At 40.4% G+C, this 72,089-nt stretch overlaps 1 protein-coding gene across 5 annotated transcripts; it reads right to left on the bottom strand.

Moving 5' to 3' along the window:
* Positions 1-33,200: 33,200 nt before the first annotated feature.
* LOC131258274 (uncharacterized) lies at positions 33,201-71,734 on the bottom strand. Of its 5 annotated transcripts, none has more exons than XM_058259486.1 (6): positions 71,507-71,734; positions 71,112-71,415; positions 54,871-55,078; positions 35,412-35,900; positions 34,827-34,948; positions 33,201-33,510 (listed from the first exon to the last, which is right to left on the bottom strand). In XM_058259486.1, the coding sequence occupies exons 1-5, from the start codon at positions 71,648-71,650 to the stop codon at positions 34,867-34,869; spliced, it is 1,227 nt and encodes a 408-aa protein (XP_058115469.1). In that variant the 5' UTR covers positions 71,651-71,734; the 3' UTR covers positions 33,201-33,510; positions 34,827-34,866. The 5 variants fall into 5 exon arrangements, with proteins under 5 accessions (XP_058115469.1, XP_058115466.1, XP_058115467.1 ...); XM_058259483.1 differs by lacking the exon at positions 33,201-33,510 and adding an exon at positions 33,998-34,248; XM_058259484.1 differs by lacking the exon at positions 33,201-33,510 and adding an exon at positions 33,998-34,244.
* Positions 71,735-72,089: the final 355 nt, after the last annotated feature.

The following is a 72,089-nucleotide window of genomic DNA, read 5'->3' as shown; positions in this document are numbered from 1 at the left end:
ACACACTTTCACCACCCTCTAAGCTTTTGTAAGCTTATGCACGATAGATGTGTGCAGGTGGCGTTAGGTTGCAGCAGCATTGAGCTTGGAGTGTGCAGCGGTCCTCTGGATATTTGATTTCGATATATGTATTTCCCTTTCCGCATTGTATCCAAATGTTTATATTAGTGGATATGTGATGATGATGTTGCCTTTATGATTTGGGTAATGGTTATGCTCCTTACAAAAAAAAGTACGTTGAAAAATCCTACTTGTAGGATCCCAGGATCGAAATCTAGCATATGAGTGCCGGAATCCAAGAATGGGGCACTACGGAGGCTGTTGGCGCCAGATTCGGCGATCAAAAATTTTGTGAGCCCGGTTTCCGACTTTGGGGCATGACAGACCACGCGTGTGTTACGATTCCAATATCGTGTGGCACGCCCCATTACGACCCATAGATTAGAGCTATAATTTTTTGTGCAATCTGAGGTGGGACGCACAACTTCGCATGGCGAGTGGGGCCCACATGCAAGAAATTTATAAGGGAATCTCTAATAGTTAATATTCATAAATTCTCACTCTACCCTCACAACCTCACCCATACCACCCCAAATACTCTCTTAACCAAAGGACTCAAATTGCCCCTACTTTACCCCCTTACCCAGCACATACACTCCCAAATTGCCCCTACTACCCATACTCCTCTCATCACAAAGTCAAGAGAACCCATACCTTCCATACCCTCTCCCATACCATCTCACTCTCTCTCCCATGCTAATCATTCCCATCTCTCTTTCTCTCTCCATCCTACCCCTCTTTCTTCCCCAATTTCCCTCTCTATCCCACTCCATTCTACAACACCCAAAATGCCAAAACCCCATACGTATCCACTCTTAGTGCAGGAGAGATGAAGAAGAAAAAAATCATCTTGGCCAAGGAAATGTGGACCGCACCCTAGCCCATTGTGATATTTGAATTCCATATAATCGTTCCTTGTTGGACATCACTAGAGTGGTCACGACCCCAACACCCTATACATAAACACATTTTAAAAAAAAATACAATTACGTGACGTGCATACGGAGAAACGTCTGTCCCCTTTTTATGCCAAAGGAATGTGGGACCTACCATGGCTAGAGCTGAGCAGAAACTAACCTGATCTGGCAGGTCCGACCCGATCCGGTGGATCCAACCTGATCCAAACTGAACCGAAGGCCTGGATTGGTGCGATTCGAGTAGGATCAGTCAGATCCAACCGTTCATCAGATCAAGTTCGGATCAATACCAATTTGGACCGATCCGATCCGATTCAAATCTATTAATAAGTTATGTATATTTATTATTTTACCCTAACCCTATATATATATATATATATATATATATATATATATATATATATATATATATATATATATATATATATGCGGTTCCCATGAGGTAGACCTATGTTAGCCCACTGTGATGCGTGTCGAAGATCAAAACCGGCCATAGCTGATTCATTTTAATTTCAACGAATGAAAAGGCAACCCGATATATATATATATATATATATATATATATATATATATATATATATATATATATATCATATATACATATATATATATATAGTACATATATATATGTATATGTACAGATATATATATGTACCATATATATACATATATATATGTACATATACATATATATACATATACATATATATATGTACATATACATATATATACATATACATATATATATGTATATATACATCTATATATATATATATATATATATATATATATATATATATATGTACATATATATATATATATGTATGTATATGTACATATGTATATGTACATATACATATATATATATATATATATATATATATATATATATATATATATTACCTTTTACTTTTTACCCTACCCTCTACCTGCACCCGAACGGTCGCCGAACCCTAGATCCCCAAAATCTCTCTCGTCTCTACCGAATGAGCAAGAGCAGGCAGCCATCTCGATCCCGATCCGGCCACTCCAAACACCACTCAGCAGCTCGGCACACTCATTAGGCCACTCCTGATCCTGATTCCGATCTGGCCACTCCACTCAGCGGATCCAATCATTCATCATCTTCATTCATCAGGTAGATAACCACTCATGTTTATTTATATTTTTTTTATTTTAGGAGCGTAATGGCTCGCTGGTGGACCGCACTGGCTCGCTGTGCGGTCGTGGCTCATGGCCCGACCATGGGCCGCTACCCGTTGGTGGTCCGCCTGCCCTGGCTAGCCATGCGGTCCACTAGATCACTATTGATCGCGTCCGCCTGCACTCGGCAGCAACCCGAACCCGCCTTTGCTCGCTGATGGGTCCATTGGGCACGTTGGTGGTCCCATCTGCCCACCCTGGCTCGCTAGTGGACCAGAATGGCTCACTAATGGGTCCCGGGCTTGCTGATGGGTCCATTGGCTCGCTGATCAAATGGTATGGATTTGTATTAGATGAGATTAAATAGTATGCAATTGTATTAGATGGGATTAAATGGTATGCAATTGTATTAGATGGTATTAGATGGTATTAGATGGTATGGAATTGTATTAGATGGGATTAAATGGTATGCAACCGTATTAGATGATATTAAATGGTATGAAATTGTATTAGATGGGATTAAATGGTATGCAATTGTACTAGATGGGATTAGATGGTATAAAATTGTATTAGATGATATTAGATGGTATAGAATTGTATTAGATGGGATCAAATGGTATGGAATTATATTAGATGGGATTAAATGGTATGAAATTGTAGGTCCGACACCCTACCCTAAACCTAGACCATAACACTAAACCTACACCATAACCCTACCCTAATATTCCTACACCCTAACTCCCTAACCCTTAACCCTTAACCCTTAATCCTTAACCCTAACCCTTAACTCCTAACCTAAACCCTAAACCTGATACCTAACTCCACCCTAATCCTAAACCCTAACCCTAACCCTTAACCCCTAACCTAAATCCCAAACCTTAAACCTAAACCCTAAACCCTAAACCCTTAACCCCTAATCCTAAGCCTAAATCCTAACCCAAAGCCTAACCTAAACCCTAAACCCTAAACCTTAAACCTAACCCTAAACCCTAAACCTTAACCCTAAAATTAAACCATAATCCTAAACTTAAATCCTAAACCCTAAACTCTAAACCCTAAGCCCTTAACCCCTAATCATAAGCTTATTGTTTATTGCTTATTGCTTATTGCTTATTGCTTATTGTTTACTTACTGCTTAATATGTTTGTATAATTAACTAATTGTATTACATTGCTTTTTTGCTTATCTCATTATTAAGCATTGTATACTTAGTTTAATATGTACGTTACTTTTTTACTTAGATTATTATTGTGACTTGTGACTTGTGATAGTGATTTGTGAGTTAGATAATTAGTTACCCATTTGAGGATTTCTATGTGGCCATACATAAATATAGTGTGTTTTTGGTAGCATAGAAATCGCTCAAATTGTCTCATTTTAGATAGTTCAAGGTTAGATGGATAGTATGCTTTCATATAATCTATTTAAATGTTCATGCCTGATCCGCGATCCATCTCCTCATTTCTCTCTGGATATGTTTCTTTAGTTTCGTTTCCAATGCTAAATATCTTCACATTGCTTAGATATTTGGCATCGGAATGTAAAAGAATATCAACTTATCTGGAGAGGCATGGGGAGATGCTGCCGGATTTTCGGCATAGACGTTTAAATGGGAATATGAAAGTATTACAATTTATCTAACTTTGGTCGGATAACTAATTTAGGATTTAATTGTGATTGTGAGTTAGATATTTAGTTACCCATTTAAGAATTTCTATGTGGCCATACATAGATATAGTGTGTTTTTGGTGGCATAGAAACCACTCAATTTGTCCCATTTTGGACACTTCAACATTAAATGGATAGTATGCTTTCATATAATCTATTTAAATGTTAATGTCTGATCCGTAGTCCATCTCCTCATTTCTCTCTAGATATGTTTCTTCCGCTTCGTTTCCAATGCCAAATATCTTCACATTGCTTAGATATTTGGCATCGGAATGTAACAGAAGATCAACTTATCTGGAGAATCATGGGGAGATGTTACCGGATTTTCAGTGTGGACGTTTAAATGGAAATATGAAAGTATTACAATCTATCCAACCTTAGATAGGTAACTAATTTCGAATTTAGTATAACTCTGTTATCATTATATTGTTACTGCTAATATGATTTAGTATATTTCAACTATCAGATGGAAAGTGAGGGTCTTTCCAATACCCCAGGCGGTCGGTCAATTACATCACCGATGATCCTTGAGGATAAAGGATTAGGTCTTGAACTTGAAGAAGTACCCATTGATACTAGTACCTCAGGATCACATATTGCAGGAAAATCGAAAAAGAGATTGGTAGTGTGGGACGATTTTGAAGAAGTAATCCTGAAAAATGGCACCGTGAAGATACAATGTAAGTACTGCAAGAATCAATATGCTAAGCAAGCAAATGGTTCGATTACAACTCTGAAGAAACATATTTTGAAGTATTATAAAAAAGTGAGAAGTCCGGCAGGCCAACAAACACTTTCATTTATGCAATCTGCAGTGGGTTCGTCAAAGGGTACGTTATTCATCTACAAGTATAACAAAGAGCTAGTGAATGAGTTGATGGCCAAGTTAATTATTACCGAAAAAAGACCATTTCAAATGTTAGAGAGTCCTGCTTTTGTCGAACTAGTCAAATGCCTTAACCCCAGATACGAGAAGGTCTCCCATACAACAATAAAGAAAGTGTGCATGAAGATGTTTGAAAGCAAGAAGCTCAAGTTGAAACGAGAGTTGGAAACCCACTACCAGAAAATGGGGCAAAGGCTACGGACTAAAACCGTAGCCATAGGTCTATGGCTACGGTTTTACTCCATAGCACGATCATAGTCGTAGGTGGCATAACAATAGGTCGAAAACCTATGGCTACGGATTTAATCCGTAGCCATAGATTATAATAGTTATAGATATAATCTGTAGCAACTATTTTTTAGCTAAAAGTACCTACAGCTACGGATAGTATTTGTAGCCAAAAGTAGTGTTGTATCCGTAGCAATATGCCAAATTTAATAATAGCTACGGTTAATATCTATATTTATTTCCTACATTTAAAAAAATTTATAATCATTCATTCATTCAATTACCACCTCCATAATCATTCATTTATTCAATTACAATCATTCATTATAGTGCATCACATCCGATATCAACACAAATTTCAGCAAGCAACTTGAGTCATTGACATAGCTGAAATTTCCACGCGAAACACATCAAAATTTATCAAAGAAAAAAAGACCTTGGTTGATACAAATTTTCCCCTAAACCTATCAATAAACCTAAGTAATTGACCTAGAGAAGACTTAGAGGTGTAGACCCAACTTCCAAAGCCATATCTTCATCCCCTGGGATTACTTGATTCTCCATTGAAATTAGAATTTTCTATATTTGTATTGAGAAAGGAGGCACAAGAAATTAATCATTTCAAGCATTTTATGTTCAAAATCCATGTTGTACATCCAAATACCTGTTTTGGGCATGTTGAGCAGGAACTGTCGGCATAAAATCTTTTGATTTGGGCAGAGAGACCTCACTAAACCACTCATGGTTCAAAGCATTTTTTGTTGTTATTCACTACATTGAAAAGTTAAAAAAATAATAATAATAAATAAACAAAAAAAAAGAAGCATTAATCCTCTAGTACATATGCAAATGAACAAGACCCCATGCTTACAACAAAAATTTGTAGATAAACAAAGGACAGTTATGAGCACGGAAAGATGACCCACAACATGTCAAAAGATGAGATGATACAACTGTCAGCCAAAGATTTGCTGATAAAGGCTAAACAAATGTTACCTTCAAAGCCAGCTCTTGGACAAACATCTAAGCAAGTTCTTGCCCCAAACTTTCTGGGATTATTCAAAGACATAACCATCATTACAGTCAATTCAATACTAGTAGGAATGATCACCTACAACCAGTTGCATGTGAACTTCAGATGAAACCACGTTCACGTCATGTGTATGACACATCAGGTTATGCATAAGATGAAGGCCACCTGGCATGGAAATCAGAAAAATTCACTGATCAGGCAGGACAGACATGCACGTTGAATCCGACAGTTAACAGTTCAACGCTCGTTGTTTTCATATAGGGTGGCTTCCTGATGAGCAGGCCGACCTATTTTTTACAGCAGGTGATTGTCATAGGGAGTCCCACCTTATGCATCACTCAGATGTCCTACACATGACACTTTGGCATATGAGCAGGCTTGCATGTGAAGTTCACATGGAACAAGGTAGACATGCATGGCATGAGTAGTTGCACAGAAATAAAGCCAAACCACTCATCAGGCATAAAAGTCAGTGATAAGGCCCACCTATTTCATTGTGTATGATGTCATTGTGTGCACGAAAGTGGGTTTGAAGGAAGCCAAAAGCTGGAGAAAATATCAATATTCAGCACATAAAACATTTTCAAATAGAATATGAACCAAGATAGACACAATAAATCTACCTTTTAGGAAAGAATCAACAAACTTCCCCCCATACTTCACTACCATTGCATGCATAGCGAACAATTTGAATCACGGAAAAAGGCCCAATCTACTGGCTAGAGTCCTGACCTATCTTAGTATAATACGTCAGGATGTATTCAAGCAAACCTCGATAGAGTTGGCCAACGAGAAAATGCCAGCAAACTGTCAATTAGTTTCATGAACAAAGAGCTCAAGCTAAAATTTTTATCAAAAGTAAAAACTGGTAGTGGTGAATTCTTTCCCCACGTGTGTGTAACCGAACAGTTGTCAAGTTTAACCAGGAGAGATGAACTGCTCAATCACCAATAGTGCAACTACACTGGATTTTTCCAGGGAGTGTTCCAGGAGGCAGTTCATATAATTTGGGTTTTGGTGGTGCAGGCCTCTTTAGTTTGCCACTCTCCTTTTTTGGTAAGGACAAATCTAAGTCACTCTCCAAGAACATAATCAGTCTTCATGTGAAACAGAAAACAAATCATCGTTTCAGAAAATTTCTAAAACTGTCATAACACTTTTCCAAAGCTTTCATTGAACATGAATTTGCTGACACTTGAATCTTTTGGACACATACAGCCTCCTTGAACATTATTTGAAGTCCATGCTAAAAGAATCCAAGACCACTTTCTTAAGTTGCAAAACAGATCAGCTAGCTACTTTCTAGTTTCATGGAGTACAGATAATACTTTACCATAGAGCCACAACACTATTTTCGTTTGGTAACAATAGCTCTATTAACATAATCACAGGAGAAACAGAGAAAGCAATAGATTACAAAAGGGGAAACTGTCCCAAGAGTCAAAAGTGGCATCTTTAGCTGGCATATTGATTTCAGATTTGCCTTCTTTTATGAGCATCAGTTCCAAATTTACTTCTAGACAAATATAGTAAAAAAAAATGGAACACACAGTAATGCACATAAAGATCTTTAAAAAAACACTATTCAATGTGGTTCACAATAAATAAATAAATAAATATCACTCTTCAAATAATACCATAGATGATCCAATCCATCTCGTTGCATCAGTACTCCTAGAGCACTTAGAGCTCCAGTACTCCTTGCATCAGTCCATTTGGATAGTCCGATTGACTGATTTGAACTATCCATTAAGTACAAAACACATTTCATGGTCCACCATGCAAAACTCTCACTGATTAGATGATCCAATCCATCTTGGTTTGGCCTCCTTTTTTTTTACATCTACACATTTGCTAAAGATGGATGGCATGTCCATCCATTTTTACCCCTCATTTTAGGGCATGAGACGTAGATCCAAATCCCAGGTGGACCACACAACAGAAAACAATGGTAATTGAATGCCAATTAAAAACTTTCTATAGCCCATTGTAATGTTTATTCGTGAATGGTTGGGGCTCAATTCCGTATGCTTAGTTCTTCATTGTGTCACTCTTCTTCTTGAAATTAGCTAGAAATTTGACAAAAGTAACATGCCAGTGAGAAATCAGTTACAAAGATGAAGGAACAAATCTGATCTGGCTTACCTGATAAGTCCTGGCCAAAAAAAATAGATTCTCAAGTGAGATGTACCCACAGCCCCTGAGAAAAGGAAAATCCTTATAATGTTGCACAATTTTTCTGTGACAGGACACATGAGTTGTCCAAACAAATAAGGTATAAATGCATGCCAGAAAGAGAAAGGTAGGGTAAAGGAGTTGATTTGGCATTTAGGATGATCACTTGCCAAAATTAGGTGTTAATCCTCTTCATCAATATATGTGGTGTCAATTTTGTGAAGCATCATGGTTATGTCTTTAGTTTACATAGACGGTACCATTAATTTCTAGAAATAATTCAAGCATTATATGCTTATACACAAATTGAACAGTATATGCAAGCCAATAAGACACCCTTACCAAAATTCAAATAGGTAAAACAATGCTGACTTCTGATTCATAGAGAGGCAACCAACAATTTTATGGAGAGGTCTCCCAGATAAATCCTAAAATAATCAATTTGACAGAAATGAAATAAATGACTCAACACAAAAGCATGGGCATGTGACCAATGAATAAGTGACAAAATGATAAAGAGGCCCAAAAAAAAAAGGTGCTAATAGAATGATTGTAATATTAGGAGATGGCGAGCCCAAAATATCATTTAGTTCCACACATTATCAACGAGAATGATTCAGTGCCATCAAGTAATAGGTTCATGTCAAATGGTGCAGTTTTCAGCATTCAAGGTTGTAAACAAGGGAAGAGTCTATGAACATGCTGACCTCCATAGGCAGATAGTTTGGTCAATTCTGATTTCCAACTTACAGACATGGCCACGTGGTATGCTGGATAACAAATCCATAGGTCTCTTGGAAGTATTGGACAACTGACTTCATTACGCCTCTCTCATCAACAAAGAAACTATTGATGTTTCGAATTTTCCACCAAACAAGACAATTCATGAACCCTGATAGCAATGCAGACATAAAGAAAACTTAAACAGACACCCCATAAGACAGGATATATTGATAAACAAAGACTAATGGTTAAAAAAATTTAAGATAGAAAGATCCATACATTATCTCTCTAGTTGCCTGCGATGTGGCTCGATGAAAGCACTCGACGACATATCTGCAGTAGAGACAATTTCTTGGCAACAAGAAAATTTTACAGCATGCATTATAATACATGAGACCTTTGAAGTCATTGCTGCCAAGGTTATCCGGGTACCAATCACCAGCGCGTTTACTGATGAACGGCCTAAGAAAACCCCATGATATAATTGCCCCAAGAAGAACAGAGCAGTTGACAATGTGTGGGCAGATAAACATTGGACTAAAATCAAAATAAAAGCCACAGAGGCCAAAAAAAAAAAAGATCAATGTGAGATGGATATGATAAACCAATTTAATTTCTTCTCAGGCTACTAAGTTTTTATTGTCTCGGGTCTATACAAGAAATTCTGTCGGAAGCATCTTCCTGTAGAATAAAGAGATCAAAAGACTTTGGCTTGACTATATAAAAAGTAATACATTGATGGGGTGTAAATAAAATAACATAGGAGAGAAATTATGGGGCCCTACACATCAGTCGATGTGAGTAGTATAGCACACTCCAAAAGTTGGTTGCCAAGAACTATTTATCTGTATAAAGAAGAAAACAACGTATGCCATCACCATCCCTACATATAAGAGAAGGACCAGACCGGCACTAACAGTAGAGATGCACACACTAATATGAAATGATCAGATTCTTTCTCTATTTTTTCCCTTCTCCATTATAAAACAAGCAGTTATTTCTTTGCAGTAGGAATTTAGAAGAAAACAAAAATAAGGGTATGCACTAGCAAAAAGAAAAAACAGAAGAAGAAGAACCATATACTCAGAAGCATGAAAAAGAACTACCAATCAGGTCATGTGTTGATGTCAACATTAGAAGCGAGGCTTCTTACATGACCAGCAAATGTTTTGACTACTTTCATGTTGAACCCTACAAGTTTTGGTTTGTCATTTACACCCAAATTTGTTGCTTTAGAGGGAAAAACAAATTCATCTTAGGAAACAAGTCGCTACAGGAAAAATGATGGAGAAACAAAGAAACTTAGATAAGTTACCTTAGAACATCACCCTGCCCACATGTCGTGATACCGGCCAAGGGGTTGTCCATCACCCATTAGCCCAAAGAACATGGTAGGGCCTATGAGCTCCCTATTAATAATAGCAAGGAATTAGTTCATGTTGAAAAGGGAGCGGGCACATACATGCACACATGACAAAACCTATCTTGTGTGCATTTGCAATTGCAATTTGCAAATGATTTGTGGTTGAGGAATGGTTCAGTGCAATTTATTCTCAACATATTGGATGCATTTGCTATTTCATCATTATTTAGATCGTCCATCCATGTGAGCCCGCTATGGGTTGCCCATGGGTCAAAGTCACCTCTACTCACTAATAAGAGAAGCCTAAGTTCCTAGAGCTATTATATATTCTCCATATTTCTACAAACATCTAAATGGAATATAAGACAATTGAAACAATAGAGAAATGTTAAAGATGATAGGTCTATAAGTTGATTCCATTGATGTTGCATCATGAATGCTAGCATGATAGTCCTCTCGAACACGGCAAACATTGCATTAGTTTCATATAAATGGCTTGAGACTAACAATAAAATAAAATTTTAAAAGAAACAGAAAAGAAGAATCATTCAATCATTCTCAATAAGTGGAAATGCAAGTAGAAGGGGCCCGTAATAGTGTTTGAAAATAATTCTGAAAATTTCCCCACAACCTTATAAATGCATAAATAGGAAAAGTGACCCAAAAAATAAAATCTTCAGATGATTACATCCATTTTTTTATATATACATAAATCACACCTGAATTGTTTGATGCCAAATCAATTATAGATAAGGCAGCCCTATCCATTTTGTTTCAAGCAAGAGAAGAAATGAAAAGGATAGGGATATGGTATCTCTTTAACATATTAACTATCCTTGGAAGATTTAGGAAAGAAACCTAGTAAGAAAGCTCAATATTTTTAGGAAATCCTAGCAAAAAACTTGCAAATGAAACTTTCTTGCTTACCATTGTATTTAAAACAATTGTAGCCTTTGTCAAATCAGTGGCTATGCATTCAATGAACACATTCTTTGTCTTTAAAGTAATTGCTAAATGCACACCATTAATCATCAGGGGTAAAGACAAAAAAAAAAACCACAAATAAATAGATCAGAGCATTTGAAACCAATGGAAACTTTAAAAGGCCAAGAGATTGTGCTATTAATCAGTTCAACTTTCCTGTTGAACTATGTACAAAATTCACTTGAGGTAAGAGCTAACCATTAATGATACAAAGTCAACTTGTTCCCTGGACAACAAAAGCATGCAAGGAAAAGTCCAACAAGCAGACTAACCAAACAAAGGCAACAAACATCTAAGTAGTCGGAAACTTTTGAGAGATTACCCTAGAAATTCTTCCTATGTAAATGCGAAGGAGAAGGGGAGAGAGAGGAGAGAGAGAGAGAGAGAGAGAGAGAGAGAGATTACCCTAGAAATTCTTCCTGTGTAAATGCGAGAAATCTTGATTTGGAGACTGATGTCTTGGAATTTCCACATTTGAAGGAGAAGAGATTGAAGAAGGAGAGAGACAGATATAGGGAATTAGAAACTTTTGAGAGAGGGAGGGATAAAGAAACCCTGAGCCTGTGAGAATAAAAAGAAACTCGCGGGCTCATTTTTTGGGGATGGATTTGATATTACACCCATGAGCTAGAGACAAGCGGTCTTTTCAAGGGCTCTGTAGGGCCCATTGTGATGTGTGTGGTTTATCCACTATGTTCATTTGTTTTGGCATTTAGTTTTAGTGTTTGATCCCAAAAAGGAGACACATCGAAGGCTCAAGTGGACCACATTATAGATCGATGGTAAGCCCTTAATCTCCACAGTTTCCTATTGTCTTGAGCCCATCAGATCAACAATTTGGATCACCAAGGCATTACTCTTGCTTGGATGGAATAGACATATCAGCTCAATACACTATTCTAGCCTACAAAGTTGAAGATCACCTCTCATGGAAAGAATTAAAGCATTTCTTCAAACAATTAGCATGTAGATTTCTATATAAAAATTAATTAAAAAATTTACAGAACATAAATGCAACAATATGCATTCAGGAGGTTTTCTAATTCCACACATGAAGAGTGTTGTCCCTGTCCGTCCATACTCGGCCACAATTGTGTGCTTGATCAAATTTTTTCCACCAAGTAGGCTACATTGTCTGGATTTCTGGCATAAAACAAAAGTCAGGAACTCAGTTTCCAAAAATATAATTTTTTATGGATCCCCCTAACATCTTAGACTCTCATTTAATAGGAGAAGCAACTAACATTACCAGAAAACATGCTCCTTTAAAAGGCAACACCCCCATCACCTTGTCTATGGCATATATTAATTATGAAGTCAAATTAAATTGACTAAATTGTAGAACTGACAGTCAATAAGACACATCCTACAATCAGATTGGTCGAATAATCCTGACCTTTGAAAATAGATACTTGTATGCCACGTATGCAATTTCTAAGTGCCTATATATCATAGAAAGGAAGCTGTGACACCAATGGATGCTAAGCAGAAAAACAGTTAATCAAAAAGGAAAAATAAAGAATTTAGATGACCATATATGATCCATAATAGAGCCCAATATGCAATTATCATAAACACCACTAGTGGCTCTCCATTTCATGAAACAACCATTTAAAGACATCCTGTCACGCCCCAAACTCGGAAATCGGGCTCACAAAATTTTCGATCGTCGAATTCGGCACCAACAGCCTCCGTAGAACCCCATTCTCGGCTCCCAGCGCCCATTCGCCAAGTTCCGATCCTGGGATGCTACGAGGAGGTTTTCAACATCAGTTTGATTCGTAATAAGCATAACCCACAAACAATAACCAAAAACTCCATCACATTTCCACTATGATCAAAAACTTTACAAGTACAATAAGCATAAAAGGAAATACAATGATGATGAACAAAACTCCAAAATAATCAGCCACGTGCCCAAGCCTCAGCGCTGCTGCGATCCAACATCACCTGCACGCAACGGTCGTGCATAAGCTTATAAAAAGCTTAGAGGGTGGTGAAAGTGTGTGCTCAAGGTGGTAATGTAATTATGCAGTATCAGAGTAATGCGGAACATGCTGATGAAAGCCAAGAATACCATTAGCCGTACCAAGGCCATGCGGTGTAAAGAATGATGCCGGTCACACCAAGGCCATGCAATGCGAAATGCAACTCAAGCATACAAATCCTCATCTAAGTCCACATATCAATACAGCTCAAAATCTGGATTATCACCGGGGTCTAGTACACCCCAACCAGATTGCCGCCCCATCGTGCGCAATAAGGTGAGTGGAAGAGACCTCACTATCCGCCTGCCAATATCGAGCTCGGCTCGTCAATAGCGGACCCATTCCTCGAGCTGGTCAGACTCAGCCTAGCTTTGCCCCCTCCTCTCGGATGGGTAAGGCCGCACCCCCTTCCAACCGACCACGACACAGTGAAAAGCGCAACCGTCTGGTAATCGGCACTCTGCACTCATGCACCCACTCGGTCTAGACGTTGGAGCAACCTCTTGGTACCATAAGGGTTTAGGGACTTTCACCCAGTGATATCTATAGCACCCCATGTAAAATAATATTTTCGGTATCCAATCCTACCAACCACGATACGTCAGTGGAGGCTACGGCCCTGATGTCACTAGGGTGTACAGTAACCATATCACACAATGCGAATGCATGAATCATACTATCCAGTCATACAGCAATCCTGCACGTATCATGCACTCATGTAGGGCAACACCCCCTATCCGGGAGCCCCTAAACAATCTGCCCGAAGGCATATGCTATGATCAGTCACTTCTTATATCAAGCATACATATGATGCGTATGATCATGAGTTATGGAGCTATACTACACATGTTATAAAGTAATACATTATCCTTACAATGCAGATGGCCTAGACGGCTTACACACAACGAGTACAGGCCTATCAATGGGCCCTAGGGAGAGTCGTAATGTGGACGTTTAACCAACATTTAAACGTGCAATGTGGACGTCAAACCAACATTGCTCCTAAGGCACGACTGTCATAAACATCATTACATAAACCATGTTGGGATCACACATTGCAATGGACCTTAGGTACATCCCATTGGGCCTTCAATACATCAAATGGGCTAAATCACATGGGCTTTATGTTCATCAAGTGGGCCACATCAATGGGCCGCACCAATGGGCCTTATGTACATTGCAATGGGCCATAACCCGTGGGCCTTAGAATGCATCAAATGGGCCTAATCTCATGGGTCTTATGTACATCAGATGGGCCACACCAATTGGGCCCCATAATACATCAGAATGGGCCCAATCACATGGGCCATATGCATATCAAATGGGCTACACCCAAATATTAGTGGTGATAATGATTTCCACCATTAAAATTTCCAAGGCCCACCATAACATTTATTTCTCATACAATCTGTTCACAAGGTCACAAAGAACTTGGTGGCTTAAGGGTCTAATGGTGGACGTTCAAACCCTCTGTATAATGTGGTCCACCTGATGCCAGATCTGTTTTATTTTTATTTTTATTTTTGACTCAAGACTTGTAATAAGCTTGCTAAATGGTTGGACGGTTTGGATGCAACACATGCATCGTTGCGGGTCCATAGATGGATGGTTTGGATGTAACCCATACATATGGTGGGGTCCCTGCCGTCCAACAGTCCAGCCAAATGGCTGGACGACATTAATAAAACATATACATTAGGTGGGTTCCACTGTCCAGAATAAAACACGTATATCATTGTGGGTCCCACGTGGGGCCCACCATAACGTTTGCTTTCCATCCAACCTGTTGAGAAGGTCACGCAGACCTGGATTGAAGTGGAAAAACAAATTTCATATTGATCCTAAACTTCTGTGGACCCAAAAGGGGTTTCAATGGTAGAGTTCAATTCACACTGTTTCCTATAATGTGGGCCACCTGAGTCTTGGATGGACCTGAATTTTGGAGGGTGGTCCACTGCCCTGAGGGCCCACCATATGAATGGATTGGATGACAAATAAACATCAAGGTGGGGCCCACGGCTGGAGCCGTGGGATCCTGTCCTTCCCCCCGTCCGCCCGGGTGTGCGCAGGCAATGCCTGCTGCCTTCTAACACAACAGCCGACGCTGCTGTGTATGTAAATTTTTTTTTTTTGTTTTGTCTTCTGTAGTTTTTCACAGGTGGGGTCCACATCTTGAGAATCCACTCCGTCCAATGTCCCTCCATGGCTCAAGACAAGCAAAACAAGCCCAATATTGGGCATATTTCGGCGTATAAAAATATCAGGGAAGGCTTCAATGGTGAAAACCACCATTTGATATGGTATGGCCCGCCAAAACCTCGGATTGACTTTGTTTTTCGGTTCAATGCCTGAAACAAGGTTGAGAAGGGAATGGACGGCGTGGATGGAATACATGCATCAAGGTGGGGCCTACATGAGTGGGCCACCCCAAAGCTTGGAAACAAGCTGATATTTGCATTTTTTTCCAACAAACATCCAGCGTGCCTGGACGCTGGACTTAACAAATACATTAGAGGTGGGCCCTGCTTAGGTGGGCCACCTCATGGAGGATGGTGTGGATACTACTCACACAAAGTGGGCCCCACTTGTAGATGGTTGGATAGAATACATGCCTCATGGTGGAGTCCATTTAAGTGGGCCACACAATCATATCATGATCTCATAAAAGAAAATGAAATCGAGAGGGAGAGAGAGATAGAGAGTGGGACACGCGTGATGAAGGGACCCCGGCACTGTAGGCCCTCCCTTGCAACCAAGCATACATCAAGTGGGTCCCATTACACATGGGCCTATTAAATCAAAATCCAACGGTGGAAATCCCTTCTCCACTAAAATAGACGGTCTAGATGACCCTAAGTATGCAAGGAAAATAAACATCATGATGGGGTCCACGGAGAATGGCCCCATCATGGAATGATCATGATGATCCAAGTGGGCCATCGGCCACATCTTAGGGTCCAAAGTGAGATCCAAACCATTGATCGGTTGGCCTCACTTGGCCCATCTTAAAAACATTAAAACTACCCTATCAAAGCACCCACCGCTTGATCTTCTTGCTCCCTTGGCTTCCTTAGCTCCTTAGCTTTGATTCCAACGGAGGAGATAAGGTTTGGATGGTTGAGATGGGAGATGAAAGGGTAGGAAATGGGCCACACTTGAAGCTTGGGAGGAATGGGAGAGGCTTAGACGGATGGTGCTCTTGGGTTGCTTGGATTGTGATTTGAAAATGAAGGAGAGAGAGAGAGAGAGAGAGAGAGAGAGAGAGTTGTAAAGAGAGATGGGTGATGTGTGATGGAGTGATGGATGGGAGAGAGAGGGGTGGGTATGTAAGAGACTTTTTTGACTTTAGGGGTTTTTGGTGTAAGAAAGGTATGGGCTTGTAAGAACTTTTTGACTTTTGTGGTTGCTTGGGAATGGGTGAAAGGTATGTGTACTTAACATGTACTTGACATGATGGGATGATGGATTGATGTGACATCTCGTAGAGATTCTCTCAGGTTTTACAACGCACGGCGTTTTCCTCGCACTGAACGCTGGCCCACATCTCCCGACCAGGGTATCGCCTCGGCGCACGAGTCGCGACATCGAAACCACGGCGACGACGCGGTCGCTTGGTAAAGGTCTTGGGTTGAGTCGACTCAGGTTGACGGCATGTGAATCAGGGTAGCGCGCAAATACCGATTAAGGGTCGAAGGTTGCTGGAATTCGACTAGGAAGACCGCGGAAGTCTATGGAACGGTACGGTCTAGGATACAGGGCTTACACATCCAAATGCAGAATTAAAATCACAAATCATAAACTTATAAAACTACGTTTAAAATAAAGAAATTCATGAGCTGTTCACATATGTCGGTGATGATTTTCTCATTAGATCTCTGCATTTGAGCAGCATTCTCATTGGATTTCTGCATTGAGAAAATACGATTACAACTTATTATTGCTTGATTTCTATTGATGATTGGGGGAATCAAAAGAAAACCCAAAGTAGGTATTAATGAAGACCCAAGAAACTGATATTAATCAAAACCCAAAAAATCATTAGATGGAAATTGAAAGGAAACCCAAAATACAAATCAATAGAAAATGAAAAGAAAACCCAAAATAGATATTGATGAATTAAAAATCAGGCCTATCAGACCTGTACACATTTTTACACACAAGTTGCCACAAGAATGTATGGCAGACTTGTACAATATCACCATACATGAGCATGGTTTAAAAAATCAGGCCTATCAGACCATCCTAAATGCTCAATCAGAACAGGGCCCAAGGACCTGCCTTTTTTCCTCAAATCAAGCAGCTAGGACTGTCCAATTGGACCGATCTTTGGTCATGGCCCATTACATTGTGGATTGTAGAATAGATGGTCCCAATCACATAAAAAAATTACCACATTTCCCATGGGAATTTGTGTGCAAAAAAATGTATAGGAAGTCATGGCATTTAGCATTTACACTCTTTATGTAAATACCAATTTGAAACTATAACTAAATTACCACTAGACTCCACTGCCGAATGAGGGCCAAGGATTCTACATCGAATGCTTTTCCAAAAGAGAGATATGGTATAGAGCTACAGAATAAAGAGCTTACCAGGTCAACCAACCATCGAAACAGAAATTCCACAGATAAAATTAAAATTTTAAAGACAAACAATGGGATCCACAATTTTTTCTATTCAAATCTGGGAAACACTCTAAAATTCCAACCATCTAGAGTCATAGATTGCTGGAGTATCAAATAACTCCTTGTATTATTAATGTAAATTAAATGCTAATTGAGTTCTACAAGGGCTGTTTAGAAATAAAACAATGAGAAATCTACAAACTGCCACCAAAGATGACAAAAATAAGAGTTGCCACTAAAGATAAATAACAATATCTTTCTAAAACAAAATCAAACAAGTCTCATAAGCGATTCTCAAACAATAGATCCACAGGCATCACTTTGGGGCCTGTTCAGATTGGTGGAGAACAAGATTCACCAGAAAAAAGAAATTGATTTCCTCTTATGTAATGGTTCCCCTCATTTGTGGAAGCCCAAAGCAGTGATGAAATCGGCTTTCATTCCTTAGAGAATAGACATTTCCTTTTCCTCCCGAAAACCTAAGAAATGGAATCAAAATCAACGGATGAGAATCAAATCTCCAAGTCCCTAAACCCCTCTTCATACCATTTTGGCACCAAAACCCCTAAATCCGGTTCCAAAAACAACTTTCAATCCTAAAAAATACCGTAAAAATTAGAAAATCCCTAAAAATACGGACCATTTTTCCCTACATGGCTTTAAGGGTTGATTCATGGAGTTGGATAAAGTCCAGATCTATCAACGCACCTGAGCAAAGAAGAAATTGCAATTAGACGAAGGCTGCGGTTGGTGGATGAGCCGAGACGGTGACGAGGGTTGGAGAAAGAGGTTTCGAAAACCCTGGCACAGGGTCTGCTCACAAATCAATGGTGGGTTTGCGGCGAAAGGGGTTTTGAAAACCCTAGAGGGAGAGAGAGAGGGAGAGGTTGGGAAACAAAGAGAGGGGAATGGGGCCAAGAGACAGAGAGATCGAGAGAGGGCGAGGGAAAGGGAGAGGCTAAGTGCGTGAGAGAGAGGGTGAGGGAGCGTGAGGGATGGAGAGATGGCGAGGGAAAGGGAGAGGCTGAGTGTGTGTGAGAGAGAGAGAGAGGGTTTGGGTTTTTTGGGAGATGGGTGCATGCAGGAGGATTAGCGTGGACATTTTGGGTTTTCTGGGTGACGGACAGCACCTTCAGTGCTTGCTTCTAGCACTCGTGGAGCCTACTATGATGTATGTTATGTATCCACTCCTTCCATTCATTTTAACAGATCATTTTTGTAACAACCCACACCCACACTGTATGATATTATCCGCTCTAGGCATAGCCCGCACGGTTTTATTCTCAGGGTTGCCCCCAAAACGCGTCATATAGGATAGGGGAATCTCCACATATAACCACCATTACTTCGGACAGTGCTTCCGATGTGAGACAAGTTCAACCACCCACTGCCTACACAGTAGCCTGCCAGCATAGTAGCCTGCCAACCACTGGTAGCTCGCCCAGGCCCTTAGGCCCCGCCCACATCAGCGTCCACCCACGTGTGCCCGCCCACATGTACAATAGTGACGGGGCGTCACAATATCCCCCACCGAGAGCAGACCCGTCCTCGGATCTGATACCATTTGTAACAACCCACACCCACACTGTATGATATTGTCCGCTCTAGGCATAGCCCACACGGTTTTATTCTCGGGGTCGTCCCCAAATCGCGTCATACAGGATAGGGTGAATCTCCACATATAACCACCATTACTTCAGACAGTGCTTCCGATGTGGGACAAGTTCAACCACCCACTGCCTATACAGTAGCCTGCCAGCATAGTAGCTTATCAACCACTGGCAGCTCGCCCAGGCCCTTAGGCCCCACCCACATCAGCGTCCACCCATGTGTACTCGCCCACATGTGCAACAGTGACGAGGCATCACAATTTTAATAGTTGATTCAAAAAAGATTCAGATCGAAGTTTTAAGCGGACCACATAACATATTAACGATAGAAAATTATTTTTAATTATTTCTTATGATGTGGTCCACTTAGACCTTCAATCCTCCTACTTTTTAGGCTCATCCACTGAAATTATATATCAAAATTGATGGGTGGCTTAGATAAAACACATATATTCTAATGGGCCCCATGAAGCCCCTTAAGCACCATCAATCTCTAATAAGATCCTGGTGGGGATGGAGGTTTTAGCTACAGATTAAGTAGGCTTTAGCTACGGATTAAATTTGTAGCATTTTAGCTACGATTTATATCCGTAGCCAAAAACTTTCAAAGTCCATAGCCTTTGCTCGATTTTTTGGTAGTGACCATTTCCCGAATTAGCCTAACATCAGATTTGTGGACGGCATCCAATCAACGAAAAGAGTATATGTCACTAACTACTCACTACGTTGATGCCGAATGGAGGCTTTGCAAGATAATCATAAACTTTCGTTATCTTGCGCCTCCTCATAGTAGCTTGATGATTTTAGACTGCATGTACAGATGTCTTGTGGAGTGGGGAATTGAGAAGAAGATATCCTCAATAACTCTAGACAATGCCTCTACAAATAATAGTATGATAATGAATTTACGCAACCAGTTTAGGGCCACCGATGACCTATATTTTGGTGGAAAGATATTTCATGTTAGGTGTTGTGCCTACATCTTAAACTTAATTGTACAATATAGCCTTAAAACAATTGATCCCACGATTGAGAACATAAGAGGGAGTGTGAAGTACATACGGGGGTCACCTTCACGATTACATATATGGAATGAGATCGTGAAACGGTTGAATTTATCAACTCAGACAACGATGAAGCTGGACGTCACGACACGTTAGAATTCAACTTTTGAAATGTTGGATTCGGTGATAGATTTGACACCCATATTCTTTTACTATGCGGAGCGTGATAGTGCGTATATTTGGTTGCCTTCTGAAAATGATTGGTTAATAGCTGAATCAATTCGCAAGTTTCTTTCAGTTTTTTACAACAATATGAAGAAATTTTTTAGAAGCAAGTATCCAATAACAAATATATTTCTGCGAGAACTTTGAAAGGTATAAGATGCCTTGTGCAAAAGCAGTAGTGGACTAGACTTTTTACACTTAATGACCATGGGTATGCAGGTAAAGTTTGATAAGTATTAGTCAGAGTGTAGTCTAGTAATGGTTGTTGCGGTCATTCCTGATCCCCGATACAAGATGATGATGGTTGAATTCATATGTATTAAGTCGTATGGTGCAATGGGTGTTGGTGAGGTTGATAAGATTTGTGATGCAGTCAGTGAATTATACAATTCTATGTGTGCGCCGCAAAAGAAAAATCTCCTCATGTGGGTTTTAGTTCTGCTGTTAATGAACGACAAGAAGATACGGTAGATGATTTCATGTCTTACATGGCACCGCAGAAATGGACTCAAATACAGATGCCTAGATCAGAACTCGAAGACTGTCTCAAGGAGCCACTTCTAGTTATAAAATTCAAAGGCAATGAATTTGATGTTTTGGACTGGTGAATTTGATGTTTTGGACTGGTGGAGAACGAGATCTGGTAATTTACAATACCATGTGCTCTCGTTAATGACACGAGACATATTATCAATTCTAATTTCAATCGTGCCTTCAGAATCTGCTTTTAGTATGGGGAGTAGCGTCGTAAGCAAGTATAGAAGCTCACTTACACCTGAATCAGTTGAAGCGCTCATTTGTACACAGGATTGGTTGCGTCCGATATGGGGGAAAGGGAACTCTGTTGATGAGGAGTTCGATGAAGAGGAGAGTGACAAGTATGATGAGACAATATAGTAGCTGCAAGATGAGACACTGCCTAGTGCCTTCTATTTCTATTGCATTTGCTTCAAAGTTATATCATGATATTTGTAAATATTTTTTAACGGTTAAAGTGTAATATTATGGTTATGGGTGGATGGATATTTCTCTATTTTCGTTTATACTATTCAATTAGTTAATGTTGTTTAAATCTCTTATTATATTGTTCAGTCATTGCATTCATTCATTGTCACGCCCCAAACCCAAAAATCGGACTCACGGGAATCCCGATCCCAGAATCCGGTGCCGATATCCTCTGTAGTACCCCATTCTTGGCTCCCATCGCCCATATGTCAGGTTCCGATCCTGGAGTGCTACAAGGAGGATTTTTCAACGTACATTTATCTCGTAAGAAGCATAACCACAAGTTTACCCAAATCACAAAAGCAACATCATTATCATATATCCACTAATGTAAACTTTGAATATAATGTTGAAAGGAAAATACATATGTCAAAATAAAATCAAAGCTCCAGAAGATAGCTCCACGCTCCAAGCTCAACGTCGCTGTGACCAACGCTATTGTGCGTAAGTTTATAGAAAGCTTAGAGGATGGTGAAAGTGTGTGCGCAAAATAAGCTCTAAGCACACAAATACAACATTATATTCATACAATGTCGAAAATACTGGCGAAATCATGAATCATACGATATCAAAGTAAGCAGAAATACCAACAAGTCCATAAGTCATACAATATCAAAGTACGCAATACAAATCAGATATGCAAATGAGAAGTCATAAAAAGTCAAGTATCAGATACCGAAGATGCAATGCAATATGCGGTGCGAATGACCATGCAGGAGTGTGAAGTCGGGATGATGATACGTAGTATCGCACGCTATTAGGACCACCACAAGAGACTTCTATCCAAACCAGTCCCATACCTAAACTTGGATAGTCAGACTCAATGTGGTAAACTCCTGATCTCAGGTTAGTCACACGCCCCAACCAAAATCCTGGCCATTGCAAAGGTACATGTAACAAATAGTTACGTACCACTAGCCCGAGTGGATAGTGAATGAATGAATGAGTATGCAACTTCAGCTCCACAAATCAATACTGTACATCTCTGGGATCATCATCGAGGTCTATTACACTCTACGCCAGCTTATCGCCCCTATCCGAGCGCACAACTGGGTAAGTGGAAGAGACCTCACTATCCGCCTACCAATATTGGGCCCGGCTTGTCGATAGCAGACTCATTCCTCAAGCTGGTCAAACTCAACCTAAATATTGCCCCCTCACTCAGGCGAGTAAGGTCACACCCCCTCCTAACCGACCATGACACAGTGGGAGACGTGGCCTACTGGTATACGGCCCTCATACGCTCATATATATCCACTCGGTCTAGACATTGAAGCGTCTCCTGGCCACGGAGGTTTAAGGATTTTCACCCAAGGACATCTATGGCGCCCGTATGCTAAAACCAAATATTTTCAATGTCCCATCAGGCCATCTACGATATGCCTGTGGAGGCCACGACCCTGATGTCGCTAGGGTGTACAGTAGTCACAACACACAATGCAAGATGCATGAGTCATACAATCGAGTCATGCATCAATCCTGCGTATACCGTGCGCTCATGTGAGATAATCTCCGCCTATCAGGGAAGTCTCATAACAACATACCCAATGACATATGCAATGGTCAATCACATCTCATAACAAACATGCAAATGATGCGTATGGGCATGTATCATGATGTTATGTTGTCACATACTCATAATCGGTATCGATAATCGGCCTCGGCAATCAATCTCGGATGATCGGCCTCGACAATCGGAATCAGCCTCAACAATCGGAATCGGCCTCGATAATCGGCCTTGACAGTCGGAATCAGCCTCGATAATCGAAATCGGCCTCTATAATCGGCCTCGATAATCGGAATCGGCCTCGACAATCGGCTGGAATCGGCCTCGATAATCGAAACCAGCCTAAGGGAATGTCACAATGTGGACATTTAACCATCATCGCCCATCAATGTGGACATTTAACCAACATTGCTCCCAAGGAGTGGCCCACATAAAGCCAAACATATAATGGGCCCACGGCCTCACACAAAGGCCTAATATACATCACAATGGGCCTTCCTCAAGGGCCACATATACATCACAATGGGCTTTCGGCACATGGGCCATAAATACATCACATTGGGCCTCACTCATGGGCCGCATATACATCACAATAGGCCTTGCTAAATGGGCCAGAAATACTTCACAATGGGCCTCATCATATGGGCCGAAAATACACCGTAATAGGCCACGACATATAGACCGAAAATTCATCTCAATGGGCTACGACCCATGGGCCTCAGTACATCATAATAGGCTGCAACCCATGGGCCTCAAATACAACAAGTGGGCCGCATCAATGGGCCTCTTATACACAACAGGTGGGCTCTGCTCATGGGCCTCAAATACATAACACGTGGGCCTTACACATGGGTCTCATATGCATCAAATGGGCCATGTATCTGGGCTTAGAATACATCAAATGGGCCACGCATCATGGGCTTAATACATATCACAATGGGCCTTGCCCATAGGCCATGAACACGTCAAAATGGGCCTTGCCCATAGGCCACGAATAAATCAAAATGGGCCTTGCCCATGGGCCTCAGATTCAAGCAGGTGGCCCCATCATATGGGCCTTAATTACAAGGTTGGTGGGCCCTATCACATGGGCCTCAAATGGGCTTAAACCATATCAAAAATCATTTCAATAGTTGTAGGTGTAACATGTGTATCACTTACACTATCATTCCATGAGGTACATGAAGTGCCCTGGCTTCTCAATTAGTTTGAGTGTTGAGTCCGCTAGACAGAGAAGCTCCATAGGAAGATCAATCAATCGTCTGCCTCAACCGGATGTGTGCCCGAACTCGCCACAAGTAAATCTAAGCCTCACATCCCATGTCCTAAAACACCAGGTAATTAAAACCCTTAAAACTAATTAGAATATCCTAAGGTTTTTGAGTTAGAAAACTTTTTTCAAAATTTCAGAAAATCTCTAAGTTTTCTACCTCTGTCGATTTATCGATAAATTGATCGATGTTATCGACAAGTGCTGTCGTTGTCCTCGAAGCTCACTCGATAATATCAAATGAGGACATGAGTTGTCCAGCAACCGCAATACTTCTGGACGGAATTATCGATGTATCAATAGTTGTATCAATATCATCGAAATTTGAATCTCAAGTCTATCGAAGTTGACTCGATAAAATCGACAGCAGAGATTTTGTGTCCCTATTTTTCTATGGAAAATCATAAAGACCTTTGATATATCGAAATGCCTCTCAATATCCTCAGAATTCAAATTTCGATGATATCGGAAGGCCTTCGATGACATCAGCCTTGGACACAGTTAACCAGCAATATTTTCAGGTGATTTTTATCTTGGATCGAGGGTCACTCGATAGAATCAATATTCAAATATCGATGATATCGAGGCTGGGTCGATTACATCGAGAATAGACATAAACTGTCCAGCAAGCTTAACTGGAAAATCCTTTAGATTTATCAATGCATCGACCCGACTACCGATATCATCGACATTCAAATTCCAATGATGTCGAGTGTACCTCGATCATATCCTTGACCTGAAATATTTCAAAGGCATGTCTCTCTCATTTTCAAATGTCGAGGAATCGATCCTCGTATCAATGAAATCGGAGTTCAAAATTCGATGACATCGACACGTGTTTCGATTTCCTCGACCAGCTGGCAAAATGTTTCAAAAGCATATGACATTTGAGTTTGTGTCATCGAGCAGTCAATCGATGCAATTGAGAGTATACGCTCAATGATATCGAACTGTATCATAAATGTGACCGTTTTATATCCGTTGAAACTTTTTTCCTATATATAGAGAGCTTGTCTTTAGTTGCTGGTAGAGAAAGAAGAGAGTACTTTTGAATATTTAACCTTAGATCATATATCCAAAGCCCTTTCTCTCATGGAAGTTCATCCTCCAATCCACCATCCTCATTGATATTCAATAGAATGGATTGGGGAATGAACTTCCGCATTCAAGGATCCTCAGCAACTACCCTAATGGCAAATCATTTAGCTGGGATGCCTTGAATGCATAGATGATTGGAATCGCTCTATCTTCTTTATAGGAAAACATTTAGGAAAGTAGGATTCCATCACAACCTTGACCCAACCCGTCGCCAGGTATTGGTACATCTTCTAAGTTGCGGTTCAAGGAAGCAGAAGATTCTTCATCAACAAAGGAGGAGATCTTCGACAACGTGCTGAATAAGGCTCATCTACTTATCTGTAAGTCAATAGAGTCCAGAGGACCCTTGTGATCATTCCTTTGTAGGATTGGGTCTAAGGTGTTTCTCACCCCTTGCAAGTCCTCAATGAGGCCTCTGGTGGGAGTGTACGTAATGGGTGCTTTGTGTTAACCCTTACTCTGTGGAGAGCATAAATAGTTAGGGCCTCGTAGGAGATCCTTGGCCAGTATGCCTAAAAGTAGGTGCTTTGTGTTGACCCTTGCTCGTGAGAGCATAAACATGAGAGGTTCCTTGTGTGGATCCTTGGCCAGTGTGCCTAAAATCGAGTGCTATGTGTTGACCCTTGCTCGTGGGAGCATAAACTATCAGCCTAGGTGTAGGTTGTACTAGTTAAAGGTGAACCTGATTTAAAACCTTAGGTTTAAGGTGAACCGTGTGAAACCTCCTTAGTGAAATCTGGTACACTCAAGGGTTGAGTACGGTTACCAGAAGTGGAGTAAACAAGTAGTCGAACCACTATAAAAATGACTGTGTTTGAGATTGCTATTGTCTTACATTTGCTTATGTGATTTCCTTAAATACTTTCATATTTGACTATTTGAGATCACACCTCACACTCACACGGTCATATCTATCATAAACTAATTTGCATATTGTTCATCTCTCAAATGGTTTGTGATTGGATCCTCTACCGGGCTTGGAAGCCAGTAGAGTTACTCTTGAGTAATCCTAATGTATGCTTGTTGTTAGAATTAGAGTGATAATATTTTAAATTGTTGTAAAATTTTATAAAAGTCCTATTCACCCCCCTCTAGGACACGTTGGCATATTCCTACTTCAACTAAGGCGGTCATTACCGCAATTTCAGTACATGGCCCACTAATGATGATCAGCACTGTCCAAACATTGTCTATGTAAATCAGCACTACCCAAACATTATCCATGTAAACCAGCACTGCCCAAACATTGTCCAGCACCGTCCAGCACAATCTGGACGGTGTGGATGAAATAAATACATCATGGTGGGCCCCATGCTTGGCAAAACAGATGGACGGCCAAGGTATAGTACGCACCTCAAGATCAGACCCACACAACACGCTGGTGTCTATACAACAGCTACTTAACTATTTAAGGTACACCATCCAATAGCCTTACAGCAGGTGGGTCCCACGTGGGGCCCACCACATACATGTGTGTGTGTATACATATACATATAATATAATATTTTTTATTTTTTTTTAAAGAGGTCCAACGTCCAGACCCTGGACGCTGGACGGTGTGTATAAAACACATACTCCATGTGGGTCCCACTAATCTGGACCGTCTAGACAACTCGCGTCCTCAAGCAGGCCCCACCGTCCCACGTGGATGGTGGGTGAAATACATACATTCAAGATGGTTTCCCACCGTTTGGACGATCTGATGGATTCCACCGTCCAAACTAGACGATGGATGAAATAGATACATCATGGTGTGGTCCACCGTCCCAGCTGGACGGCTGGATAAAATACATGCATTTGATAGGCTCCACCATCCCAGCTGGACGGATGGATGAAACACATATCAAGGTGGGCTCCACGCATCTTGCTGACATCCTACAGATGGAAGCTATGGGATTTTCACACGTGCAGGGTGGGACCTGCAGATGGACGGCGTGGAATATAGATACATCACGGTGGCATGGCACCGTCCAAGCTAGTCCAGTAGATGGACGGCCAGATGCACACATACATTGAGGTGGGTCCTCACAGCCGTACGACGTGGATCAAGTGGGCCACACTCATTATCATCTTCACCATAAAAAAAAGGGAGAGAGAGAAGGAGAGAGAACGGTGAAAAATGGGAGGGACCCCGCCACTATGGGCCCCTCTAAGATACAAAACATGCATCAAGATGGGTACCACCACATGTGGGCCCTCAAATAACCAAATCCACATAAACAAAAAAAAAAAACACCCACCGAACGTATTCTTGGACTTCTTCTTCCACCGATGCATCCTAAAGCTCCATGGAATGCATTTCAACGGTTGAGATGAAACTTGGATGATAGAAATAGGAGGTAGGAAGGTGGGCCACATTAGGCTCTCATCTCCTTGGAAGCCATGGACGTCCACTCTCCCTTGGTTGCTTGGGAGATGGAGTTTGAAATGAGAGAGAGAGAGAGAGAGGATAGGATGTAAGAAAGAGAGGGATGGGTGAGTGAGTGATGGGTGATGGGGAGAGTTGACTTTAGGGTACTTGTGTAAGAGAGGGGTAAGGGTTGCTTGTACTTGAGGATGGGATGTGGTACTTGACATTTGATGGGACATATTCTCTTGGAATTTGCAACCCGCGGCATTTTTCTGGAATTGAACGCGGGCCCACATCTTCTGGCCCGGGTATTGCATCAGTGCTCGAGACGCGGCATCGGAACCATGGTGACGGTGTGGTCGAAAGGATGCAAGTTTCGAGTCGAGTCAACTCTGATATACTGGACACGACTCAGGATCGCGCACAAATGCTAATAACAGATCACGGGTCATCGGAATTCGACCGGGAAGACCATGAAAGCTTACGAAACGGTACGGGCTAGAATGCGGGTCTCATATTCATGACTTTAACTTATTTTTGTTATGTTGTCCATGTAACCAGATATACACCTGTAGATATGTCATCGGAAGATGATGCATCAGCAAATATTTGGGAGTATGGAGTCCAAGTCTACTCCCAAGATGGAAAGATAAAGTTACAGTGTAAGTTGTGTAGAAAGCAATTTGTCAACAAAATAAATCGACTCAAATTACATTTGGCTTGTCAGGGAGGAAACACTGCGCCGTGTAGCAAAGCTCCTTAGGAAATCCGAGAATTATTTTAGGTCATTCTCGACTCAAATACAAAGACTTCATATACCCCCACCCTACAACTACAACTAATACAACCAGCCAAAGAATATATAGAAGTAGACCTATTTTAAATGCAGAAGGGTTAAGCAAAGGAACTGCCTCTGGTTCCAGCCAGCCTTTCACAATTAGTAGATAAGAAGAACAAGAGAGAATTTTAAGGGAACAATAAGAACACGATTATCAAAGGCCGTTAAAGAAAGCTTGAAAATGATATCTAGATCAAGGAATACCAGACTGCAACATCCACCTCTGAGACAACATGATGCTGAAGCAGGCACGAGTAAACCATCAAAGTTTATTAAAAGTCTCGTAGCATTTTATAAACGGTTGGGAATCCCGTACAAATCGGATCAAACGCCTGAAAAAACTTGTTGCATCTATGAATGAGGACGATAGGAAGGCATCCGCACCATCTGATTCAGCAGAGGTAAACGACCATTTTTTGGATACATCCAATTTAGAGTCGGCCCAGAGTTCTCCTGCAGTTGAATCCATAAAAAGATAACCTAATGATTATTCTAGCGACGAAGGTGGAGGTAGAGGAGAGGGTTGCTATTACGGCTACAGACAAGGTTCATCTACTTACATGCCATAAAGACATTCATCATACAGAGGTTATTAGATGTATGAAAGTTTACCTAATATATATGTCAGTAATTCAGTATGTGCATATTAGGTTTATTTACTTTTGATTTTGGACATGGTTTATTTACTTTATTTATTTTATGTCAATATGTGCATGTTAGTTTTACCTAATCTGTATGTCAGTATGTGCATGTTACCCTTAATTTCTTATTATGATTTATGAGTCACAGACACTGTGGATGAAGCATATCTCTTCAATAATAAATACGTTAGCCATATTATCAATGGCTATTGAAATGAAAAAATCAGGTAATTAGTATTATCGTCTTAGACTCTTAGTAAAAGTTTTAAGCCATGCACCATCAAGCATTAATAGTTAGGTCGGCAACTTTAACGGCTTAGATTTCCATAAAACTATACCTTCTGTATGATTTAAGAATTACCACCATTTTGTTACAATTTTTTTACAATTTTTAAAATTTTTTTAAAATTTTTCAAAATTTTAGAAAAAAAAAAATCAGGACCAATCCAAACTGTACCCAATTCGATCTGACTCGATTTCCCTAACCAAGTCGAACTCAGATCGGATCAGGACAGCAATGGTCTGCATCGGTTCGAGTCAGATGACCCGGACTCCGTCCCAAATTGGATCGAGTTTGGATCAGACCATGTAAATTTCGAACCGAAATGAGTTAGATATATGTATTTTTAATCCATGCCGCCCATCTACTTTCCATATCATTTTAGGTCTCGGACTAGAAAATGATGGAAATCCAGATCTCAAGTGGACCTCACCCCATGAACAGCGAGGTAGTGACGTCCACCATTGAAACCGTACTAGGGCCCACCCTACTGTTTTGTTTCCATTCAACCTGTGTCATAGGACACAAAGGTCTGGTAGAAGGGAAATCACAAATATCAGCACGAACCAAAACTTCATGTGGCCCACGATCACCACGTTGCTGGCAGCATGCGTTTGCACGCTGTCCAGCTGTGGCCAAGCTCGTGGGGCCCACCTTGATGTATTTGTCAGATCCACACCGTCCATCTATTTTGTCAGTTTATTTTAAGCCTTGGGACAAAAAAAAATTAAATTAAATTAAATTAAATTAAATTACGAGGAAGATCCCGACTCAGGTGATCCACACCGTAGGAAACAGTTGGGACTATGAAGTCTACCATTGCAACCTTTCCGTGAAGTATTTTATACCCACGGAGTAAATCCATTTTTTTAGTCCATTCTGGAGTGGGTCTACTGATCAGTGGGGCCTACTTAATGTGGTGAGAAATCCACACGGTTCATTCACCTTTCTAGCCCCGTCAGATGAAGCAGACCCAGTCTATGTGGGCTTCACGTTAAGAGTAGTGGTGGTGGATCCCCTATCGTTGAAAACTTCCTGGGCCACCGCAAGGCCTATTTTCCACTCACCCTGCTGATGTATGTCACACAGATCTGGTGTGAAGGGAATATCCAAATACCACTTTGCTCCGAAGCTTTTGTGGGCCACGCCACTCTGTCTGGTGGGGGACAAAAATATCTACCATAGGACCCCCTGATTGCACACGTGATGTTTGTGTTGTACATCTTCTCCGTCCATCCATTTTTGCACCCATCAGGGATGAGCCCATTACCTCATGGGACCTACTCCATGGACATTAGCCCAAAAGGAAGGTGGATCCAAATCCCAAGCGGTCTACACGAGGAAACATTGGTGATTTATGAATGATGAATTTCCATTATCATGTGGCGCGATATTTTAGATGTGTTGGTACAATACTTCCTTGATAATTTATGTAGTTACTTTTACATTCGAGTTAACATTACTTTATATTGATTTAACGTTGTTTTATGCTTGATATGGTATTACACACCTCATATATAGTGCTTATAATTATACGGTATCATATCACATTCACATCATGCTTGCATAACTTGAATAATTGCTAATTCATGATTTTTGGCTTGCCTATATGTAGCAAGGCCGCATTGATGACCCTACGACTTAGGACACTTTCAAAAAACCCATAAGAGATGGGACCATCCTGCATGTATGTATGGCTTGCATGACATGATCGCATGACTCAAATGATGGACTCATGCATTCACGCATTGTATGATACATTTGCATTACACCCTAGCAACATCAGGGTTGTGGCCTCCACATATCGGGGAAGGCTGAATTGGACACCGGAAATATTTGTTCTAGCATTAGGGCGCTAAGGATGTCCTTGTGTGAAAGTCTCTAGACCATGTGGGCCAACAGGATGCTTCAACATCGAGTGGATAACATGAGTGCCCAAGTGTCAAATACCAGTAGGCCGCATCTCCTACTGTGTCATGATCGGTTGGAAAGGGGTGTGACCTTATCCACCCGAGGGTAGGAGGCTATAAGCTAGGTTGAGTTTGACTAGCTCGTAAATGGGTCCGTTATCGACAAGCCGGGTGGGCATTGGCATACCACTGGCAAGGCGGATAATGAGGTCTCTTCCACCCACCTGAGCATACGCGTGATGGGGCGGCAGACACTATGGAGTGTACTACACTCCGATGATGATTCCAGTAATGATAACTGTACTAAAATATAGACTTATTGAGTAAGACTTACATGTTCAGCATTTGACTCACGCATTCATTCATTTACTATCCGCTCGGGCTGGTGGTGCGCAACTAAATCATTATATGCACATTCGCAATGGCCATGATTTCGGTTAGGTATGCGACTAACTTGAGATTAGTAGTTTATCACATTAAGTTTAGCTATCTAAATCAAGTATGAGACTAGTTTGGATAGAAGTCCCTTGTGATGAACCCCACGGCTTGTGATACCACGTACTATCATCCCGACTACATACACCGGTTTTGTCATTCCTTTTCCATCGTATGCTCTATAGTGAAATATGAAATTTGATTATTTTGACATGATGATTGGCTATTCTCATGATTCATGATCGTTTGTCCGAGTAATATGCATAAAATTGATCACATGATTTATGATAACGTGACAAACTTTAATAATATACTAGGTTGATTTTGACCAGCTCGTGAAATAGATCCACTATTAACGAGTCGGGTGGAGATTGACATACCATTGATAAGGCGAATAGTAAAATCTCTTTCACTCGCTGTATTATGAGCGCGATGGGATGGCATGCTAGTGTCAGAGTGTACTAGACCCAGATGATAACTGTACTGAGATGTGGATTAGACATCAGGATTTGCATATTGCATTGTATCCTCAGCATATGACATTTAACCCAGTATGTCTTTGCATCGCATGGCCTGGACCAAGCTAATGGTATTTATGGATCAGTCAATCTGGCTCCGTCATTCCACTTACTTTGACATTTGTATGCTTAACAAATGCATTGTGCACACACTCTCTAAGCTTCGTAGTAAGCTTATGTATGTTCGTTACGTGCAGGTTATGCTAGACTGCAGCAGTATTGAGGCAGGAGCATGTGCCCGATCTTTTGAAATTTTATTATATCATGTTTTTTCATTTTAACACTGTACTCTAAGATTATATTAGTAGATATATGGTGATGATGTTTTGTGACTTGGGTACACTTGTGGTTATGCTCCTTTACGAAGAAAAAAAAAATTCACCCTGAAAATCCTCATTGTAGGATCCCAGGATCAGAACCTAGCGCATTGAAGCTGGGAACCGAGAATAATATACTACAAAGGCTGTCAGCCCCGGATTCGGCGATCGAAAATTTTATGAGTCTGGTTCCCAAGTTTGGGTCACAACAACACACACCTCCACATATAAACTGTAAGATTTCTTTTCTCATTTCATATGTGGGACAAAAGAAAAAATGCATTTTTTTATTTGAAAATTTTCAAAATCATTTTGACAGCAAAACGAAAATTCTAAAAAAATTTATTTTTCAAAAACCAAATTTCAACACTACATTATCTAAACGATTAGTCAGTGGCGTGCAAAATTGGATGGACGAGAATGTTTATAGAAGATAGGTCCAGTCACAGACTTTTGGTATCATAAGGTTGCTGGAGTTTTTGCACCGCAGTGGAGAAGGGAATGAGCATAATGGCCGGTCTAGATAGCTGATACAGATACCAAGAGTACAAATGCATCAAAAAGGCTTACATATACTGAGCTCGCTAGATCATTTCCCATTGAGAGATCCTTGATTCATGGACCATGCAGGGTGAGGCCCATCATATCAAGGGCTGCAGAGGGAATATCCTTGCACTTGTAATTATTTTGCCGGCTCCAATATAATTTCCTGCAGGAATCATGTGATCCTGGAGCAGCAGATAACAAGCATCCTGCCCCTTGCCGCCTTGAATTTGTACATGTGGGCCCGTTGGTCAAGACCATTGATATGATAGGCTCCTGCTGTGAATGGGGGAAACCCTGTAAAACCTCCAGTGGAGAAGAAAACATAGGTTTTTTCCGGCTTCCTATTTTGGCCGTTTTCTTAAGGGTATTCCATGTAATTTGGCATATTCTTTCTTATAAATATGACTGGGGTTGGACATTCAACCCCACTGGCCTTTTCCTTCTTTCAAAGCTTTTCTACTATACAACTTTACAGGGTATCAGAGCCTAGGGTTCACTATGAAATATTAGAAGAGTTTTGAAAGATTTGTTGATCCATTCAGGTGAATCCTCTATCCATGTCAGCTCCTACCTGATCAATCGTCTGGATTATCAAGCCATGGGCTGCACTTGTACAAACATAAGGCTCAAGTATAATGCACATGTCCATGGTCCTATAACAGCTAATGAAACCATTTGGTCTTCAAGGAAAAATGTCAAATCTTACAATATACCAAAAGGGACCAACCAACCTATGGCTTGGACCACTCCAGGTGGGACCCGTGTCTGAGTTTTCCACCCTTGTTTCGTTTGGCTGATTGCCTACACCACAAAAGGGTGAGTCGCCTGCTTATCATAATCGGGGGAGTTAGATTAGCAAGGCTCATGTCTTTCATACACAAGGCGTCTTTCTCCAACCTGACTGATAATGGGTAATTCAAATTCATATGGGTAATTCACAATTCAAATTCCAGACCACACTATCTAGCATAGTATGCAAATGTAGGTTTGTTCAAATACCTCCCGACGTATTACAGTGATATATCGGGTCTCTAGCTGTTGGATTTGGGGTTTTTGCAAAACCCCAAACTGTTATATGTGAATGCCCCTAAAACTCTCAGATGAATAATTCAACCCTTTGATTATAAAATGGTTATGGTGACCATTCATGTCAAAGAAAATTAGCCAAATTATCAATGGGTTGAAATAATCTAATTGAGAGCTTTTATTTGTCGTCTTTCCACCATACGAAGTAAGACTCTATCATATGAGCAATTTGGATCAATGGAAGATGACCCAGATTCAAAAGCTAAAGTCCCGACATACCATATTGCAATATGTCAGGATGCATTAGAGCAAACCTCATGCGTGTATTGTACACTGTCAAAGGCTTTTGACTATCAAGCTCAAATTGTTGTGAAGCCTTGAATCAGTACATTATAGACCAAATGTAGGGAGCTTAGGGACTAAATACAGGGATGAAGATCAAAAGGGGATTACCTATCAAATGGTGTCAAAGAATAATAATAAGGGCTCAAATTTACGACGACGAACCCGTGTCGGCTTTTACTCCATATTTTGAGAACACTCCCGTCAGAACAGCCCTCTCCTTAATCTTCAATCTGTAAAGTGATGACAAAAAACAAGAGGTAAGTATAAACCGATAGGCATTGGAGAAAGGGCTGCAGCTTGGGTTTGGGTTGACTGGCCCAACCCATGTTCAGGTCGGTTTGGTTGTGTTATCAGGATCCTCAGGTTGGAAAACTCCAACCCAATGGGTTGAGCAAATTCAGGTCAGGTCAGGTTAGGTTAGGTGGGAATAATCACATGTATTTGGGTCGGATTGGATGGGGATGGGTCAAGTTGGGTCTGTTTAGAGTTGAGTATGGAGGACTTTCAGTTGGGTTCAGGTTGGTAACCTTGGATGAAATTCGGGTCTGGTCGGGTTGTGGGTTAGGCCCTTTGAGGTCATGTTGGGCTTGGGTTGACCCTCAACCCAAGCCGCCCAAGTTGCACCCTAGTCGAGAAAATGAACCTCTACAGGGGTGAGTGGGTGGGTGTGCGCGCGCATGTGTGTGTGCCTACCTCTTGGCAGATCCAGGGACTTCTAATCTTGAGGCCTTGTCAGATTTCTCTTTGACCATTTGCTGCTTCCGTACCACTCGATTCAATCTCCGCTGCTTAGAGAGCACGATTCCTTGTTTCTTTGGTCTCTTACTTTCTTCATTATTTGGCTCAGATACATTGACTTGTTTGATACCCACTTCATTCTCTTCCCAGTCTGAGAATGTATGCTCATCCTCCATGCTGTAAACGAGCTCAGCAGAATCTTCATTGCTGCCATTGATTGCAATTTCAGATCCTCCATAGAGGGTTCCTTCCTGTAAATCCCAAGAAAGGCTATCTGCATCTGTATCTGTCTCTTCCTCCATTTCAGGTAACCTCAGCAGAGTAGACGAAGAAGTGCTGACTGCTATTTGTTTGGAATTGTACTGTGGATCTGTAATCTCACAAGTTATCTGCTTTTGAATCTTACCAAACTGTATACTTTGCTCGAAATATGTCTGCACAAACCTTAAACATACAAGAGAAGAGTTCAATATGCATAGAGAAACCTTTATTTAGTCCCTGAATATGTACAAACCTTGTTGAGCCACAGAATTGAAATGTATGCATGAAATAAAGCTCCTCTCCTCATGACATACAGATCCAAGACAATACAAACCGAACTGAATTCCAAGACATAACAAGATCCAAAAGAAGACTCAGCTGCTGTACTGTTACTCTACAACATGTCATGTAACCAACAATGCTTGTGGAAATAATAACCATTATATGGGTTGTTATTTTCAATAGCAGCGGTAACGGGTGTCATCTGTTGGAGTATTTCAGTAAAGCATGGATTTATCTACTAGAAAAAGCTTATGATAGGATCTTTAGAGAGTTAAACGGGTGCATGTTGGAAAGAAAGGAATTGCAAGAGAATATATTGACATGATTTAGGATATGTACAAGGGAGCGGTAACAAATGTGAGGACCACTAGTGAAAAGACAAATGAGTTCCTAGTTACTGTTGGCTTGCACCAGGGGTTGGGATTGAGCTTGTACCTTTCCTCATTGGTTATGGACGAGCGAACAAGGCATTTGCAAGAAGACATCTAATGAGGACATCATGTCATGTACGCCCTTGCGTACGTATCAGAGGAGGCGGGCTGCACCGATTTCCCTGTGGCTAGGCGAGTATCTGTGATCGTGCTGAAGACCCCATGTGCATGTGCAAGCATCTGGAGGACCCCACACTGGAAAGATGTACATGAGCTGCTTTATCGAGTAATCCAGACCGTTGGATTGGAGGGACGTGACGATCAGGCCATTGGATTGCATGGATCACATGATCAAGCCATTGATCGTTGATCGTCCACATCAGTTTTAGACTTTATCATATTTTATGATTTAATTTTTGATTATTTTATATTTGGACACATTATGAGTGTTTTAGTTGATTTTATTTAGACTAGAGTTATTTTCATTAAAATTCACAAGACAGAGAGATAATTGTAATTTTTGAAACTTCTTGGATCTATAAGAAGATAAGGGCGTGTGACCTCTCTCCCATTGGATTTTGTGGAAAAAAAAAAAAAAAAAACTCTTACTTTCTTCTTCCATCGTCGTGCGATTTGAAGATACTTCCATGCGATTTGGAAAGAAGATTAGTGCGAGGCTAATCCTCATCAACGGAGATGCGAGGTCTCCATCTATCCCCACACCATCTTCTCTTTTCTCCCCCATCTAGGTATTTTCTTCAGGTTCTTCATTCTCTCATCCCAGATCTTCGTCTTCTCCCTAAACTCAACTTTCACATACCCATCCACAATCCAAACCCTAACTGACCTAAACTCATCCACCCCACGCCACACGTGTGACCGTACAACCACACATGTGAATCCCACCTTGCCCCTTTTTTGGTTCCCTATCATCATATATTAAACCCCTCTCTTCCATCCCCGAAACCCTAACCCTAAACCTAAAATTCCTAATTTACCTATTTTCTCAAATTACCCAAACCCTAATTTTCACCCTAGGTTGTATTAGGTTTTTTATTTTGAAATAGATTATACCCTATACTAATTGGATGTCCCTACATCCATTACATACTAGTTTCTTTTTATTTAATGATCTTGTGTTACGATGTTAGTAGCTTAGGCTAAGACTATGCATGATGCTCTTTTGATTTTCATGATATTTGTGATGATTATAGCGATGTTTATTTTTTTTGTTAAATATCTTAATTCGGCTACTTGATCTCACAAGTTAATTGGTTTATGCATCGGTCCTACATCAATATCCCATGGCATGGGAGAATGAAGAACCTGAAGATGACATAGTTTTGATTAGGGAGGGCGTAAACACAAAGCTAGATTTATGGAAGGGTGCTTTAGAATCCAAAGGATTTAATATTATTTAGATTAAACAGAGTATATAGAGTGCAATTTTAGTAAAAATAAGAGTGGAAACAAGGAATTAGTTAATATTCCTAACCAAGAAATTTCCCAAAATGACCACTTCTATCATCTTTGGTCAATAATTCCTGAGAGTGGAGAGATGAAGAAGGATGTTGCCCATAGAATTCAAGCAAAGTGGAAGAAATGTAGATGTGCCTCTTGAGTTTTATGTTATCGTCATGTACCACTCAAACTAAAAGAGAAATTTTCTAGGATAGCTACAAGACCAGCAATGCTTTATGAGACAGAATGTTAGGCAGTTAAAGAACGACATGTCCATAAGATGAGTGTAGCTGAAATGAGAATGTTGAGATGGATGAGTGACAAGACAAGGATAGAATAAGAAATGAATGCATTCAAGGGAACTTAAAGAGTAACACTAATAGGTAATAAGATGAAGTAGACTTAGATGGTTTGGTCATGTGCAACTGAGACCAAGAATTGTGCCGGTTAGAGTGAGTTGGTAAAAGTTAAAGGCTCTAAAAGGCAAATGGAAGGTTCAAAAGGTCATGGGTGTAAGTTGTAAGAAAATATTTGATGACCTATGGTCTAAGTAAAGTTATGGCTCTTGGAGTGAAATGACAAAAAAGGATTCAAGTAGCCAACCCCAATTAGTTGGGATAGTGCTTAGATGATGATGATAATTATCGAGCGATGGGTGCAAATCCCCAACTCGGCAAGTTTGAGCCAGTCCTTTTCTTGGATCTAAGAAATGCTTGGTTTTGCCAAAAAAATAAAAATTATTTTTACTTTAACTAATTATTGAGTACTTAAAAAGAATTGTTATCCATTTGTTGGATGTGGCCACTTCTCAAAGGTTGTTTTCAATTATTTAATAATAGGCCTTTCAGTTGCCCAATTTTTCTATTTTTTTCTATAAAGTATTATTTTCCTAGGTCTATGATTTCTCTCGTCCTGGAAATCTCTTCTGTTTACGATTTCTCTCGTCCCTGAAATCTCTTCTTTCTCTACTTTGGGGAATATGGAAGGTGTTGTGATTGTATTTGTGTTGGTTTTTTTTTATGTCCTATGGACATTGTTGGAAGCCGGACGTTGGGCGATTGTTTCCCGGATAGTATGTTCGGAGCCTACATGAGCGATGAATTCTACCGAGGTACACAAACTATCTCAAAGAAAGTGACACAATCTGGACTACATCGAGCACAACACTTTATTCGTCAATCATCTGCAGTGATCTTGCAATTCCATATATCAGGTTGTGGTGTTCAAGTATGAGCAATTATTTTTAGGAGATGGTCATTCGTAAACAATGAAGATGGATTAAATATTATCATAAGCTCATCATCATAGCTTTGCCACAACTATCTAGGGTCAGATTTACAGACCTTGTTTCTCTAATCAATGCTAAGGACCTAACCCCAATAAGTTAACAAGCCTTCATGTCCTTCTCATTGAAATTACATGGATTTTCTACCACGGCGCGTGCGAAAGCTTGGCGGATCTATAAAATTATGGCTAAGTCCTAGAGGAGGGGTAATTAGGATCACTTTAAAATTATTTGCCTAATTAATACAATTTACCAATTAAAACTAATAAAGCAAATTAACACTAAGGCTTCCGAGCCAAAGTGGATCCAATCACATAGACTACAAGAGATATACTAATCAAGGAACTAGTCTATAGGGAGATAGTGAACTTGCGTGTGCATTGCAAGTTAAGTGCCTAGCATACAATCCAATTCAAGCATTCATATAGTTTGACTAAAAAATCACATAAGCATGAATAGAATTGTGCTCAATTGACATTCACAAACACAAGCATGTATAGAGTATAGTGGTTCGGTTTCCCTACTCCACTCTTGGCGGAGGCACTCTCCTCGAACGTACCGATATTCACTATCTTAGGAGTTATTAATAGGTTCACCCCTAACTTTTACAAGCATACACTCTTGTCGAAGGCCTACACAAGGTCTTACAAATGTACACTCCCGTCGGAGGCCTACACAAGGACTTGACATACGTACACTCCCGTCGGAGGCTTGCACAAGGACTTGACGTACGTACACTCCCGTCGAATGCTTGCACAAGGACTTACACACGTACTCACCCTTGCTGGTGACGATACGGTCCTATACAAGAACCTACGCGAGTTTGGGTCAAAAACTCTATACGTAGTCCTACACAAGGAAGGAGTATGAATGGACTCTACAATTGACACTTGTCGAATTGAGCCCCTTTGTTGCACCTTGCTTGGGTTGCTTGATCGATGTTCTCCCGTGCTTCAATCAGCTCCACTTGTGCTCCCTCGATTGTTGATGCCGATGCTTCAGCACCTATGATCAACCGCCTCGCATATGATGCCCTGATGAGGTGACCAAGGTAGTGAGAGGATGGTGGAATCTCCTACAACTAATGAATAGTTGATTTCCTAGGGGATTCACCTAAATGGATATTCTAAAGGATTTAGACAATGATTTAACTATAGGTTTCATGTCTAATATCTAGAATATAGAGGAGATCAAGTTCATCTTCAAATGAAGTTTGGAATGCCCATTCAAGTGAAAAATCACAATGAAGATTACTTAGGTCTCTTTGGTTTAGAGGCTTAGGATGAGGGATAAGAGTGGGGAATCACCTAGGCTTCTATTGCACCAAAAACACATCCAAATGCCCGAGGTCCGTATGCCCTGTATAAAATAATCAAGTTCCAACGGTCAAAAAATGGGCAGAAAACGGCACCTTCGATCGATCGACATGAGCCCTTGATCGATCAAGCTCTATCGAATTTGGCCAGAAAAACTCGCTGAATAGTTTTGGCCACGTTCGATCGATCGAACTCGGCCGGCGATCGATCGACTTGATCAATCGAGCTTCGCTCGAGAGACATTGAGATAGGCCAGAGATCTTTCTGTATAATTTTGGCCATGATCGATCAATCGAGCTTCGCTCAAGCTCTCCTATGAATCTGTTGTTTTGGGCAGTTTGGTTTCAAGCAACTCAAGACCTCTATAACCTATCTAAGCATGTTTAAATGGAGCTCTTAAGGCTATATGATGATCAAATAAAGGTTTTCCTGTTAAGGTTAGGATCATCTAGAAGTTAGGTTGTTTTGAGTCTAAAGTTAGGGTCATTAAGGCACCTCAATTTACTTGTTTCGTCAATCCTCGATGTTCCAAGTCTCAATGTGCTTTCGGTCTTCAGCTTCCAAAAGTTCAACCGACTCACTAACCCATAGACGCATGTGATTGACAAATAGGTGCACAAATTAGTGCACTAACAACTACCTTATTCCACATCCTTCTAAGTCTCCCTCTCATCTGCTTTTCAAGCTTTTCAATCAAGTCAATTCCCTTCCAAACCAGAACCATCTCCTGTCTTCATTGCACATGACTGAACCACCTCAATCCACACTACATTTATCTCTTATTGCGACTACACCCTTTCACTTCAGATGATCACATTCTTAAATCTATCCTTCCCAGTTTTCCTACATCTATCTCAACATCCTCATCAACACTATATCTCTGCTCAGTTGTTAACCACCCAACACTCTATCTTATATAGCATAGCTAGTAGAATGTTGTCTTATAAAAAATTTCCCTTTTAAGTTTCATAGGCATGCAATGATCACACACCCTAGAGGCACATCTTCGCTACAGCCACCAAGCTCTAATTCTGTTGGAACCCATCAATCTCACAAGCCTTTTCAATAAGAAGCCAAGCTAAGAAAACACATCACTTTGAGGAATCTCTTGACCATTAATTTAATTTGTCTCTATAACTATTTTACTGAAGTCTCATTCTAAAAATATTCCAGCTTGGTTCTACCAATTTTTAAGCCACTACACTCTACAGCCTACCTCAAAACCTGCAATTTAAAGTTTGCCCCCTTTTTAGTCTCATTGAGTAACACCATGTCAATTGCAATTTGCAAATAACATACATCCTAGTGACAAATCTCAAATCTCATTCTCAGGAATTTCTCAATACAAAATCTCTTGGGAAATCTTCAGATTTTGAGGATTTTATATTATCAGAAAAATCTTGCTAAAAATAAAACATTATGAAATATTTACTGTAAATTAATAAATAATATAATTATACAATGAAGTACCAATATTTAAAATAATTTTTCATTAATATTGGGATATTTTTGCAGTAATCGCAAAAAAGTAAAAACTGCTAATATGTGAATATCTCGCGATATTAGTGCAATAATCTCATTTATTAACTTTCTTGCACAAATATTGCAAGATTTTCAAATTCTCAACAGTATTTGTCACACCGCATACATCTAGGGAGCTCATCCTAGACACTAGCATTTATTCCTCTATAACAAGTGCAAATAGGTAAGGACTCAATGTCAACCCCTAATGAAGGCCCACCACTGCTAAGAACCCATCAATTTCATTCTAGGTCATTCTCGCTCTTATGACACCCTCATATATTTTTTTAATGATGTAGATATATCCTTGTGGGACCACTTTCGTCCTCATCACCCATCACATAGCCTCCCTAAGTACTCTATTGAATGCTTTCTCCGTATTTGAAAAAAGAAAAACCTATGTAGATTGTTCCACTTATATCTAGACATCCATCAATTGTTTACATAGAAAATTAGCTTCAAATGTGATCTCACCACCAGTTTGCTCTCATCCTTGTAATGGTACCCCAACATGTCTTTAATGAAACACCAACATAACCTCCTAGGACCACTTTCCTCCTCATCACCCACCACATAACCTCCCTACACCATTTGCTTTATCCAGATCTATGAAAGTCATGTCTAGATATTTCTCTTATATCTAAGCTTCACAATCAATTGTTTAAATAGAAAAATAGCTCCAATTGTTGATCTCCTTGAATTGATTTTACAATATCCTTGTTTCTGGTTGTAATCTTTGTTCCACTACCCTCTCGCAAAGCTTCATAGTATGGCTCACAAGTTGGATCCCCTTACTGTTTGTGCGTCTTTGTGCATCTCCTTTGTGCTTGTAAATAGATATTATGGTCCTCCATTCATCTAGCATGTTGTCTACAAAAAATTATAGAAAAGGCTAAATCACCGAACTAATCCGATTTCAACCAATATCTTCCACACTTTTGTAGGTATATTATGTCCCCACTATTAGAGTTTTTTGAAACGCTGCAAATTTTAGAATTTTTGAAAATTTCCTAGTTTATAATAAACCAAAATTTATGGATCCTCATCTAAATATCGGCAGGTTTCTAAGAATAGAACATAAGGGCTAGGTTTACTTGATCACTGGCATTAAAAAATGCATATATTGTTGATGTTGTGCCTTTATGGAAGGCCTCTCCCAGATCTATCCCGGATGAGGAGAGAAGGACACCAACCCTAGATCAAAGCTCCGGCAACGCGATAAAGCATCCACAAGTGAACACATGGAAATGTGGATAGATGGAGGTTGGATTCCCTCTCGTCTTCTCTTCTTTCTCTTTTCTTTTCTTTATTACTTTCTCTAGTGATAGTGCTCAAGGGGTGGCGGAATGTCCAAGGCTCTCTATCCAATCCCTCTAGCATAAGATCTACTTCTAAGGAGTTAAGGTTCAACGGCAATACCAATATAGTACTCCACCACTCTAAAGACTTTGATATGCCCTCCTATATCTAAAGTTTGTAATCCTACCTAACCATGTATGTACCTAGATTGACCTAATCCCTCCATTGACCAATGGCCATCCACCTTTGATCCAACACCCATACAAATCAAGTGGACCACAAGATCTCAACAATCAGAATTACAATCAAGTGTGGTTAAAACCTTTTAACAATTAAAACAAGAGATCAATGTTAAAAACATTTATAGAACCTTTTGAGTGTCGAGTCCAGCAAAAAACCACTTGATGGATGGTCTAATCTATCAAATTTGACCCATAATAATGTTCCTAAGTAACCATTGGATCCCTTAGTGGATCATATAGGCCTCAACCTTATCCTAATGAATAAACCCAGCAACACCCACATACAAGCCAATACAAGTGACTCCTTAAGGTGGGCAAAGAACATTACATCAGGAGCTTGAACTCCTCACATATCCTCAGGTCTGAGAATTAATTAACACTAGTACATACACAACTTTATCTAGATTAAGCATGATGAATTTCTCGATCCAGAGACTTAAGTGATCCTCCAATCCATGTATCTAATGGATTTAATAACAAGATCTAGTATCCATGAATACAAACATTCCTACGTAGAGTAGGGCAAAGGCACCAACTCCTCGTCATGCCCGATAGTGGAGACCTTCCATCCCGACTTGTTTGGTTCCCTCATACAGGATGACCACATGAGGATAACCATAGGTTTATCCTAAAACATGCTAGGCAGTCATGGACTAATAAGGTACAGAGATCCATGGAACACAACTCCCCCTTGACTAGTGGTCCTTGTGCCCAAATTCAAGTTCCTAGTTACAAAGGAAACCCTCTCCTTTTAACCCATGTATATATCTTTTGAAGATGATGGCACCAACTCCTCAAACCTTTTACCTAAAGGTTAAGAAACCATCACATCGACCAACCTTGCAAAGAAGAGGAATGGTATGTATAATTAAGATATGCCCATATATTAGTTATGGCATTAATAACATGTCCACATAGGACCCATGATCATCATGATTTATGGATAAGATCATCACATTAGGTGTTTAAGGTGCACAACTGTAACCTTCCTTTCCTCTTCTTGCTAAGGTTACTTTTACTTTCCCCTACACAAATTCTTCAATAATAGATATGCACTCTAAAACCCCCAAGCCTAAGGCCCCTCCGAGTTCTATTCCCATGCCTGCATCTCCAATCTAGAAAGTCCAAAATCAACCTCTTTGTCTCTCCCTAATCTCTTCATATTTCACAAAGATCCTCCCATCCTCGCCTTTCAATGCATCTCAAGTGATTTATATGCTCACTTTTCCTTTCCCTCACTTTTGCTAGTTTGTAGAGATCTTTTTGTTCCTGTAAAGTTATTAACTTACTAAACAATAATTAATCATATGTTTTATACTTCGCTAACTACTTTCTTTGCTTTCCATTTTATTTTATATGTTTCAAGGACCTACTTCTCCACCACACTTCATAATAGTACCTCTTTTTGCTCATTGCCTTACGTACCACATCCCTCCATCCTGAAAAACCAACATTTCTTCACGTTGCCTTTAGACTCCCTACGAACTTCCTTCACCACTCTTTCTCATATAGGCAACTATGATTTCCACATCTCCTAGTCCCAAGCCTATCCTTTAAGATTCCACTTTCGCCTTGTCACTTAATCTCTAAATAACACTAACCTCTCCCCTTCGTTAATTTCAACTCAATTCTTTGGCAACTTTTACTCTCGCCTCCTCTTTTCCTACCCCTATGCACACATCTAAGATCACTAGTCTACACTGTGTTTTCTACACTATGTTTATCACCTTGCCAATCTTAGAAGTGTTCTTCTAATTTTCAAAATAAGTTGATAGGGACATCCCGCACACGTCGTTCACACATGCACGCACACCACCCCCTACGCTCTTACGCCAGAAGAAGGAGGGCCCCACCCTCGATCTGGATCGATAACGATGCCAGGGAGGGCCTCCTAGCTAGAAGACGAAGTTTTGATTCAAAAGAGTGGGCCCGTTAGTCAAGAAAAGCTCATTATGGGATCTCATGATCATGGCCCACTAGTTGAATTAATTTCATATTTTAGGTTTTGCTTATTGTTATTATTTAGAACATCATGAATGCTTTAGATTTCTTTATTTGGTTTTTATTTTAGTTTACTTCATCGCCAAGTAATAGGTTGCACACATGGCACAAGTTTAGGAGTATAAAATTTTCCCTATAAATAGGCACCCCTTGTAGTTCTTTTGATTCATTCAAGTTTAATATATAAAAAAATTCCTGCTTTATTTTTCTGCTCTCTTAGTGAGCTGTGGAAGAATTCAAAAGTGGGTGCGAAGCCCTCCCTTTTCGAAGGGCTAACTACTGTGGTGCGAAGCCACATCGATCCCGATTCACTCTCATCCTCCATCTCTTTTTTTCATCTTTTACCACCATTCTTGCTTCAAATTCGTCCTTTGTTGCAGCAGTTTTCTTCTTTACAGCAGAATTTCAGATTTTAGCCCTGTAGGAGGGCTGAAACTTCGGTGGAGCACCACGCACAAGCCGTAGCTCAGATCGACCGGAAACTTCGGGGTTTTAGAGCACACCCCTGGCCGACCAGGGCCAAGGAGAGTTTTTCCACAATCGACACCCTCTCGCACGTGCGGCCAGTCCACCACAAGAACAGTCTTTTGGATCAGGTTTTTCTCTTGTTTCCCTCTTTTCATCCCTAATTTTATAAACCCTGACCGTAGATTGTCCTAAATCCCTAATTTCTATCTCTTTTCTCACCCTAAGGTTCCTTGATTTGAAATTGGTGAATTCTTTGGATTATAGATTGATTGTCATGCATGTGTGGATGATTTCTATTTCCCTTTGAGTATTGTTTGGTCTATTATTTTATTGCTCCAGTTCTAGCCTATGTAAGCCTGGACCCGCACAGATTCCCCTAGCTTGAATGTTGAACTTTTGTATGGGATGTGGAATATATACGTTATTGTTTCTGAATTAGTATGATCTAAGCCTGAAATCTTGCATATCATATTTAAATTTCATGTCCTGCATCATAAGTACTCTCTATTTAAGTCATGTGATATTGCAAACTCAAAGATCACCTTTCCAGATTCATTTCTTTCCCCAAACCAATGTCCCTCATGTACCCTCGCATATTCACCACTATTCTTTCCTGCTATGATTGACTCTTATTGCATATATTTAAATCACTAGTATATATTGTGTGGTCAAGGATTCACCTAGTATAACCTCATAATCCTTACACGTTAATCGTTTTGTACTCCGAAGTCTACTTGTTATAGGTATGGTCCACTTTTAAAATTCCCCAAATGTTCATCACCTTTCAAGATTAAGTACTCATTGTCAAGTGAAAAGTCATATTCCATTGCAAACTCCAAGATCACCTCTCCTAACTCATTTCATTCACGAAACTCATGTGCCCCATGTACCCTCTCATTCTAGCCACCATTCTTCCCTAAATGCCCCGTTAAGGTCCTCACCTATAGATGCTCATTATTCCTCTGGTAATCCTTGCATTAGCTCATCCAACACTTTGCAAAATGTCTTTTAGCACTTTCTCTGTCTTTTGTAGGATGTATACGCAATAATAGATTTATTTTTTTTTAATAGGTAATAGTAAACTTATTGAAAGGCAAGCTAAAAGGCGAGGAAAGAATATAAAGCCAAAAGAAACAAATAAGAGATAGAAAAGAGAAGCCCATGAGCCAGATTAGGTTGCTTTTACATAAACTAACCAACCCGAAATAAGATAATTGATTCTAGAAATAGCTTCTTCAACTGATATGGCTACATTTAGAAAATAACAAGCATTTCTCGCTCCCCATACAATCCACATAATAGCCATGATATGAAGTCCCCACCTAGCCTTGACAAATTTCCCCACCATTCCTCCATGCCATGCCCAAAGAAGATCCTCCATTGCTTTCGGCATAGCCCAACTAATATGGAAAAGACACAAAGAATGATCCTAAATCTTTTTCACAAACGGGCAGTAAATGAAAAGATGATCGATCAATTGCCCATCTTGCATACACATAAGGTATATGTTAGGAAAAACAAGGGATCTCTTTGGAGGTTGTTGGTGGAAAGGATTTTCTTCCTGCCACCAACCAAACAAAAACAGCCACACGAGGGGGAGCGTCATAGAAAAAATGATGAAAGGGGAACGGAGGGTCACTCAAGGTGGAAGAAGCAGAGATCAAACCATAAAGCAATCTCACCGAGAACTTTCCGGACCTATGAACTGACCACACCATCGAATCTGCCTCTTGAGGAGAAGGAAGAAAAATTTTTAGGAAGTCAAGTAATTCAGTGAAATCATCAATTTCTACATCCGTCAAGTGCCTGCGACACGAAGGTTCTAAACAATAGTCCCGCAGCATATAGAATAATAGGCCATGACTGAAATGAATCAGTCAGTCAATATAAGGGCCAACCTGGTGAATAATGCTAGGAAGGGACTATCTCCACAACAGGAATCCCTTGTCTTCTTGTGTTTCCTCTTTTCCACCCAATCTTGTCTTCTCTTTTCCACCCGATCTTGTCTTCTCTTTTCCACCCGATCTTGTCTTCTCTCTACACAATAACAGTATTAATTATCTCCTGCCGAAAATCAATAAAACATCCAATAATCTGTCCTCTAAAATTTTATCTACAACTATCCCTACCTATTCTTAGTATTATCCGTCCCTACACACAACAATTTATGGGGTTTTGCTTCTTTCCACCATCTCCGACAAGCATACTATATATTAAACCTACTCCTTTCCATTGTATCCACCAAATCAGTATTCTTACCTAACAAAGTACCTACTTGCCCACATTCCAAGTAATGAGACAAATTTTCCTCGTCCAGATTTGCTTCTTTACCAACATCCATCTACTCCGGTGCGGGAAGCTTTGCCCAGATTTCACAATAAAAGGGCATTGTTGCAAAGTATTGCTTCCAAAAGATGCCATAGCACACCCTTGCATGCTTTCAACCACAACCAAATTTGAAATTATGCCTCATAACTTGTAGGGAACCCCTAGCATACCATTTCTCATTTTCCACCATAAGGTTTACAAATTATGGCTCTTTTTTTTTTTTAACAGAATGAGCTAGCTTAATTATGATTTGAAACAAGCTTCATCTAAGGTATCTTGGTCAAAGATTGACAAGGGTTAGTTGCCTACCAAACATCAATCCTCCTTTTTTAAACGAGGTGGAGACTGGCAGGTGAAGCAAATTAAAACAAAGATTACGTTAATTTTGATAAAAATATAGTTTAAATTTCATATGCCTTGCAGGCTAATCTTTTCCATTTTTATCATTTTCCCTATGGAATAACAGCCATTATTGTTATATAAACTCCATTGATCATCACATGATTGTCACTCTTGCAATGATTTGACAAAAAGCAATAAGATCTCAATATTGAATTGGGACATAAATTCATGATTAGATACAGGCTAGGTCTGATCTTGGATTCACAGTCTGTTGACGACCTAAAGAAATACATAGGAAAGAGGAGAAGAATTGGAGAAGACCTATAATTTATGAGCTATGAATTAACAGTTTACAATGGGTTAAAAGTATTATTTGATGCAATGTCAACAAGAGGATTTCAGGGATGATGGGGACATCACGCGCACACGCGCCGCCTCTTACGCACGTACGCCAGAAGGAGGACCCCACCGTCGATCTGGATCGATGACGACGTCCAGGGAGGGCCTCCTAGTTAGAGGACGAAGTTTTGATTCAAAAGAGTGATCCTAACAGTCAAGAAAAGCCCACCATGGGATCTTATGATCGTGGCCCACTAGTCGGATTGATTTCATATTTTTGGTTTTGATTATTATTATTATTTAGAACATCATGAACGCTTTAGATTTCTTTGTTTGGTTTTATTTTAGTTTACTTCATCGCCAAGTAATAGGTTGCGTACATGGCGCGAGTTTTGGGGTATAGGGTTTTCCTATAAATAGGCACCCCTTGTAACTCTTTTGATTCATTGTAACTTAATAAAAATTTCCACTTTATTTTTCTACTCTCTTAGTGAGTTGTGGAAGAATTCAAAAGTGGGTGCGAAGCCCTCCCTTCTCGAAGGGCTAACTACGTGGTGTGAAGCCACATCTATCTCCATCCGTCCCTATCCTCTCCCATCCATATATCTCATCTTTTATCATCATTATTATTTTGAATTTCCTAGCTTTTGCAGCTATTTATCCCCCTACAGCCAGTTTCCAGAATCTAGACCTGTAGGAGAGCTGAAACTTCAGCGGAGCACTACACCTCAACCTTACGTCGGATCATCGTCAAACATGGAGGCATTAGAAGTCTCCCCTGGCCAACCAAGGCCCAGGTGTTACTTTGGGGAGGCGGGCTTCCATCACACGTGCGGCCAGCCCACCCGCGCACGTGCGTCAGCCATAGGTCACCATCTGCACGCAGGAGCTCTCTGGGTCAGGTTTTCCTTTGATTTTCCTCTTTTTATTCCTATTTCCTAAACCCTAGCCTTGGTTTGCATTAGCCCTAATTTATTTGTCGCTTTTTTTCTCCCTAGGGTTCCTTGAATTAAGATTGGGGAATCCCTTGGATTAAGGACTGTTTGCTATGCATGTGTGGTTATGTGTGGTTGATTTCTATTTCCCTTTGAGCATCGTTTGGTTTATAATTTTTATTGATCCAGTCTTAGCCTGTGTAGGCCTGGACCCACATATATTCTCTTTTACTTGAATGTTTGGACTTTTTATGTGGGATATGGAATTTATGTAATTGTTCCTGAACTAAGGTGATTTTAAGCCTGAAATCTCACACATCATGTTTAATTTCATGTCCTGCATCAAATTTGGTATCAAAGCTTAGGGTTCTTATATGGGAATGCATTACATGTTTAGGGTTTAGTTGTTTATGTCCATTACGCATCAATTCTCATCATAAATGGTTGTTTAGAGGTCCATAAACCCTGACATAAGCTGCTGAAATTTTCTATTATCCCCTTATTTGAATTATTTTAGAAATTAACTTAGCTTTCTCTTTCTAGGTTTAGAAACTTTCCTTTTCTGTTTTTAGAAACTTTCTTAATCTGTTTTAAGAAACTAATTTCCCTTCCTTTTTTCTTTTTTAGAAACTAGTCTACTTTCCTTTTTCTTTTTAGAAACTAACTTACTTTCTATTCTTAGACACTTTCCTTTTTCTTTTTTTAGAAACTAGGTTGTTTTTTTTAGAAACTTTCCTAATTTGTTTTTTTTATAGAAACTTTCCTAATTTGTTTTTTTTTTTTTTTTGGTAACTTTCATAATTTGTTTTTAGAAACTTTCCTTTTTCGTTTTTAGAAACTAGGTTGTTTCTATATATATATATATATATATATATATATATATATATATATATATATATATATATATATATATATATATATATATATCATATTGACAATATATTCTAAATATTCTTATATTTTGACAACTATATTGCTGAATTTTGGTTTGCACCCTACACTAAACATGGAACAACTGCTAGAGTCACTAAACAAGCTGTCCTAGCAGATCGAGTCTTTGGATAAGCGTTTGGAAATAGACCAATGCTTTGAACAACTTGATGTGCGCATTACCCAACTAAAAACCATCACCAGAACAAACCCCACCACTGGGGTAGATGTCCAATCTCAGGCAGGTGGCCTGGAGGATAGACCAATGACTAGAGTTGGTCAAGGAATCAATTATAGGCGTACACCCGTGCACCCACCCCATGAGGGACATTAAGGCCACTATTTTGAAGGGTACAACATGTGCGGCCTTGTGGCTAGAGAGAGTGCACTAGATGCTAATGTAGAGTTACCCACTGAAGTCATTCCAGTAATGGATGAGTTACGTGATGTCTTTCCTGATGATCTACCGGATGAGTCTCCCCCTAGGAGGGATATAGAGCATACCAGAACATAGGACACCGTATTACCTACAGCCGAGTTTGCATTTAGTAGTTCTGTCAATAGGTCCATAGGTCTCAGTCCTTATGAAGTCGTTACTGTTTATAAACCTGGGAAACCTATTGATCTTGTCCCTATGTCACTGTCCCATAGGGCGTCAGAGCCTACAGTCTTTTGCGCATCACATTCATTCATGGCATCAAGAAATCAGGCAGAAGATCACTACAAATAATGAACATTACAAATTTTCTGCAAACTAGCATAAACGTTTCAAAGAATTCAATATTGGGGACTATGATGGTCCGCATCAGGCCCGAGCAGTACCCTCCGGGAGCTGTTCGTAACTTACACGCGCGTAGCGCTGGACCCTTCAAAATTATAAAACGAAACGGTCTCAATGTGTATGAGATAGATCTTCCACCTTCCATGGGAATTAATTTCACATTCGATGTGGAGGATCTAGTTACTTTTCAGGGGACCACTGATACTTTGTCCAGCCCTTCGCCCACCCATCCTGATTCCCCATATTTATCCCTTGAACCATGGCCCCTTCCCGATCCATTTTCTCAGCCTCTAAGTCTCATACCTACCCGTCCTGACCCATTTTCCCAGCCTCTACCTCCCATACTTACCCATCCCAACCCATTTTCTCAGTCTCTACCTCTCATACTTACTCTTCCTGACCTTTCTTCCCAGCCTCTACCTCACATACCTAACCTTTACACACCCAGAGAGGAAATAGAAGATATCCTAAACCATCAGATAGTTTCAATGTTAGACGGCGAGTTTCAAAAGTACCTAGTTAAATGGAAGTCACGCCCAGCTTCAGACAGCATGTGGCTCACTGAGGAGGAGCTTCAGAGACTTGATCCTGACATCCTGGAGCGGTTCAAGAGCTTTATTTCGCCAGTAGCAAAATCTTCGCAGCCGGGAAGAATTGATGGGGACATCACGCGCACACGCGCATGCATGCCACCCCTTACGCACGTACGCCAGAAGGACCCCACTGTCGATCTGGATCGATGACGACGTCCAGGGAGGGCTTCCTAGTTAGGAGACGAAGTTTTGATTCAAAAAAGTGGGCCCGACAATTAAGAAAATCCCACTATAAGATCTCATGATCGTGGCCCACTAGTTAGATTGATTTCATATTTTAAGTTTTGCTTATTGTTATTATTTAGAACATTATGAATGCTTTAGATTTCTTTGTTTGGTTTTTATTTTAGTTTACTTCATCGCCAAGTAATAGGTTGCGCACATGGCGCGAGTTTTGGGGTATAGGGTTTTCCTATAAATAGGCACCTCTTATAGCTCTTTTGATTCATTGAAGCTTAATAAAAATTCCTACTTTATTTTTCTGCTCTCTTAGTGAGTTGTGAAAGAATTCAAAAGTGGGTGCGAAGCCCTCCCTTTTCGAAGGGCTAACTATGTTGTGTGAAGCCACATCTATCCTCATCCGTTCCTACCCTCTTCCATCCATATATCTCATTTTCTATCATCATTATTGCTTTAAATTTCTCAATTTTTAAAGCTATTCATCCCCTTACAGCCAATTTCCAGAATCTGGACCTGTAAGTGGGCTGAAACTTCGGCGGAGCACTACGCCTCGACCTTACGTTGGATCGTCGTCAAACTTGGAGGGATTAGAGGTCTCCCCTATCCAACCAAGGCCTAGGTGTCACTTTGGGGAAGCGGACTTCCATCACACGTGCGGCCAGCCCACCCGCGCACATGCATCAACCCCGGGTCACCGTCTGCATACAGGAGCTTTCTCTGGGTCAGGTTTTCCTCTGGTTTTCATCTTTTCATTCTTAGTTCCTAAACCCTAGCCTTAGTTTGCATTAGCCCTAATTTATTTGCTCCTTTATTTCACCCTAGGGTTCCTTGAATTGAGATTGGGGAATCCCTTAGATTAGGGACTGTTTGCTATGCATGTGTGGTTGATTTCTATTTCCCTTTGAGCATCGTTTGGTTTATAATTTTTTATTGGTCCAGTCTTAGCCTGTGTAGGCCTGGACCTGCATAGATTCTCCTTTACTTGAATGTTTGGACTTTTTATGTGGGATATGAAATTTGTGTAATTGTTTCTGAACTAAGGTGATTTTAAGCCTGAAATCTCACACATCATGTTTAATTTCATGTCCTGCATCAAGGGACAAAGTCAAATAAAAGGGCTCAAACAGGACAAGACCTTCGGGACTCATTTGAGCTTGTTCCGACTCAATTTAGTCACATGATGTGACTGGTCTATATCACAGTATGCACATAGTGATTCGTCCATATCAGCAAGAAATGTAGTCTGACTAATCTGTATTGGCGACACAACTCATCTGTGTATAGTGCGAAAAGAAAACATGCAAATCAAAGTTTTAGATGATTGTTGCAACTCATTTGAATCATCAATATCAACAACATGTCCTAGAATTGGCAAGGCCCAAATAAGGCATCGGATGGATGGTCTTTATGCCTACTCAAATATTGACATATACAGACATGATGGTTGTTTTGTTCCCTTCAACCCTCTATGACCCTTCAGAGAGTCATTATGACCAGTAACTTGCTCACATGCAATGATCCTGGAGGTCCTGAACCCACACATTAGCCAATTTCACCATGACTTTGGACACACATATGTCCAGATACATCCATTGATTCAGTAGGAGATCTGGGTCTAAAGAAGATTCTTCCCTCTGCTGCACTCAGAGTTTGGGCCAAACTGAGGACTATATGTGTTAAAGGTACACACTGGTCAGCCATTACGTTTCTTCAGCACGTGGGTGCCACCATGATGTATCTAGGGAAACAACAGTAGATACAGATTTACCATAAGCAAAGGTGGCTGGGTGTTGGCACTTATGTTTTGAAGCTGGCTGAAAAGCCCCTCTATAGTGAGGCCATGCTAATTGCAAGAAAACAGCTGCTTGGCCTTTCATAAGTGGGGCCAAAATGAAATGGCCATAACAAAGATGCTTACTGTTTGTTCTTGATCACGAGTCATTCACGCCCCTTTCTGGTTGAAGTTTAAACCGTCGTGATGGTTATTTACTAACTCTAACTCGCCAATTAATCTCTCATGGGCATGCCAACAGTTAACATGGTCAGATCAGTCAATAGTTAATCCGAGTCAAACCTATCAGCGTGGGGTCAACACTTCTAGGAAAATAACGAGTTTCTCATGCAACGATGCATACATACAAGTGCAAAAGTGTACCTCAATCATCAGTATCCCACACCCTCGCACGCGCAAAGGTAAACAGGACTCCTATACTACAGTTTAGTTTACCATCAAACAAGCAACAAAAATCACAGCACAAGTTGTGGCCCAAAAAATTATCTTAATGAGAACTTCTCTCTGAGGTCCCAGTTTAATCATAGCCAGTCATCTTCTTCTTCTTTTCTCAACAGAATAAACTAACAAAGAACCTCTGTTCAGATCTTTTAAGAGCAGTTTATAAATGCAACAAAATACAAATGACCAGCATGAGCTCTGTCCTATAGGTAGACAGAAGAATAATAAAAGGAACCATATTATTACCTATATGCAGTCTCTTCAGATTCGAAGTGAAGGAAGGCAAAGCCCTTGCAAACAGGGTCCCTCGTCTTTTTGTTTCCAGAAACTGCTGGGCTTATATTAACAATGCCAGGAAACCCCTTAAACGCCAACTGCAGATCCCTATGGATGTTCTTTTTCTTTGGAAGGTTCCCAACACGAACCTGAATTCCACTTGGAACAACTTCAGGTGCTGCAAATCTCCAGTAGGGTAATGCAAAGTCAGATTCTACAGCTATGGAAGGGTATAAAACAGAAGTATTGCAACAAATCAATACAGAAAAAACTAATCCCTAGATCTCGAATTCTCTTCCAAGTATCTCATGCATCAAATTCCCAGATATCCTTGAACATCCTAGAAGCTTGGAAATTGTGGTCCTTTCCAAATAAACATTGTTATGAACGATCAAGATCCCTTAAGTATCACAAGAAATGCCAAGCACTGATCTATGGTGACTGCAGTTATATCCTGCTTGGATTTTCCAGTTTCTTGGTAAACTGAAGCATTAGAATCATGCCGATGTATGATGACCCACGCATGCACAACATGCCACAGGTTCACATTATTCCACCCATTTAAAAATATTCAGATTTGTCCACTCAACAACTTCACTTGAGAAGTCATTGCTGAAGATATAAAGGCCTTCTACCAAAGAGAAGGAAGAAACTGCCATCAACCAAAGAAGGAAACTGATGGAGCAAGCAAATAAAAATAAAAAAGTTTTAAAAAAGATCTGAAATCGATGTCTAAATATCAGTTTTTGCAATTGAATCCACCAAAAGAGAGCCCAAATAAAGCAAATAATGCCAGCTTGAATACAACAACAATGCTAGAAAAGTAGCACCAAATGCTAGGGTAAAGCAACTAACACTCGAAAATCGAAATAGCCAAAGAATCTGTTTATTTAGTAATCATCAAGAGTTGTCCATATGGTTGGGGCCTGTTATCTTTATGTATGCTACAATCAACCCTTCTAGAACATTCTGGATATTCCCTTTAACTTGACTTGCTATTACAGGCATAACCCAATAAACTGGCTGAAGAATAGATTCTATAAATAAAGGAACTGGATAATAGAGACATAAAATGCCAAAAGAATGCAAACTTCTAATCACAGAACTCTATACACAGCTACATGTGCTCAGTCTACAAATAACTGCACTCACCTAAATTCACTGCCAGCAATCATGGCTGGTTGGTCCTTTGGGTCCAAAAGTCCAAGGCTGCTATGACATAGGAAAGTGTTTTCTAGACATTGTTGAAATAGAGGTTTTGCTAAAAAATCTATGTTTGTTCTCACAAGGGCATATTTGTAGGTGATCCTTTTCAAGTCTAGATGTTTGTCGCTTGGTCCTAGTTGTTCTTCATTTAATTATTCCTCTTTGTATATCCTTCAAAAAAGTAAAAAGTAAAAAAATCATATTTGTATGATGGATTAATGTCATCTGCATCTATGAAGCATAATTGTTATATTAGAATATATTGGAAAAGGGTAAGATGGCAATGCTAGGTGTGGTTTTATCAGGTTCTTACAAAAATAGATCTACCCTAGTGTTAAAAAATTCCTTCTTGAAAACCATTTTCTAGATGTCGTTATGTTTGATGGTTAATACCAAATTGTCCATTCGACACTTTTGAGTACTCTTAAAACTGTGTACCTGGAATGGTTGCCAATACTTAATAGCTCCCATCAGTTGATTATTCTTGGCATGTGTATTAAATATTGCATGAATATGAGCACTTGGTAAAAGTGCTGAGATAAGATATATTGTGTAAAGCTCAGAACATTTGCCAATATTGAATAATGCCCATCAATTGATTATTATTAGCATGCGTATTCAATATCAAATTAACTCCAAGGAATTTGGTACAGGTGTTGAGATCAGATATAGGCAGTTAACACCTAAGATTTCAAGGACTCATGTGAGAAATGATGGCATAGTTTAACGGTGCACAGACCTTTACTCCTCAGCAATATGGAGTGGTGGGGTGGATAAAATAGACTATTTTTACTAGTAAAGGCAGTGTATGGCTGTTGCAAGTCTCTTTTTTATCCTATGTGGAGGTGTGTTGTCTACTACGTCTATCTACATATTGAATCAAGTTTCTTTACTATCTTTTCTGAAAATTATGTTCAAACTTCAGACTGATCAGATGTCATCTTAGTGTCCTTTGGGGTTCCTCGAGCTTGTTTTTACCCTTGCCTGAAACTAGAGTTAAGGAATTGAACAATCAAGTCTATCTAGATTATCTATCCTGCAAACTTTTAAGTGGTTTTTTCTTCTTCTTTTTTTCACAAGCTATGATTTTAAAAATAATAAGTAGAATTATAATTGCTTAGGTGTTTAAAAGGATTTCAATTCAGGCACCTGAAAGGATTTTGATCCTGATCCTGGTCAGGGAGGAGGTGGTGAAGGAGGTGTCAGGGAGAAGTAGTGTCGCCTATGAGCGGAGCTCTGCCCTAGGGTAACTAATGTAGGGGCATTTTCACACCGGGCTCAAGTGGGGCAGCCTATGTTAAGTAGGGACACTCGGGTTAGGTGGCCCATATGAGGTGGGTGGCTCATGTGAGGTGGGCCCCACCCGTGTGAGGCGGGTAGCTCATGTGAGGCGAAACCCATGTGAAGTGGGGCCTAGGCTATGAGATAAAGGGATTGATCCGCCACACTCTATCGGTTCAAGCTTTTAAAGCAAGTAGTTAGTTGTCCTGCATCAAAGTGGTATCAGAGAGAGAGGTCCTGTGTTCGAGACTCCTCACCCGGGTTGATTAATGCAGGGGCATTTTCACACTGGCCACGCGTAGGGCGGCCTGTGTGAAGCAAGGGCACACTCAGGGGTGGGCAGCCCGTGTAAGGCGGGTGGCTCGTGTGAGGCAAGCCCCACCCGTGTGAGGCAAGCCCCACCCATGTGAGGCGGGTAGCTCATGTGAGGTGGAACCCCTATGAAGTGGGGCCCACGAGGGGTTTGACCGAGGGTCTAACCCATGTGAAGTGGGGCTTGGGCTATGAGATAAAGGGATTGATTCGCCATGCTCTATCAATTTGAGCTTTTAGAGCAAGTGGTTAGCTGTCTTACATCAGTAGCTCAAGGTCGGCAATGGTCGACGAAGGTGCGGAAGGCTAATGATCCTACAGAGTACCAAACGATGCAAGGGAAACATGGCGGTCTCCAAAGGAGTCGTGCAAGACAGTTAGCTCACATGTAACACGGTTGTTGACATGTGGCTCTACGGTGAGAAAGATGAAGAGGTGGAGGTAGGTGATAGCTCAGTTGACGGCCGAGGCAATCTGCTGACGACATGTGGCAAAGTTATTTTCAGGTTCGGACGAGAAGCGGGTTTAGGGGATTTGACTTGAGAGGGGATGCAAGAGGTTTAAGTGACACCTCAGGTGCCTAGGTGTCAAGAGACACAAACACATGTCCTAAAGGCAGTGTAGAGATGTCTACTCGTCCTCTCCTTGATGGATGAATTACCACATGTCCAGAGCACCATAAGAGAGGGAGGGTGGTGGCATGTGAATGGCTTGAATTGTGCGGGGTTAGCCTTCAACCCCGACTCATGTGGCGGGGTTTTAAGTTATGGGGGAATAGTTGTGGCTTGGGATATTGGATTGGAGAGGATTCTTTTTTTCTTTTTTTTTTTTACGGGGGGGGGGGGACTACTCCTCAGTCTCGGTGATTCTTCAAGATGCTGCAACAAGTTACTGGTGATGCTTTACAGCAGTTTACGACCCATCTCAAGCAACTAGAAGGGGGTGCTCTTTGTATTGAGGTCGACTCTGTCAGAGGAAGATTCGGTTTTCGTTAGTGCTTGGGAGCTGATTTTAATGTTACTTAATTTTCCTTCAAGAAATCTAGTGGTAGGGGTATTTCTCATAGCATGAAAGAATTATTTGGCTAGGTAGGCAAGCATGAGTTGATCAATCTGCCAATGATCAGGGGGATATATGTACGTGGTCCAATGGGCAAGTCAATCCGATCATGTCCAGATTAGATAAGTTCCTTATATTGTCGACATGGATGGAGAAGTTTCCGCCTGTTTCTTCTCATGCTCTGTTGAAACCTTCATCAGACCATTGCCCTATTTTTCTAAATGTCAAGTTGGAGAGTTGGGGCCTTAAACCATTCATATTCGAACTCACGTAGTTAGAGGTCAAGGGGTTTGACAGCCTTGTTAAAGACTGGTGGAGCTCTTTTGAAGTGGAGGGGTTCACGGGCTTGAAGTTGGGTTGAACCAGAAACTCCAACTTCTAAAAAGGAAAATTTTAGATTGGAAAAGGGAGGTGTTGGGAAGCCATAAAAGAGAGATGGATGAGTTTTTGAAGGGTATTCAGGCTCTTGATTTAAAGGTGGAGTGTTCGGACTTTTCAGTAGAAGAAAAAGCTCAAAGATTGAAGTTATCCAAAGATTATTCCAGCCATCTTAAGGAAGAGGAAATTAAACGAAGGTAGCATTCGAGGGCTATCTGGTTAAAGGAAGGGGAGAAAAATACTTAGTTCTTCCACAACATTACTAGTGCAATGACAAGACGTAACAAGATTGGAAGTGTAGTGGTGGAGAGGTGTGCATTAAGGTCGTTAATTTCTACAAATCCCTTCTCACGAACGAATGGGTGGACGAGACCCTATCTTGATGACTAGGCTTTTAGTTGCTTCTTGGAGGAATAGGCTCTTTCTTTAGAGAAGCCCTTCTTGGAGTTAGAAATCAATTTTTTTGTAGAGCCATTGGAAAGGGACAAGGCCCCGAGTCCAAATGGATTCCCATTGGCTTTTTCCAAGTTTTCTAGGATGTGATTAAAGGCGATTTAATGGACTATATGGCGGAGTTATTCGAGAGGAGCCGTTTGTCAATGAAGTTGGGTGTGTCCTTTATAGCCATCATCACAAAGGTGTCAAGGGCGGAGTGCTTAAAGGATTTTAGGTCGATATGTAGAATAGGAGGGCTGTATAAGATTCTCATAAAGATCTTGGCAACCAAATTCAGAACGGTGCTTGTCAATGTCATTTCGAAGATCCAAGGAGCTTTTATCGAGGGATAATAGATCATAAACAACGTTTTAATAGCTCATGAATGCACCAACTCGTGGCTCATGGCAGGACCAAAGCGTGTGGTTTGTAAGCTGGATATAGAAAATACATACGATCACGTCAATTGGAATTTTCTAGAGTATTTATTGGGCTGTATGGGATGTGAGCGGAAGTTGCAAGGTTAGATGAGGGAGTGCATCTAGCCGACGAGGTTCTCAATTCTGGTTAACGGATCCCCTAAAGGTGTTTTTTTTTAACCATCGAGGGGAATTAGGAAAGGCAACCCTCTGTCACCCTTCCTATTCATCATAGTGACAAAAGCTTAAAGAAGAATGCTCACAAAATGTCAAGCGGCGGGAATTATCAAAGGTCAAAGTAGATAAGGAGAACATCCAGTTCGCCAACGACACTGTTATGATTGGTGATGCAAACAATGGTACGGACCGTACGGTAGATAAACCCACAATGGTGATCTGCTTTGAAACGCTTTAGGTCTAAGGTCAACATCACTAAGATTGAGATGCCAGGGGTGCATATGCCCAAGTAGTAAGTTGAGCGGATGGCAGGAATCTTTGGTTGCCGCACGAGAGCTTTCTCAGCGGCCTACTTGGGGCTCTCTCTCATTGTATCAGGAAACCGACAACACACCTATGGAATGTTGTAGTGAAGATATTCAAAAGAAAATTATCTAGATGGAAGGTAAGAAACTCTAAATGCTTTTGGGACACTTGTCCCAAAGGGGTGTTTAAGCCAAATCTATGGTTTCTGAATGGGTGTAGGCCTCTTTAGTTGAGGCTTGTAGAGGTGGGCCGATTTTTGTGGCACTCTGCCTGGGTGTTTTTGTTTTTGCCTTTTTCTTCATATTCTTTAAACTTTGCCACTATGCTAATAAATTGTCATCCTTAAAAATATATATCCACAAGGAAAAGTCAATACCTCTCTCTAGAAGGCCAGATCACTCTTATAAAAACACTACTGTCAAACCTTCTATTATATTTTATGTCCTTATTCAGATGCCTGAAGTCTAGGAAAATTAAGTTGCGGCTTTTTATGGTAGGGATCAAACAATAGGAGAAGATTTCATCTTATGACTTGGGCAGAGGTTTGTAGTCCATATAGGGAGGCGATGGGCAGGCATAAAGGAATTGAAGCAAATGAACTTGCCTCTTTTAGGGAAGTGGTTACAGTGGTTCGGAACAAAGGAGATTTCCTTTTGGTGAGGAGTTATAGAAGGGAAAGTATGAGAGCTAAAGTGGCAGTTGCGGTGCTAAAGATTCCTCTCTTTCTAAAGTATCGTGGAACTGGAAGGGGATATCTAGGCTTAAGACCAAGTTCAGTGAAGGGATCGGCCTCTCTATATGAAATGGGAAGAGAACTTGCTTCTGGGAAGATGTGTGGTTCAAGGAAACCTCCCTACAAATAGCGTTCCCTAGAGTTGTGCATCTACCTTTGGAAAAGGATAATATTGTTTCCAAGTGTTATTCTTTTGTCGGGTCCAAGGTGGTGTGGGCCTGCCATGCCGAAGGAATATGCTAGATGAGGCAATCGAAGAATTTGTGAGGCTCCTTTATTGTCCCACATGCCGGTTAAAGAAGAAGAGGATAGGATGGTGTGGCTAAATGATAAATCAGAATGCTTCTCAGTTCGATCCTTTTACAAATTTCTTTAAAAGTTTGAAAAGGATGGCGCTTGAGAGCACAAGGCAAATGTTGGGCAGTATGGCGCCCCTCCAAAAGCGGCTACATTCGGGTGCCTCGCAGGAAAGGGGGAAATTCTTACCATCAATAATCTTCAAAAGAGATCCATGTGGACTTGATTGAACCCTAAAATGGAAGAGATGTGTGTGTGTGTGTGTGTGTGTGTGTGAGAGAGAGAGAGAGGGACTAAAAAGGTGTGGCTTGCTTACTATTGATCCTGTCCGTTTATCAAGGGTTGGACATTAACTTTCTTGCTCTAGGCAGTTGGATTGCGGATCACCAGATAGCTCCACCATTTGACTGCTTCATAGTCAGATTTCCAAATCATTGTTGTAACCACACACAAGACGCTTCCACTCCATGATTTGTGGTTGCCTAACATCAACTAGGACCAATTTCATGAGAATCAAACATTGTGGTACTTAAAATAAACCAAAATGTGGATTGAAAAAATAATAATAATAATAAGTACATGTGGTTCCATGGTAACCACTTAAGAGAGCCACATAACAATGGGATCTACTGATAGGCCACATTCAATCATTCAGACTCTTAAGAAACCACATCTTCATTACATCGTTCTCACAATTGTCCCTACTTACATCACTTTTAGCCATCATCACCACTGCTTGGATGAGCCCTCAAATCAAATGGTTTGGATAGTCCGAGGGAAGTAATCTTTTGGGCCACAGCCCACTCAAAACGGTGATGGAGTGGTACAGCCTGTAACATTATATATCTTGAAAGCTTTCTGTGTATAGAAGATTACAATCCCTAATAAGTAGAAGTGGAAGCATTTGACAATACATACTTTCCCATTTATTACGCAAGAAGGAAGAAAATTCAGGTATTTTCACTTAATAGCTTGAGAACATGGGCATGATAGAAGTAATACCACGTTGCAAATATACAAAATTGAGAGAGAGAATCTAGGTCCAAAACATGTATCAAAATTGATTGTGTGGGGTCTTGAATTTATACATGAGGATGGCCCCAATATGGAATAATACGATAAATACAAAATCTGACAAAAGAGGAAATACGCAAAGGAATGAAGTATTTTCCTAATATTCATATGTGATAAGGACATCCAAGCACCAGTCATAGTATACCAAAAGAGGAAGAGAGCTCCCGTTTCTTTATAGCTAGGTGATGCATACAGGGGCCCTATGTGCCCAATACAAGTGCCTAGTCCATTGAAAACCCCACATGCATGATTATGCATCTTTAAAGGCCCCACACTGGAAAGATGCATGTGTGTTACTTAGTCAGACCATTTCGACTGGTGAATCATCGTCATTGGACATCTTGATCATGGGCCATGAAATAGTTTAGTTTATTTAGTTGTTTATATGTTTTTTTAGCTTGTATTTTTGGAGCCTAGGGAGTTATGAACAAATTCTATTTTATTGTGCGCCTTTACATGAAACTTTTTATCTGAGACTGTCTTTTTGTAAAAAGTCTTTATGAGATTATAAAGGCTTAGACATCCACACACTACCCATTATTGAATATATGAAAGAAAAAAAAAAAAAAAGGTTCTTCTTTCTCTTTGCTTTGAAATGAAGCAAATCTCTTGTGATTAGAGTGAAATGGTGTGATGCCATGGAGTGAATCCAAGTTATCCTTCTTTCTCACTCTTAAATCAATAGGTATTTCTCTCTCTTTCTTTTTCTTTCTTTCTAGTTCTCTTTCCTTCTTTCTCCATCAACAAATCATCTCCATCTCCATCCTTGTTCTTCCTTCTGCCAATCCTTACACCCGCAACCTAACCCGTCCCAAATCCTAACCCTAGTCTCCTAAAACCCTAATTCTCAAAATCTTAATTCTCACAAACCTAATTCCCCAAAACCCCAACTCTCAAAACCTTAATTCTCCATAACCCTATTTCCAAACCTTAATTTCCAAAATCCAATTCCCAAACCCTAAAGTCCTAACCTAACCGACCCAAACACTCACAAACCAAGTGAACCCCTTTGAATTGAGAACAACCCATATGATAGATGGAAGTCCTACCTTCAATAGGTCTTATCCTATCATGTTTTATAAGATCTATCTGACGGCTAATGATTTTTAGTCTTGAATCTGAGCTTAGTTAAATACTTGAATTCATTAAGCTTGTGATTGATTAGCATTATTTTGTGCTTTAAATTGTTCTAGTTGATCCGTTAATGATCTCATTGCATCATTCTAGGCTACGCCACCCGTCCTACATCAAATTTTGGTATGAAAGCCTAGGTCTAGCATAAGACTCTTATGTTGCATATAAGTTAGGTTTTCATATTGTCATGTCTTGGGTTAGTAGTCTTTCCATTCTCATCATATTGCATCTAGAGTCTTTAGTTCTTAGGTTCCCCATTAGATCCCAGGTTTATGCTCATTCGTATTGGGCGTGGTTTTGGTCTACACTCCACAATGAATTCAAAACAGTTTGTCGAGGCTATCAATGCCATCAACATCCGTATCGCAGCCAACGAGGCCCAAAGTAGAACCACCAGTCACCAACCGGCAGAGCTCAGGAATGACACCCAAACTCGCATGACCCAGTTGGAGTTTCCCACCAAGCAAATCCCGAAAATGGGGAAGATGGTTAATATCAAACGGGAAGTGAAGTTGGAAGAAACAAAGTTGGAGAACGTGGAAGAGGTTGTGGCCGAGGTGTTGTCAATGGTGGGGTGTGTAACCAGCCATCCCATGGAGAGTATCCAGACCATGATCCAGATGATCAGGTAATGAAGAGTGTGAAGATTGAGGCCCCGAGCAATGATAGTCATTTGGACCCCAAAGCCTTCCTTGATTGGCTTGCAGACATGGACTATTTTTTTAAGTGGTATGATATATCTGATCGCCATCGGGTGAGATTCACCAAGATGAAGTTGGTGGGCCAAGCCAAGTTGTTTTGGACAAATATCAATCAGAAGATGGAGAGGTCTGGAAATAACCTGGTCTCACTGTGGGCCAAGATAAAAGAGAATTTAAAGGAAAAGTACCTTCCTCTCTCTTACCACCAGAAGCTTTTGGATCAATGGCAAACCTTTCATCAAGGATCAATGCATGTGGCTGACTATATCGCCAACTTTGATAAATACATGATGCATTGTAACATTGATGAGGACCCGTTAATGACCCTTTCTCGTTTTAGGGTGGGCCTCCAACCCGACGTTCAACACGACCTCATTCCCCATGACGTCAGCACCCTAGAGTGTGCCTATCAAGTGGTGCAAGAACTCAAGCGGTATCTGAAACTACAATTCATGAGGCGATTCGACTCTCATGAATTCAACGTCAATGTCACTCCCTAGGGAGTTAAGCCTAGCTTTAGGAGAATCCAAAGCCCCTATTAGTACTCAACCCAATAATAGGGATGTGAGGGACAAAGATCTAGCCAGTACTAGTTTGAGGGGAGGCGAGCATACGCAGTGTTACAATTGCTAAGGATATGACCATTTCACACACTAGTGCCCCACGAATGAGTGAAACAAGGCCCTTGTGATTGGCAAGTTGGATGAGGATGCAAATGAATAGGGCAATTGTGAAGAAGAAGAATATCAGCTCGAAATTGGTCTAGTGATGAAGAAGTTGAAGGAATTGAGACCATGCCATTTGCAGTTGTCAGATGCGCCTTAGCTCGGGTCAAAGAGTGATGATTTGCACAGAATTCAATTTTCCACACTTATATCCCGTGTGATGACAAAAACTACAAAGTAATAATTGATAGCGGCAGTTGCACCAATGTGGTCTCCGCTAGCACCATATCTCGTTTGGGTTTGAAACTCGTCCCTCGCCCTCAACCCTATCGAGTTTCTTGGGTTGATGCATCCTTGATTCCAGTTTCTCAGCACTCAGCAATGTCTTATTCCTATTCAATTTACCTTATACAAAGACACGTTGTGATGTGATGTTTTGCCTATGGACGTAGGCCACATCATTTTGAGCAGACATTGGTTGTATGATCAAGATGTGACACTATTTGGTCACTCGAATACGTGTTCATTAATGTATGAATGTATGAGGATTAAGTTCCGCCCATAAGCACCCCAGATAAGAAAGAAGACATTAAGAAGGGTGATCCTAAAGATGTGAGGAACTCCTAGCCTAAGTCTCTTCACATAATAAACGCCAAAGAGTTTGAAAGGGAGATTAATGTTGATTCGATGGTGTATACCCTCGTAGCAAGAAAGGTCACACCCAAGGTTAATGTAGAGTTGTCACCTGAAGTGATTCCAGTGTTGGAGGAGTTTAAAGATGTTTTCCTTGAGGACCTACCGGATGAGCTTCCACCCATGCAGGACATTCAGCATGCCATTGATCTTGTCTCTGGGTCGACTCTACCAAACCTTCCTCACTATCGAATGAACCCCACAAGGCATGCAGAATTGAAGAGACAAATTGATGAGCTTCTTAGAAAAGAATTCATTCAAAGAAGTTTGAGTCCATGTGCCATGTCAGCCCTCCTCGCATATAAGAAAGATGGCACTTGGCATATGTGCGTGGACAGTCGTATCCATAGACCTTAGAAGTTCGCAGATGCATTCACACGCCATATCCATGATTTGCATAATGAGATTAGAAAATGAATTAATATGAGTAACGAAAAGTACAAGATATTTGCCGACTCTTATCGTAGGTTTAAAGAATTTCAAGTAGATGACTATGTGATGGTTCGTATAAAGCCAAAACGGTTTCATCAAGCGGTCGTTAGGCAATTAGAGGCACGTAATGCCAGTCATTATAAGATATCGAGAAAATCGGGCTCTAATGCTTATGTTATAGAACTTCCACCTAGGTATAAGCTCTACATTCAATGTAGAAGATCATGTGTCATTTAAGAGCCTAGCAGCTTCACCCTCTAGCCCTTGTTTCGACCCCTCACATTGACCCAAATAGCTTTCCCGACCTGTCTCACGAACCATAGCCTTTGCCAGATCCTTCTTCCCAGCTTTTGCCTTCTCTATTACCCATACCCAATAAAAGAGAAAAGATCAAAGATATTTTTTATTAGCAAGTGGTTTCCACCAAACACAGAGGTTTCCAGAAATATCTCTTCAAGTGGAAGAATAGGCCAGAATCAAACTGTACATAGATCACAGAGGCAGAGCTTCAGAGGTTAGACCAGGATCTCCTTGAGTATTACTGCAGCTTTATTTCACCAGAGGCGAACTCTTCTCAGTCGAGGGGAGTTGAAAAGGACATCCAAGCACCAGTCAAAGTATACCAGAAGAGGAGAATTCACATTTCTTTATGGCTAGGTAATGGGGCCTTGTGTGCCCAATTCAAGTGCCTAGCCTGTTGAAGACCACACATGCATGAGTATACATCTTTGAAGGCCCCACATTAGGAAGATGCATGTGGGCTACTTAGTTGGACCATTTCGACGGTGGATCATCGCCATTGGACATCTTGATCATGGGCCATGAAATAGTTTAGTTTATTTAGTTGTTTATATGTATGTTTGTTTTTTAAGCTTATATTTTTACTGAGTTTAGGGAGTTAGGAACAAATTATATTTTATTGAACATCTTTACATGAAACTTTTTATCTGAGAGCGTTTTTTTGTAAAAAGTCTTTCTGAGAGTATAAAGGCTTGGACGTCCACACGCTAGCCCATTATTGAATATATGAGAAAAAGTTCTTTCTTTTTGCTTTGAGATGAAGCAAATCTCCTATTGTTGGAGTGAATTGGTGTGATGCCATGGAGTGAATCCAAGTTTTCATTCTTTATCATTCTCTTAAATCAATACGTATTTCTCTCTTTCTTTTTCTTTGTTTCTAGTTCTCTTTTCTTCTTTCTCTAACAACAAACCATCTCCATCTCCATCATCGTTCTTCCTTCTGTCAATCCTTACACCCACAACCTAACCCGTCCCAAATCCCCAAATCCTAACCCTAGTTTCCTAAAACCTTAACCCTAAAACCCTAATTCTCACAAACCTAATTCCCCAAAACCCTAACTCTCACAAAAGTAATTCCCCAAAACCCTAACTCTCAAAACCCCAATTCCTCGCAACCCTATTTCCAAATGCTAATTTCCAAAACCCGATTCCCAAACCCTAAAGTCCTAACCCTAACCTACCCAAACCCTCCCAAACCAAGTGAACCCCTTTGAATTGAGAATAACCCCTGTGCTAGATGGAATTCCTACCTTCCATAGGTCCTATCCAATCATGTTTTATAAGATCTAACTGACAAGTAGTGATTAAGTCTTGGATCTGAGCTTAATTAAATACTTGAATTCTTTAAGCTTGTGATTGATTAGCATTATTTTGTGCTTTAAATTGCTCTAGTTAATCCATTGATGATCTCATTGCATCATTCTAAGCTAGGCCATCCATCTTTCATCAAATTTTGGTATCAAAGCCTAGGTCTAGCATAAAACTCTCATGCTGAATCTAGGTTAGGTCTTCATATTGTCATGTCTAGGGTTAGTAGTCTTTCCATTCTCATCACATTGCATCTAGAGTCTTTAGTTCTTAGATTCCCTATTAGATCCCCAGTTTATGCCCACTCGTACTGGGCGTGGTTTTGGTCTACACCTCACAATGATTTCAGAACAACTTGTCGAGGCTATCAATGCCATCAATATCTGTTTCACAGACACCGAGGCACAAAGTAGAACTACAGCCACCAACCAGCAACCCTTAGGAATGAGAATCATACTTGCATGACCCAGTCAAAAGCTTCCCTCTAGGCAAATCCCGACAACAAGGAATATGGCCAATCCCAATCGGGAAGTGAAGTTGGAGGACGTGGAAGAGGTCGTGGCCAAAATGTTGGTCGTAGGTTGGGGTGTGTACCCAGCCACCCCATAGAGAGCATCTAGACCACCATGATCTTAATGATCGGGTAATGAAGAGTGTGAAGATTGTGGCCCTGAACTATGATGGTCGTTTAGACCCCAAAGCCTTCTTCAATTGGCTTGCGAACATGGACCATTATTTTGAGTAGAACAATACGTTTGATCGTCATCGGGTGAGATTCGCCAAGATGAAGTTGGTGGGCCAAGTCAAATTGTTTTGGACAAATGTCGAGCGGAAGATGGAGAGGTCTAAAGATAACTCGGTCTCACTGTGGGCCAAGATGAAAGAGATTTTAAAGAAAAAGTACATTCCTCTCTCTTACCATTAAAAGCTTTTGGATCAGTGCCAATCATTTCGTCAAGGATCAATGCACATGGCTAACTATATCGCCAAGTTTGATGAATACATGATGCATTGTAACATCAAGTAGAATCCGTTAATGACCCTTTCTCATTTTAGGATGGGCCTCTAACCCGAGCTTCAACGCGAGCCCATTCCTCATAATGTCAGCACCCTAGAGCATGCATATCATGTGGTGCAAGAACTTGATCAGTATCTGAAACCGCAATTCATGAGGCAATTCAACTCTCATGAATCCAACATCAAGGTCACTCCACAGGGAGCTAAGCCTAGCTTTGGAAGTCAATCCAAAGCATTTATTGGTACTCAACCCAAGAATAGGGATGTGAGGGACAAAGATCTAACTAATACCAGTTTGAGGGGAGGTGAGCATACGCGCAATACAAGTAACACCTGAAATTTGCACAGTTGAAAATATTGGCGATCTTGATACATCGACAATACAAGCAACACTAGGAACTTAATAATAAAAATATTGATGATACATTGGCGATATCGATAATTTGGCGATATTTAAAGATATATCGCCAATACCTAGAATTTCTGAAACTACCAATGTTATCGGTATCGCTACCAATGTTATTGGTATCGCTGAGCTGGAGACACGAATAATGTCGAGGATATTTCGATAATATCAAGGATACTCCGAATGATGGCCTCAGCAAATGACCATGAAACAGTGGTCTATTTTTTTTCTTTTTCAAGAGATAGGACTTTGTCCAAGCATCGTAAAGTATCTTGTGGAAGAGTGCCATGTCATAGGACAACTGGCCCAATCAGAGGATTAAAAATGTCTTTTCCAGGAGAAGACTTGAGATATCTTAATATGTATATAGCAACATTGTAATGAGATTGACGAGACTGATGCATGAATTGACTGAGAATGTTGACCAAATAAATAATATCCGGTCTTATGATGATAAGTAAATATAACGACCAACAAGTCATCGATACATAGAGGGGTCCTGAAGAAAATCACCTTGGTCGTCAATTGAACAAAAATTGTGTTCCCAAAGAAAAGCACAAGATCAAGTTTCAAGACGACTAGTCAAGAGCGTATTTGCATTGACTTAAGAAAATCCCCGTTGGAGAACGGATCACCTCAATGCCTAAAAAATATTTCAAGAGACCAAGATCTTTAATGTGGAACTTAGCATATAGAAATTCCTTTAGGGCATTGATACCAGTTGATTGTTAGTGGTGATAATTATATCATTCATGTAAACAAGTATTGTGGTGAAGATAGTGTCATTGGAATGAGTGAAAAGAGAATAAATCTGCCGAGGATTGACGATATCTAGCCTCTTTGAGAGCAAAGAAAAACTTGTCAAACCAATTTCTTGATACTTGTTTGATACCATAGAGATTTGTTCAGTCGACAAACATGTTGTTCCCCCTATTTTGCAAAACCAGTGGAATTGTCATATAAACTTCTTCGTGTAGATCTCCATGGAGAAAAGCATTGTTCATATCTAACTGATGTATTTGCTAATGGCAAATAGCAGCAACAGCCAAGAGACAACATACTGTGACAAGTTTTGCAATGGGAGCAAATGTCTCATGATAGTCTTAACTCTTTAACCTGATTATATCTTTTTGCTACCAAGCGTGCTTTGAATTGTTCAATTGTACTATTAGCACGATGTTTGACTTTGTATACCCATTTACAGCCAATAGGTTTTTTTCTTGGTGGTAAATATTGTAAGGTCTTTGTGCAATTATGCTCTAATGCCGCAATTCCACTCTAATGCCGCAATTCCTACTGCCATTGCGCCAAGCCAATGAAGAAATTCAACGGCTTAAGAAAAAGATGTCAGCTCATCATGAGAAGAAATGGAGGAAAGCAAGGAAATATGATTAGCAGAAAAAAAATTATATGAAAGGAAGGTAGATAAGGGATAAGGAATACCTATAGAAGGCTGTGAAGAGGGTGAAGTAGGAGATGGGGTAGGTGGTAGAGTGGGACAGACATAATCTTTGAGGCGGGTAGGCCGAGTGACTGGACGATGAAAATGACAAAGGCCAGAGGAAGGTGGAACAGTGGAGGGTAAAGGGTCGGGATCAAGGGTGGTGAGGACAAGAAAGTGAAAATACTGCTCTCTCCTAGCAATTAATACTAGTTTTGTTTCCTTATCTTCTTTCCATTTATTTTTTCTATAACAAATAAAAGTACAATTCCGTTTTCATGGAAAGTGCGTTTCCACATTCCAATTTCCCCAACCACATCCTTCAGGAAAATGGATAAAACTTCGTATTAACTACCGAATTGCGCACATACAACAATTAGAGAAAAAAACCATATCCCTAACTTCATTCGAATCAACAAGAGAGGAAAGCTACTAACCTTTCTGTACTTGCTGCTCCGACTTCTTCTTCGAGGGAGTGGCAGCGTTCTTGAGTTTATCGATGTTGGCGAGCTGGGCTTGCCTGCTCTGCTCGATTTCTTCCATAAGCTTCTCCTCAATCGAAGTGTCGTACATCTTCCCTTCTCCGAACCCAGACGGCCTGTTCTGAAACCACCTTCTCATCTCATCGAAAGGCATCATCAGCATCATCTTCTCCTCCCCATAGCCATCGTTGGCTGCGACATTGTTGCTGGTTTCACGCTTGCTCGAAGCCGAAATGGAGAGCGCAGCACGTGTCCTCCACTGCAAAAAGAAAAAGGAATAAAGGTGGAAAATATTGGAATTCAGATAAGGTTGAAGAATCACTGAGAAGAATCAAGATAGGAATACAGACCGGGAAGAAGGAGAGAGAAACGTGGATTTCTTTGTGGAATTTGAATGAGAGGGAAGAAGAGAAGGGGATTTGAGTAGGAGAAGGAAGGAGGGCTGTGGAGGAGTTGAAGGGATGTAGAAATGCTCCTCCTACTACTCCTAGCATCGTTATTTCTCCACTCTCAAACCCAACTGCTGGCGTTGTGCTGCTGCTTCTCCGCCAAACTGCTTATGTTGAGGAAGGATGAGGAAAAGATAACACGTGCCAACCTTATATATGTGTGCGAGGGACGCGGATTGGATACTGACACTGCCAGTAGCGAGGTCACCACTGCGAGGTGCTTTGTGGTCCCACGATGATGTATGTGTTATATCCACGCTGTCCATCCATTTTGGATCTTTATTTCGGGATAAGATTTCAAAACCGATGCAGATCCAAATCTTATGAGGACCACACCACAGGAAAACAGTAGTGATTGAACACCCATGATTAAAAATTTAGTAATGCCTATTGTAATGTTTATTTTCCATCAACCTGTTGATTAGATCAAAAATACCTGGATGAAGGGAAATCATAAATAGTATTTTGATCCAAAACTTTAGTA

Source organism: Magnolia sinica, chromosome 10, assembly GCF_029962835.1.
Source record: "Magnolia sinica isolate HGM2019 chromosome 10, MsV1, whole genome shotgun sequence".
Classification (NCBI taxonomy): domain Eukaryota; kingdom Viridiplantae; phylum Streptophyta; class Magnoliopsida; order Magnoliales; family Magnoliaceae; genus Magnolia; species Magnolia sinica.
The sequence above is the reverse complement of the archived record's forward strand: the minus strand, read 5'-3'. Positions and strand labels throughout refer to the sequence as shown.

Excerpts from the sequence above, each read along its gene's own strand:
- LOC131258274 (XM_058259486.1), bottom strand. The coding sequence starts at position 71,650 with ATGCTAGGAGTAGTAGGAGGAGCATTTCTACATCCCTTCAACTCCTCC. Across the intron at positions 71,416-71,506 it reads TTTCTCTCTCCTTCTTCCCG|TGGAGGACACGTGCTGCGCT; the intron begins GTCTGTATTCCT and ends TTCTTTTTGCAG. Across the intron at positions 55,079-71,111 it reads GGAGCAGCAAGTACAGAAAG|CACCTGAAGTTGTTCCAAGT; the intron begins GTTAGTAGCTTT and ends GGAGATTTGCAG.